At 32.7% G+C, this 72,089-nt stretch overlaps 5 protein-coding genes across 5 annotated transcripts; 3 read left to right on the top strand and 2 right to left on the bottom strand.

Moving 5' to 3' along the window:
• The first annotated feature begins 19,238 nt into the window (after nt 1-19,238).
• On the top strand, nt 19,239-22,112 carry LOC139894090 (uncharacterized). Its single transcript, XM_071877291.1, has 4 exons — nt 19,239-19,535; nt 19,819-20,077; nt 20,176-20,370; nt 21,156-22,112. Exons 1-4 carry the CDS (start codon nt 19,420-19,422, stop codon nt 21,549-21,551), a joined length of 966 nt encoding a protein of 321 aa, XP_071733392.1. The 5' UTR covers nt 19,239-19,419; the 3' UTR covers nt 21,552-22,112.
• Nucleotides 22,113-22,324: 212 nt separating this feature from the next.
• LOC139894091 (succinate dehydrogenase assembly factor 2, mitochondrial-like) lies at nt 22,325-24,711 on the top strand. The gene is made up of 5 exons (XM_071877292.1): nt 22,325-22,696; nt 23,461-23,565; nt 23,660-23,786; nt 24,207-24,275; nt 24,360-24,711. The coding sequence occupies exons 1-5, from the start codon at nt 22,572-22,574 to the stop codon at nt 24,504-24,506; spliced, it is 573 nt and encodes a 190-aa protein (XP_071733393.1). The 5' UTR covers nt 22,325-22,571; the 3' UTR covers nt 24,507-24,711.
• A 251-nt stretch (nt 24,712-24,962) lies between these two features.
• On the bottom strand, nt 24,963-26,712 carry LOC139894089 (probable beta-1,4-xylosyltransferase IRX10L). Its single transcript, XM_071877290.1, has 4 exons — nt 26,634-26,712; nt 26,164-26,552; nt 25,742-25,983; nt 24,963-25,640 (listed from the first exon to the last, which is right to left on the bottom strand). The coding sequence occupies exons 1-4, from the start codon at nt 26,689-26,691 to the stop codon at nt 25,127-25,129; spliced, it is 1,203 nt and encodes a 400-aa protein (XP_071733391.1). The 5' UTR covers nt 26,692-26,712; the 3' UTR covers nt 24,963-25,126.
• Nucleotides 26,713-29,166: 2,454 nt separating this feature from the next.
• On the top strand, nt 29,167-35,324 carry LOC139890403 (sec14 cytosolic factor-like). Its single transcript, XM_071873288.1, has 6 exons — nt 29,167-29,316; nt 29,725-29,986; nt 30,072-30,108; nt 34,302-34,407; nt 34,528-34,638; nt 35,071-35,324. Exons 1-6 carry the CDS (start codon nt 29,167-29,169, stop codon nt 35,185-35,187), a joined length of 783 nt encoding a protein of 260 aa, XP_071729389.1. The 3' UTR covers nt 35,188-35,324.
• Nucleotides 35,325-36,084: 760 nt separating this feature from the next.
• On the bottom strand, nt 36,085-38,764 carry LOC139894088 (pentatricopeptide repeat-containing protein At5g50990-like). The gene is made up of 2 exons (XM_071877289.1): nt 38,630-38,764; nt 36,085-37,780 (listed from the first exon to the last, which is right to left on the bottom strand). Exons 1-2 carry the CDS (start codon nt 38,736-38,738, stop codon nt 36,264-36,266), a joined length of 1,626 nt encoding a protein of 541 aa, XP_071733390.1. The 5' UTR covers nt 38,739-38,764; the 3' UTR covers nt 36,085-36,263.
• Between the last annotated feature and the right edge of the window lie 33,325 nt (nt 38,765-72,089).

The following is a 72,089-nucleotide window of genomic DNA, read 5'->3' as shown; positions in this document are numbered from 1 at the left end:
GGTGATTCTTATCACCGTTTTCCTCCCACTTTCTTTTGACTTGCTTCACATTGGCCTCTTCAGCAGTCTGTTCTTTAATTCTTTCTTCAATCTGGTTCACTAGTTTGTGAGCCATTCTACATGCCTGTTGTATAGAGGCGGGCTCGTGTGAACTTATATCTTCTTGGATTCTTTCCGGTAATCCTTTCACAAATGCGTCGATCTTCTCTTCCTCATCTTCGAATGCTCCCGGACACAATAGGCACAATTCTGTGAATCGTCTTTCGTACGTGGTAATATCAAATCCTTGGGTTCGTAACCCTCTAAGTTCTGTCTTGAGCTTATTGACCTCGGTTCTGGGACGGTACTTCTCGTTCATCAAGTGCTTGAATGCTGACCACAGTAGTGCGTACGCATCGTCTTGTCCCACTTGCTCTAGATAGATATTCCACCATGTTAACGCAGAACCTGTGAAGGTATGCGTAGCGTACTTCACTTTGTCCTCTTCAGTACACTTACTTATGGCAAACACCGATTCGACCTTCTCGGTCCACCGTTTCAATCCGATCGGTCCTTCGGTTCCATCAAATTCCAAAGGTTTGCAGGCAGTGAATTCTTTGTAGGTGCATCCTACACGATTTTCTGTACTGCTAGATCCAAGGTTATTGTTGGTATGTAGCGCAGCCTGTACTGCGGCTATGTTTGAAGCTAGAAAAGTACGGAATTCCTCTTCATTCATATTCACGGTGTGTCGAGTAGTCGGTGCCATTTCCTTCAAAATAGTCAAATGGAACAAGTTAATCATACAGAATATTAAGAGTAGTTAATAGTATTTCGTAGCATAATATGAACTCATTTATAAAAGCTTTTTCTTCATATTAGCTTTTTATAAGTTTAAATTCGGGTAGTACCTACCCGTTAAGTTCATACTTAGTAGCTAATATACAATTCAACTACTACAATTCTATATGAAAAACTGATTATAATAATATTTCGCGTTCAAACTTTTATACAATATTTTACAAACTTACAATACCGCTTATTTTACATAAAGCATGAAATATAGCACACAATAACTTTGATACAAGATAGTTGTGAAGATAATTCTAGCTAGTACACAAGTCGTTCAGCAAAGGCAATAAAGACACGTAATTCATACGTCCAGAAACAAGTCATGCATTCTGGTTTTACTAGGACTACTTCCCATCCTTGGTCTTGTGGAACATAACCGTTATGGCCGTTGATAAGACAGCGTGTTGTAACGTCATCAAAGGGACGAGGGTTACGTAATGTCCAACAGTCCCGTAATAATCTAAAAACCTCATTTCTTACCCCAATTACCGACTCCGTCACTTGTGGAAACGTTTTGTTTAATAGTTGTAGCCCGATGTTCTTGTTCTCACATTGGTGAGAAGCGAATATTACTAATCCGTAAGCATAACATGCTTCTTTATGTTGCATGTTAGCCGCTTTTTCTAAATCACGAAGTTCAATATTCGGATATATTGAGTCAAAATAATTTCTTAACCCGTTGCGTAAAATAGCATTTGGGTTCCCCGCAATATATGCGTCAAAGTAAACACATCGTAACTTATGGGTTTCCCAATGTGATATCCCCCATCTTTCAAACGAAAGTCTCTTATAAACCAAGACATTCTTGGAACGTTCTTCGAATGTCTTACAAACTGATCTCGCCTTAAATAGTTGTGCCGAGGAATTCTGGCCGACTCTAGACAAGATTTCATCAATCATGTCTCCGGGTAGGTCTCTTAAAATATTGGGTTGTCTATCCATTTTGTGTTTTTAAACTGTAAAATAGACAAGAGTTAGATTCATAAAAAAATACTTATTAATACAAGCAATTTTTACATATATCATAAAGCATAAGAACACTATATTACATATATTACACCACACGAATACAACTATCTTATTCCGACTCGCTCATTTCTTCTTCTTCGGTTTTGGTTCGTTTTGCCAAGTTTCTAGGGATATATGTTGTTCCCCTAATACGAGCCGTCGTTGCCCACATTGGTTTAGAAAAACCTGGTGGTTTAGAGGTTCCCGGGTCATTGTTACAACTTAAGGACTTCGGGGGTTGACGATACATATAAAGTTCATCGGGGTTGGAATTAGATTTCTCTATTTTTATGCCCTTTCCCTTATTATTTTCTTTTGCCTTTTTAAATTCAGTTGGGGTAATTTCTATAACATCATCGGAATTCTCGTCGGAATCCGATTCATCGGAGAATTGGTAATCCTCCCAATATTTTGCTTCCTTGGTGGAAACACCATTGACCATAATTAACCTTGGTCGGTTGGTTGAGGATTCTCTTTTACTTAACCGTTTTATTATTTCCCCCACCGATTCTATTTCTTCTTCCGGTTCCGATTCTTCTCCCGGTTCCGATTCTTCTTCCGGTTCCGACTCTTCTTCCGGTTCCTCTTCGGGAACTTGTGAATCAGTCCACGAATCATTCCAATTTACATTTGACTCTTCATTATTATTAGGTGAGTCAATGGGACTTGTTCTAGAGGTAGACATCTATCACATAATATCAAACACGTTAAGAGATTAATATATCACATAATATTCATATGTTAAAAATATATAGTTTCCAACAAAAATGTTAAGCAATCATTTTTAAAGAAAACACGGTCGAAGTCCAGACTCACTAATGCATCCTAACAAACTCGATAAGACACACTAATGCAAATTTTCTGGTTCTCTAAGAACCTGGCTCTGATACCAACTGAAATGTCCCGTTCTTATTGATTAAAAACGTTCCATATTAATTGATTTCGTTGCGAGGTTTTGACCTCTATATGAGACGTTTTTCAAAGACTGCATTCATTTTAAAACAAACCATAACCTTTATTTCATCAATAAAGGTTTAAAAAGCTTTACGTAGATTATCAAATAATGATAATCTAAAATATCCTGTTTACACACGACCATTACATAATGGTTTACAATACAAATATGTTACAACAAAATAAGTTTCTTGAATGCAGTTTTTACACAATATCATACAAGCATGGACTCCAAATCTCGTCCTTATTTAAGTATGCGACAGCGGAAGCTCTTAATAATCACCTGAGAATAAACATGCTTAAAATGTCAACAAAAATGTTGGTGAGTTATAGGTTTAACCTATATATATCAAATCATAATAATAGACCACAAGATTTCATATTTCAATACACATTCCATACATAGAGATAAAAATCATTCATATGGTGAACACCTGGTAACCGACATTAACAAGATGCATATATAAGAATATCCCCATCATTCCGGGACACCCTTCGAATATGATATAAATTTCGAAGTACTAAAGCATCCGGTACTTTGGATGGGGTTTGTTAGGCCCAATAGATCTATCTTTAGGATTCGCGTCAATTAGGGTGTCTGTTCCCTAATTCTTAGATTACCAGGCTTAATAAAAAAGGGCATATTCGATTTTGATAATTCAACCATAGAATGTAGTTTCACGTACTTGTGTCTATTTTGTAAATCATTTATAAAACCTGCATGTATTCTCATCCCAAAAATATTAGATTTTAAAAGTGGGACTATAACTCACTTTCACAGATTTTTACTTCGTCGGGAAGTAAGACTTGGCCACTGGTTGATTCACGAACCTATAACAATATATACATATATATCAAAGTATGTTCAAAATATATTTACAACACTTTTAATATATTTTGATGTTTTAAGTTTATTAAGTCAGCTGTCCTCGTTAGTAACCTACAACTAGTTGTCCACAGTTAGATGTACAGAAATAAATCGATAAATATTATCTTGAATCAATCCACGACCCAGTGTATACGTATCTCAGTATTGATCACAACTCAAACTATATATATTTTGGAATCAACCTCAACCCTGTATAGCTAACTCCAACATTCACATATAGAGTGTCTATGGTTGTTCCGAAATATATATAGATGTGTCGACATGATAGGTCGAAACATTGTATACGTGTCTATGGTATCTCAAGATTACATAATATACAATACAAGTTGATTAAGTTATGGTTGGAATAGATTTGTTACCAATTTTCACGTAGCTAAAATGAGAAAAATTATCCAATCTTGTTTTACCCATAACTTCTTCATTTTAAATCCGTTTTGAGTGAATCAAATTGCTATGGTTTCATATTAAACTCTATTTTATGAATCTAAACAGAAAAAGTATAGGTTTATAGTCGGAAAAATAAGTTACAAGTCGTTTTTGTAAAGGTAGTCATTTCAGTCGAAAGAACGACGTCTAGATGACCATTTCAGAAAACATACTTCCACTTTGAGTTTAACCATAATTTTTGGATATAGTTTCATGTTCATAATAAAAATCATTTTCTCAGAATAACAACTTTTAAATCAAAGTTTATCATAGTTTTTAATTAACTAACCCAAAACAGCCCGCGGTGTTACTACGACGGCGTAAATCCGGTTTTACGGTGTTTTTCGTGTTTCCAGGTTTTAAATCATTAAGTTAGCGATAGATATAGAACATGTGTTTAGTTGATTTTAAAATTCAAGTTAGAAGGATTAACTTTTGTTTGCGAACAAGTTTAGAATTAACTAAACTATGTTCTAGTGATTACAAGTTTAAACCTTCGAATAAGATAGCTTTATATGTATGAATCGAATGATGTTATGAACATCATTACGACCTTAAGTTCCTTGGATAAACCTACTGGAAAAGAGAAAAATAGATCTAGCTTCAACGGATCCTTGGATGGCTCGAAGTTCTTGAAGCAGATTCATGACACGAAAACAAGTTCAAGTAAGATCATCACTTGAAATAAGATTGTTATAGTTATAGAAATTGAACCAAAGTTTGAATATGATTATTACCTTGTATTAGATTGATAACCTACTGTAAGAAACAAAGATTTCTTGAGGTTGGATGATCACCTTACAAGATTAGAAGTGAGCTAGCAAACTTGAAAGTATTCTTGATTTTATGTAACTAGAACTTGTAGAATATATGAAGAACACTTAGAACTTGAAGATAGAACTTGAGAGAGATCAATTAGATGAAGAAAATTGAAGAATGAAAGTGTTTGTAGGTGTTTTTGGTCGTTGGTGTATGGATTAGATATAAAGGATATGTAATTTTGTTTTCATGTAAATAAGTCATGAATGATTACTCATATTTTTGTAATTTTATGAGATATTTCATGCTAGTTGCCAAATGATGGTTCCCACATGTGTTAGGTGACTCACATGGGCTGCTAAGAGCTGATCATTGGAGTGTATATACCAATAGTACATACATCTAAAAGCTGTGTATTGTACGAGTACGAATACGGGTGCATACGAGTAGAATTGTTGATGAAACTGAACGAGGATGTAATTGTAAGCATTTTTGTTAAGTAGAAGTATTTTGATAAGTGTATTGAAGTCTTTCAAAAGTGTATAAATACATATTAAAACACTACATGTATATACATTTTAACTGAGTCGTTAAGTCATCGTTAGTCGTTACATGTAAGTGTTGTTTTGAAACCTTTAGGTTAACGATCTTGTTAAATGTTGCTAACCCAATGTTTATAATATCAAATGAGATTTTAAATTATTATATTATCATGATATTATCATGTATGAATATCATTAAATGTCTTTACAATGATAATCGTTACATATATGTCTCGTTTAAAAATCATTAAGTTAGTAGTCTTGTTTTTACATATGTAGTTCATTGTTAATATACTTAATGATATGTTTACTTATCATAGTATCATGTTAACTATATATATATATATATATATATCCATATATATGTCATCATATAGTTTTTACAAGTTTTAACGTTCGTGAATCACCGGTCAACTTGGGTGGTCAATTGTCTATATGAAACATATTTCAATTAATCAAGTCTTAACAAGTTTGATTGCTTAACATGTTGGAAACACTTAATCATGTAAATATCAATCTCAATTAATATATATAAACATGGAAAAGTTTGGGTCACTACAAACAACTCGCGGCTGTACATAACACTTTCCACGTCTCAAATTTGAAGAAATGTTTTGCTAAAGAAGATCTCACTATTCCGTTCGACGAAATCTAAATCAACGAAAAACTTCAATTCATCGAAGAACCCGTCGAAATAATGGATCGTGAGGTTAAAAGACTTAAGCAAAATAAGATACCAATTGTTAAAGTTCGATGGAATGCTCGTAGAGGACCCGAGTTCACCTGGGAACGAGAAGATCAGATGAAGAAGAAATACCCGCACTTATTTCCAGAAGATACATCAACACCTCCAACTGCTTAAAATTTCGGGACAAATTTATTTAACGGGTAGGTACTGTAGTGACCCGAACTTTTCCATGTTTATATATATTAAATGAAATTGATATTTATATGATTAAGTGTTTCCAACATGTTAAGTAATCAAACTTGTTAAGACTTGATTAATTGAAATAGGTTTTATATAGACAATTGACCACCCAAGTTGACCGGTGATTCACGAACGTTAAAACTTGTAAAAACTATATGATGTCATATATATATATATATATATATATATATATATATATATATATATATATATATATATATATATAGTTAACATGGTATTATGATAAGTAAACATATCATTAAGTATATTAACAATGAACTACATATGTAAAAACAAGACTACTAACTTAAGGATTTCGAACGAGGCATATATGTAACGATTATCATTGTAACGACATTTAAATGTATATATATCATATTAAGATATATTAATATATCATAATATCTTGATAATATAATAATTTAACATCTCATTAGATATAATAAATAATGGGTTAACAACATTAAATGAGATCGTTAACTTGAAGGTTTCAAAACAACACTTACATGTAACGACTAACGATGACTTAACGACTCAGTTAAAATGTATATACATGTAGTGTATTTATATGTATTAATATACTTTTGGAAGACTTCAAGACATATATCAAAACACTCATACTTAACGAAAATGGTTACAGTTACATTCCCATTCTTTTTTCATCAAGAATTCTAGTCGTATTCATACCCGTATTATACACAGCTACTAGACGTACTTACTACGGGTATATACCAATAGGAACTAGCATGGGATTTCACTCTTGATTATGTCATGCATGACTAATCAATTTTAACTTCTACCATGAACTAGTCAACTAACTAGAACTCCTTTTAACCCCAATCACCACTCATCATTCACTCCATTTCACTTCCAATTCTCTTTCTAATTCTCTCTCAACACACACACACACACACACACACACACACACACTTATGAACAAATTTTTCCAGTAGCTAACCATCATATTCATTAAAAATTACTTCAAGAATCAAGCAATAATCATCTTAGGAAGAACACTTCAAGAACACTTCGAAAATCCTTTCAAGTTTACTAGTTTACTTCCAAGCTTTCTAATCCATTCCAAGTAATCATCTAAGATCAAGAAACCTTTGTTATTTACAGTAGGTTATCTTTCTTATTCAAGGTATATTCATATTCAAACTTTGATTCAATTTCTATAACTATAAACTATCTTAATTCGAGTAAAAATCTTACTTGAACTTGTTTTGTGTCATGATCCTACTTCAAGAACATTCAAGCCATCCAAGCTCCTTTGAAGCTAGATCATTTCTTGTCACTTCCAGTAGGTTTACCTACTAAACTTGAGGTAGTAATGATGTTCATAACATCATTCGATTCATATATATAAAACTATCTTATTCGAAGGTTTAAACTCGTAATCACTAGAACATAGTTTAGTTAATTCTAAACTTGATCACAAACAAAAGTTAATCTTCTAACTTGACTTTTAAAATCAACTAAACACATATTCTATATCTATATGATATGCTAACTTAATGATTTAAAACCGGAAAACACGAAAAACACCGTAAAACCGGATATACGCCGTCGTAGTAACAACGCGGGCTGTTTTGGGTTAGTTAATTAAAAACTATGATAAACTTTGATTTAAAAGTTGTTCTTCTGGGAAAATTATTTTTCTTATGAACATGAAACTATATCCAAAAATCATGGTTAAACTCAAAGTGGAAGTATGTTTTCCAAAATGGTCGTCTAGACGTCGTTCTTTCGACTGAAATGACTACCTTTACAAAAACGACTTGTAACATGTATTTTTGACTATACACTTATACTTTTTCTATTTATATTCATAAACTTAAGTTCAATATGAAACCATAGCAACTTGAAACACTCAAAACGGATTTAAAACGAAGAAGTTATGGGTAAAACAAGATTGGATATTTTTGCTTGTTGTAGCTACGTGAAAATTGGTAACAAATCTATGTTAATCATATCCTAGCTAACTTATATTGTATTATACATGTATTCTAATATATTATGTAATCTTGGGATACCATAGACACGTATGCAAATGTTTTGACACATCATATCGACCCATCTATATATATTATTTGGAACAACCATAGACACTCTATATGCAGTAATGTTGGAGTTAGCTATACAGGGTTGAGGTTGATTCCAAAAATATATATACTTTGAGTTGTAATCTAGCCTGAGACATGTATACACTAGGTCGTGGATTGATTCAAGATAATATATATCGATTTATTTCTGTACATCTAACTATGGACAACTAGATGTAGGTTAGTAACGAGGACAACTGACTTAATAAACTTAAAACAGTAAAACAGTAAAACGTATTAAAAATATTGTAAATATATTTTGAACATACTTTGATATATATGTACATATTTTTTATAGGTTCGTGAATCGACCAGTGGCCAAGTCTTACTTCCCGACGAAGAAAAAATCTGTGAAAGTGAGTTATAGTCCCACTTTTAAAAATCTAATATTTTGGGATGAGAATACATGTAATTTTATAAATGTTTTACGAAATAGACACAAGTAAATGAAACTACATTATATGGGTGAATGATCGAAGCCGAATATGCCCCTTTTTAGCTTGGTAGCCTAAGAATTTGGGAACAGACCCCCAAATTGACGCGAACCCTAAAGATAGATCTACCGGGCCCAACAAGCCCCATTCTGGAATTTGGAATGCTTTAGTACTTCGATTTTATCATGTTCGATGGGTGTCCCGAAATGATGGGGATATTCTATACATTTTGTTAATGTCGGTTACCAGGTGTTCACCATATGAATGATTTTTATCTCTATGTATGTGATGTATATTGAAATATTAAATCTTGTGTTCTATTACTATGATTTGATAATATATAGGTTAAACCTATAACTCACCAACATTTTTGTTGACATTTTAAGCATGTTTATTCTCAGGTGATTATTAAGAGCTTTCGCTGTTGCATACTAAAATAAGGACAAGATTTGGAGTCCATGCTTGTATGATATTATGTAAAAACTGCATTCAAGAAACTTATTTTTGATGTAATATATTCTTATTGTAAACCATTATGTAATGGTCGTGTGTAAACGGTATATTTTAGATTATCATTATTTGATAATCTACGTAATGCTTCTTAAACCTTTATCGATAAAATAAAGGTTATGGTTGTTTTAAAAATGAATGCATTCTTTGAAAAACGTCTCATATAGAGGTCAAAACCTGGCGACGAAATCAATTAATATGGAACGTTTATAATCAATATGAACGGGACATTTCAACACATACATACAAACACGGATCACATCCCCCTTTCTTTTTCAACTCTTTCAATCTCAATTATATCATCACCACTTTAATTCTGTTTTCTGTCTAATTCAAGATTCCCAAAATCTCCATTATGTTTATATATTATAAAATATAGATAAAGTAATGTTACAATCCATCGAATCTGTTTCCTTTCCATTTCAATCAAGATCGAATACTGTTACTATTATTAAATTATTATTATTAATTATTATTAATATTATAATTATATAAACTATATATATATAAATATATATAGGCAATTTGATGAATATATCTCACCATCATCATTTATATATATAAACATATATACACATGTGATTTTAGAAGAAAAACCACAAAACCCATCACTTGCCTTCTCCTTTTTCTTCTTGCCCGACATCTCCTTCACCATCCCTTTCATTCATCATCGCCACTCTCGACCACGGCTATCATCCACCACCGATAACCACCGTGGGTTCATGGATCACCATACTCCACCTCCATCATGGAACCTTCACCACCACCACACAACCACCATCACTTTTCATCACCATAAACACCATTCTTCTTCGTAAACTACTGCTGTGAAGTTTTTGTCATCGAACCCATCGAAACCCACTAGTTACCATCCACAACTTCAACCATCAACTACTATCACCTTTATATTTGGGTACGTTTCCTGTTTCTACTTAAACTTGTTCGACAACCACCCTTAAACCGTCAACTAGGCATCACCATCCACCATGAAAATCCATGATTTTGATACGATCTTTTTCTGTTTTTGTTTTAGTCAAGTAACACTAAATAACCATCACCTAAACTCCTACAACCACTTCGCCACCAGACCACAACCACTTTGAACAACCCAACACCTCAACCGACGACAACCATCATCAAACGACCCAAACCAAACATACAAGTGCTTGTCTTTTGTTTCTTTCTTATTCGAGTTCAATCAACCACCGCAGCCACCAACGACAACCTCCCTTCTCTCAACCTCTCCCTCTCCCCCTCTATTTTTTTCTGTTTAAAACCGCCACCATCATCGAACTTAACCGCTGTATTTATATATTTTCCTCTATTTTGATTCTTACTCCCCAAACAAACACACTTCACCTCCAATATTACTACTATATGATTCAGCTGTGAACCGAGAACCATATGCTTTTATATTTTTCTTTTGCCGACAACCTTTAATAGGAGAAATACCCCACTTAACTTTATGATATTGCAGTGGGTAGCATGATGATAATAAAGATGGTGTATGATTAAAGAAAGGACAAGGATGAAACGTATTTGATGAGCTGTAAAGGGGATTAGATATCGATGGATTCTGGCTCCTGTTATAATTTATTTACGTAATAAAAATTGAGCTGATAAACTTTGATTAGTTGATAATGAACCCTTGTTTAATGGACTTATTTTGGGCTTACGGAGTTGGGATATATTTATAAGATGGGCTGCTATTCGATGCTTATATTTCTGTGTTTATAACCCACGAAACCACCACCGATTACAACTAGTTAGTGCTGCTATAACCTTGTTTCTTTTTGTTACCACTGAACCATCAAACAATTCAATTAAACATATATTTGGGCTAGCTATTTGGGCCTCTAAGTAGTTATTGTTGGGCTAAGCCTAGATTGATTATCGGACTAGAAACATAAAAACTCAATCAATTGGTATTATTCAATTTCCGGTGAACTGTCTAGTATGGTTATGATATTGGGAAAATTTTGGTTATACTGTTGATAATAATAAGCGTGACTATGCGATGAAGATTCTTAATGAACGAGTATGACGATATGGTTATATAATATTATAGGATGATGATGTGTTGAAAAAGAAGTTGACAGTAATCGAGTTTAAAGGATTTAATATCCTATTTAATTCAGAAACAAAATAGTGGAGCAGTGGTTAGTGGTATGAGTGTTTAAGCAAGGGGTCTCGAGTTCGAGCCTGGATTGTGGCTTTTGTTTTTAGAAAAAGAAGAAAGTATAAACAGAAAATAAAATGGGTTATATAGTTTTGGTTGTAGAAGTATATCAGAAAAACAGAATTGGATGGATGGTTAGGCGGTGTTTTAAGGGAGCGAGAGGTCGTGGGTTCGAGCCCGGTCTGTGGCATTATTTTTTTTTAGAAAAAGAAGAAGGAAATAGAAACAAGTTAATACGGGTTAGTGGGACGTCGCGGGTCCCGGACTTGGGCATTTTTCTTAAGGACTACTTCTTTGAGGTAGTTTACTTATTACTTATTATTATTATTATTATTATTATTATTATTATTATTATTATTATTATTATTATTATTATTATTATTATTATTATTATTATCATTATTATATTATTATTATTATTAAGGTTACTAAAATCATTATTTTCAATATTAACATATAATTATTATTACTATTAAATGATAGTATTAGTATTATTATTAAAATTATTATCATTATAATTAGTATTATTATTATTATTATTATTATTATTATTATTATTATCATTTTTATTATTACAAGACTTATTATTATTATTATTATTAATAGTATTGTTTTTATAACAAATTATTTATTTTTGATATAATACCAATTACAAATATATATATATATATATATATATATATATATATATATATATATATATATATATATATATATATATATATATATATATATTTTAATATAACTATATGTATGAATATTGATTATTTTACAAAATAACCATATATAAAATATAACTGAAGACATAAAACATAAATAAAGTATATATATTTATATAACTACAACACTTAACATACATAAATATTATATAGAAGGAATTATGTGATTATATGTGTTAATATATATACTTGATATAGGTTTGTGAATCCGAGGCCAACCCTGCATTGTTCCGTATCGCCGTATGAATATTTTTACTACAAAATATTGTAGAGTGAGTTCATTTGATTCCCTTTACTCTTTACATTTTTGGGACTGAGAATACATGAGCTGTTTTTATAACTGTTTTATTAAATGATTTTTGAAATATATTCTGAACTGAGAATACATGAAATGCTTTTATAAATATTTGACGAGATAGACACAAGCAAAACACTTCTCGAATGAATTATTATGCAGACAGAAGTTCTGTGGATTATTATTGAATTAGTTGGACGTTATAATTACCACTAATTGTTGTGAATATTTTCCCCTGATTATTATTGCTTGGTAACCTAAGAATTAGAATCGGGTATGACCCTAATTCACGTGAATCCTAAAGGTAGCTACCGGGTTTAACACCCCCACCCAGAATGTTCACTAGACGGAAGAGCTAGTGGGCGTGGTGTTTAGTACTTCGAGGTTTATATATTATACAGACGCGATGTTCTGTTTTTGGGGATATTATTTATGCGCATTATATGTTAAGGTCGGTTACCATGTTGAGCAATGAAATCGAAATGAATGTTATGTATCGAGAGAATAATTTTTATACACAGGTTATGTGTATTAGTTTTATGCACGAGATATGTGCACGATTATTTAAAAATCGCGAGGCAACCTACAGGGGAGAAAAGGATACGAACCTACTCTGCTAAGCATTATGAAAAATGGTTTCATACACGAGATAGATGTGCTGTATTTGAATCTTGTGGTCTATCAAAATGATGAATTTTATTGTTTACGATAAACTTATGAACTCACCAACCTTTTGGTTGACACTTTAAAGCATGTTTATTCTAAGGTATGAAAGAAATCTTCCGCTGTGCATTTGCTCATTTTAGAGATATTACTTGGAGTCATTCATGGCATATTTCAAAACATGTTGCATTCAAGTCATTGAGTTCATCAGGAATATTATTAAGTCATTTATAGGTGGATATATTATGAAATGGTATGCATGCCGTCAACTTTCGATGTGATGAAAGTTTATCTTTTAAAAATGAATGCAATGTTTGTAAAATGTATCATATAGAGGTCAAGTACCTCACGATGTAACCAAATGTAATGTATTCGTCCAGATGTATTAGGACGGGTCATTTCATGAGGTCCTTCTTCCTTTCGAGGAGGGTGGTCTCAATCTCGGTTCTTTAAAAAGTAAAAACCTAGCTCTAATCGGCAAGTGGTGGTGGAGGTTTAAAATCGAGCCCAACGCCTTATGGGTTAGAGTTATCAAAAGTTTATATGGGGTCTCGGGTGGACTAGACGCGGGTGGGCAGGCCCATTTTAAAAATTAAACTCTTGTTGGGCTAACATTATAAAAACAGGATCATTGATTGCTCGTACATGTGTAGCTTTCAAAAATTCATTCAACAGAAAGATAGGTGACGGCGCTGATACAAGGTTCTAGATGGACTGCTGGATTTCGGACGTGCCACTGATGTCGAAGTTTAGCAGACTGTTTTGATTGGAGGTTGCTCACGAAGTCAGTGTACGCAAAAGAGTGGGATCGACTGGTACACGAGGCGAAGGCTGTTGGAATTGGAATAGATCTCCAATTGGTAGATCACATGATGAATATGTAACCTTATGCAATCTAATTTCTTCCGTGAGCATCGATTCTAGTAAAAAAGATTCATGGAGCTTGGGTTTAAATCATTCTAATGGTAATTTCGAAACTAAAATTCTGTCTTTAGCTTTGGATTCAAAATTACTCTCAAGTGGTACAAATCGATTGGAAATGTTGCGGAATAACCTATTACCTAAAAAAGTAGAAGTTTTTATATGGCGGGCAAGGAAAAGGCGATTACCCGTTTTGATGGAGCTTGACAATGTGACGACCCGGAAATTTTCGATCAAATTTAAACTTAATCTTCATATGATTTCGACAAGATAAGCAAAGTCTGTAATGTTGAAGTATCAAAAACTTTGAACTGTGTTCATGTAATCATTTGACCTTTGACTATTCCCGACGATTCACGAACAATTATGTGTAAATAAATAAGTATATATATATATATATATATATATATATATATATATATATATATATATATATATATAAGGGTATATAATAAGTTAACTTAATATAATAGCATTTAATAATTTGAATTAAATATGTAGAGTAAGGTACAAAATATTTAAGATGTTATTAAAATAAATATATATAAATATATATATATAAATTCTATATATAAGTAGTAGTATATATACTATAATATATAAATATTAAAGATTCAATAAATTATATAATTGCTAGATATGATATGATAAATGGTAATATATTATATGTAATTACAAGTTAAAGTATAATTGCTATATTAATATTATTATCATTACTTTCATTAATATTATTATTAACATTAATATTAATATTAATAGTAATACTTGTATCATAAATATTATTATATAAAGTATATATATACATATATTATATATATAAAATTTGATAATTATAAGTTGTTATATAATTACTGTTAATATTATTACTTTTGACAGATAAAATATAGATATGAAAGTTAGCATATATAAATTGATATATTATTATTAGTATTATTGTTATTATGATTATAATTAGTATTATTATAATTAGTATTATTATTATTAATAATATTATTGTTATAAATTTTATAGTAATTATTATGATTATCATTGGTAATAATATTATTATTACTATTATAATATTATTATAAATTTGCATTACTATTATTAAGAGTAATATTATTACATTTATATTTATTAATAAAGATAACTAAAATATATAAATATAAGTACAGATATAAAAACAGATATGAATATTGATAGGTATATAAATCCAGATAAATATATATACTAAGATAAATATGAAATCAGACACAGAATCGATTTTATTTTACACATATACATCGAATTTCATCACTTTTGTTTATATCTGCTTAACTTAATCCCTAAAATCGAATTTATTCCCAATTCTGTTAACCATCGACCTTAGACCCCAATGAAAACAAAAATTGATTTACATCACCTACAGCTTTTATTTTTTTTTATATTAATTTTGTTGTACTGATCGAATAATGATTGTTCCCAAATCTGTTAAAGGTTGATACGAGTCAATTCCAATTAGGATAACTGTTAGATTAAGTATTCCTTTATATTGTATATCTACACGTCTGTGATTGAGGGATCAAAAACACATAACTTAATTTTTTTTTCTTTTTTCGCTCTGTTCTTGGGTAATTTAGTCAAAATTCGAATTGAAGTTTTAATTCAAAATTTATTAATGCAATCTTGTTAGTTTTCCTTTACTCAAACTTTTTGCAAAGTCTCAAATTCCAATTCCAAATATCGACTTCCAATTTTTGAGTCAAAGGTATGTTCTAAAAAGTCAAACTGGTATGTTCATCGTAAAATTCGCATTAATGTTTATGTATCATGTTCAATTGATCATAGCAGAAGTTTTTAGTAAGGATTTTAAATCTTTTTCATTTGGGAATCGAAGCCTAAAACGAACTACAATTCAAAATCAAGGTTTGAGTTCATAACGTTTTTTTTTTAAACTGCAGCTATTTTATTTATTTTTTATTTTTTAATTATTGTGTCGGACAATTAAAGGCACTAGGATAAGTCGTTTATATTCTAATACTAGTTAAATCAATTATTAGTTGTTATGCTTTTATGTTATGATCGAAAGAAATGGGAAGAAGATGGAGTAAAACAGAAAATAGATTAAGTAATTTTAGCTTAGGAGTTTAATCAGAGAAACAGGCTAGCTCAGCTGGTTTGTAGGCGTTTCGGGTGTGCGAGAGGTCTCGGGTTCGAGCTCGGTCATGGGCAATTCTTTTTAGGATGGCTGTTAAAAGGGTATATAACTTTTATTTATTTATTTTATTTATTATTATTATTATTATTATTATTATTATTATTATTATTATCATTGTTATTATTAAGATTATTATTATTGTTATTGTTATTACTGGTATTATAATTATTATTAGTAATATTATCATAATTATAGGTATTATAACTATTATTATTATTATTAGTCTTATAAGTATTATTAAAGTAGATATTATTGTTAATATTATCATTGTTATTATTAATACTACTAGTATTATAATTGATAAAAGTATTATAATTAGTATTATAAGTATTATAATAATTATTATTAGTATCATATTAAGTGTTATAACAATTATCATTATTATTACTATAAGTATTATTAATATTATTATCATTAGTAAATTATCATTTTAGTACTACTATTATTATTATGATTATGATTAGGATTATTATTATTGTTATTTTAAAAACCATACAAATTATTATTATTTTTCACTAATATTAGTATTAATATCATTTTTGTAATTATTAGTTTTACTATTATTATTATTAACATAAGTATCGATTTTAACAAATATCGTTATTATTATTAGTATTATCGATAATAAGAAAGTTATTATTATTAGTAAATTATTATTATCAAAACTACCATTTTTGTTACAGATAAATATTTGTACCTAAAATATACTTAATACATATATCATAATTATATTAATAGTTATATACCTACATATCAAACATAATAACAATATTTAAATAAATACTTATATATAACAAACAAATGATACTTTTATATAATACTAACCATATATATATATATATATATATATATATATATATATATAACTAAATATATAGATATTAAACATTTTAAATATATACACAAACTAAATAAGTATAAGTATAATATATAATTTAATAAATAATATATAAACTTGTTCGATTATGATTACACATTTTAATTTATATACAAATGATATAGGTTCGTGAATCCGAGGCCAATCCTACACTTGTTCAATGACGTCATATGTATTTTTACTACGAAATACAGAATAGTGAGTTTCATTTGCTCCCTTTTTAAATGCTTTTGCAATATATATTTTTGAGACTGAGAATACATGCGCTACTTTTATAACTATTTTACGAAATAGACACAAGTAATCGAAACTACATTCTATGGTTGAATTATCGAAATCGAATATGCCATATTTATCATGTCCGAAGTTTTTCCGGAATGATGGCGAATTTATCATGTCCGAAGTTTTCCCGGAATGATGGCGAATTTACCATGTCCGAAGTTTTCTCGGAATGATGGCGAATTTATCATGTCCGAAGTTTTTCCGGAATGATGGCCATTTTATCATGTCCGAAGTTTTCCCGGAATGATGGCAAATTTATCATGTCCGAAGTTGTCCCGGAATGATGAGGATATTCTATATGCAACTTGTTAAGGTCGATTACTAGGTGTTCAATCCATATGAATGAATTTTATGCATAATGTTTATGGGAAATGGGAATATTAAATCTTGTGATCTATTAAAATGATGAAATTTTATTGTTTACGATAAACCTATGAACTCACCAACCTTTTGGTTGACACTTTAAAGCATGTTTATTCTCAGGTATGAAAGAAATCTTCCGCTGTGCATTTGCTCATTTTAGAGATATTACTTGGAGTCATTCATGACATATTTCAAGAGACGTTGCATTCGAGTCATTGAGTTCATCAAGAATATTATTTAAGTCATTGATAGTTGGATATATTATGAAATGGTATGCATGCCGTCAACTTTCGATGTGATGAAAGGTTGTCTTTTAATAACGAATGCAATGTTTGTAAAATGTATCATTTAGAGGTCAAGTACCTCGCGATGTAATCAACTATTGTGAATTGTTTATAATCGATGTGGACTTCGTCCAGATGGATTAGGACGGGTCATGAAAGACAAGCGGGGCATTGACTTACATTCGGTTAGATGTCCCGTTTGTGATGATGACATCGAGACGGTCGATCATTCTCTCATTTTTTGCAAGTGCTCGTTTGATATTTGGACAAAAGTTTTCGATTGGTGGGGAATTAATGGCTTGAGTAATCTAAGTATTGGCGAAAATTTTGAAGAATCCTCAAGTGGGTTGTCGAATTTGGGTCAAAAATTTTTGCAAGCGATTAGATGGACGTGCGGTTATCTCATTTGGAAGAATCGAAATCAAAAAATATTTAAAAACAAGTGTTGGACTCCCGCGGTTTCACTTTGTGATATTCAAATTACTAGCTTTGATTGAGTCGCGAAGAGGTGCAAGTCGAAGAATATAGATTGACATAAATGGTTGCATAATCCTCATGTATTTTTTAACATCTAAGTGGCTTCTTGTTAGGTTACTAGCTTAGCATCATTTCTTGTAGCCTTCGTGTGTTTTTAGTTTGCTGCGAACTCGTGTGCTGCTCTGCAGTTTATTGTAATATCCGTATATATTAGTAATAAAATTTTTATTGCCTTAAAAAAAAGGGCTTTTAGCTTTTATGCAAAAACTCTTATTTAATAAATATCTATATCTATGTTTAGCTAAAGTAGCTTAAAGCTTTTAGACAGAAAGAAAAAGCTATTAGAATTAGCATTTAACTTTTAACTTATAAATTTTGTTACCCATAATTAAGCTACTATACCAAATAACAAAATATATCTAGAAAACTAATAGCTACTAAGTACCAGCTACTAGTTAAAAATTACCAGCTACTAGTTAAAAGCTACCGATAAAAAATAAAAGTTACCGGCCAGTATCAGCTAATTTTGACAAATATATATACAGACTAGTGTAAAAAATGAAAATAAGAACGTTGTAGCAATTGAATTGAAAACAGTAAACTCGTTTAACCAGTTTTGACAGGTAAACCTGATGGATATACGGATCTAGCAAAGAGGTTCAGGGGCCTAACTGTAAACATATCAATGGCTGGTAAACCCTCGACTTCACCGGAAAACTAACACCGCCGTTAACACTCCTAACGCTTACGCTTCATTCATTTTTCTGCTATCCGACTCAATTTGATTCGATTTCGTGATGGACGACGGTACTGTAAAACGTATGAATAAAAAGGAAAGAGCAAAAGATCGTAGAGAAAAACGTCACGATGAAATCACTCGTCTACGTATGATTCCTTATTCCGATCACCAGAGGTAGATATTTTAATTCATAATACTTGATGTTACATGTCTAGTTTTATGTTAGAACCCTAATTCCCAAATTATTGATTTTAACATTTTGTAAAAATGTTAAATAGTAGTAAATAGTTTGACAAGCTTACTGATGCATTAGGTTTGTTACTCTGCTATTTAAAATGTAACGTTGTACAAAGTTATAGGTGATGCACAAATTTTGTACCTTTTGATATATGCTTAATTTTTATTTGATTAGGTAATTTAAATGCTTAATTTTAAGTTAAATGTTAAAAACATTTAGGTGGTGGTCTGCAGAAACAATAGCTGTGGTGACTGGTGCAAATCGAGGAATTGGATTTGAGATTACTCGTCAGCTTGCGTTAAATGGGTTGACCGTTGTTCTTACTTCAAGAGACGCTACTGTTGGAGAAGAAGTAACTAAGTCCCTGCAAGAAAGCGGCTTGAAAGTTGTCTTCCATCAACTGGATATCGTGGACCCCACATCTATCAATTCGTTTTGTACTTGGATAAAGGAAAAGTATGGTGGTATAGATATTCTGGTACGATGGAAACACTGTCCTTTTACATTCACATTTGGGCGGGTGAATTTTGTTTTACTTGTATCCACTAGATTTACTTATTGTTGCCTATGTGGCAGATAAACAATGCAGGAGTAAGTTATAATACCGGATCAGAGAATTCTGTTGACTTTGCTGAAAAGGTGATCAATACCAACTATTTTGGTACCAAAAATATGACTAAAGCTGCTATCCCATTAATGAGGCCTTCTGCTGAAGGTGCTCGAATTGTTATGGTGAGCTCGCGATTGGGAAGACTTAATGGCAGGAGAAATGTATGTATACCTACTTTTGTCCATGAATATCATATTCTGTTCGTCCCTCCATAGTTATTGACCAATTTGAAAAAAATACATTTTACTATAAAATCATTTGTTTTGAAAATTCAAAATTATTTTGATTTCATAATACTAGACGCTATACAAGGTTGAAAAAGACGCGAGACGGAGACTAGTCAGTCAGGACCTTGAAAGGTCGAGTCGGTCGTGACGGGGTAGAGACAGACATTGACCAATGTTGACTTTTAAATAAAAATATATTAAATTAAATATAAACATTTCAAACATAAAGATTTTAGACATATATATTTTAAAAATAAATGATTTACAAATAAGATGATGTGGTGTTAGTTTACTTATAGTGTATTTATTCATTATTTTTTAAGGGATAGTATGTAAGTTGGCGTTTTTCCTAGCTAATTTTAGGACAACGCCAGAGAAAAAGTCAACTTTTGACCGATGTTGACCAACTTTTCCCGACGTTGACCTGACTTTTATGGCTGACCTACTAATTAGACTTTTTTGGGCGAAATGGGACCTATTTGATCAAATAAATAGTAATCTGAATATTTGATAAGCGGATATATGGGGCTATTTGCATTAAAAACTAAACTTTTGACAATCTTGAACCAGTTTGACCGGTCCCATTTTAGCTACCTTTTTACTTTTATTTTGACCCGTTGGAGCAAAAATAAATTCAAAAATTGTCACATGTACTGTCAGCTTTTATTTGATATTTTATTATGCATCATGATATAGTATTTCTGAAAATTCTATAACAGAGGATTGCAGATGTCACATTGAGACAACAATTAGACGATGTGGAATCACTATCGGAGGATTTGATCGACACAACTATGAGCAAGTTTTTAGAGCAAGTCAAAGATGGGAGTTGGATATCAGGAGGATGGCCTCAAAATAATACCGACTATTCATTGTCAAAGCTTGCAGTCAACGCATATACAAGGCTAATGGCCAAAATACTCTCTGAACAACCCGATGGTAAGAAGATATATATTAACTGCTGCTGCCCGGGTTGGGTAAAAACTGCAATGACTGGCTGGGCGGGTCTAACTTCACCCGAGGAAGGAGCTGATACTGCAGTATGGCTTGCCTTGTTTCCCGACCAATGTGTTAGTGGTAAATTTTTCGCTGAGAGACGTGAGATAAATTTTTGAAAGAAATTTCATGTGTACAAGGGCCTCTTTTTGTTCCTCGAGTCAAAGAACTTGTGTGAGAAGATTGAACTGATGAGTGCTGATTCATTGATATCTGCTTATTCTTAGATGAGTGAAATGGCTAGGTGTAGGCTGTGCTGTAAAATTTGGTTTACTATGCATTGCAGTTGTTTTTATTAGTGAAGTAGAAAGGATGTATTACTGTGCAAGGATATAGTATTCTATAGTAGTAAATGCTGGCAGCAAAATGGATCTGAGTTAGGTAATGGGTCAAAATGGATCGGTTTATGGTTAGATATATGCTGCTGAATTGATATCTAAGTAACATTCAAGTTTTTCTCCATCGTACATGTAGTCTGTAATAGTTCTACTGCGATCTACTTGTCGAGCTACTAATTGTTTAGACATTGCATTAGATGATGAGCAGTTTCTGAGTGACAAACAGTCACATTTGTCTGGTAAAACTAGTCGCATGTTAAACTCTGTTGTCATATGAACTTTTTAAGTTTTTAAACTTTGTAGTGTTTTAAAGTCGTTAGAACTAAAATTTTAACATTTGAGTTTGAGCTTTCTTTTTTTCTGAATTATTAAATAGAATATAGAATAAATACAATTAGATAAGGGGCTGTTTACTAACCATAACAAAAGGGAAAATTATTATTCAGTTCGATTCAATTACTGATCAATATGAAACCAAGGACGAGATCAAATATGTAACATTTTCAAATCATTGTCGTTTGTATGTACCACGCCGTAAAAAAAAATAAAAATATATATGTAACTTTTAAAAATATAAAATAATCGCTTGTACGTTATAGTTGAAAGCTAGCTACAAAATTGCCACGGTGCTTCCAGTTGTTCACGTAAACAATCGCCATTCCCCTCCTCCGCCACGTCACATCCCGAATCTCTTTTCAAATACTCCGTATCAAATATCAAATACATAAATAAATTCCCACCGAAATTGATCACAATTGGCATAACAATAACGCAAAATTGGCACAACAATAACTCAAAATCATGGCGAATTTGAGAAAAACTATGTTATTTGGCATTTCTGGATTCCTTAATTCGACAGCAGCTCCGGCTAGGGTACACGCCAGTACATCGTCAAACGGCGTCGTTCAATTTCAATCTTTTTACAGGTATAGCAAATTCTTTAAGTTATCAATTCTATATGTATGTGTGTGTTTTCCCTAGGTTTTTTCTGTTCTATTGAATCTTTTTATTATCGAATTTTGTATATTGTTATACTTGTACTTGTATGATGCCTGTTTGCCTAATTTGGTTGCGTTATCTATGTTTTTTTATGCAATTTTCAAGGCTATATTTCAGTAGTTAAACTTAATGTGAATATAATTTCAAATGAAGTTAGATTAGATAGTAAAGATCATTTCATAATAGTACGGAGTATGAAGATTAGAACAAAACTTGACCACTAGTAATAAAATTCTTAAGAAAAGTAAAGAATTATTAGAATCCAGCCATAACATCGTTGGCGAATACCAATGTATATACACACACATACATATCACTCCGGTCATATGCTTGTGCTCTGCTTTTTTATATTAAAGCTATGTTTCAAGCTCCAGCTTGAACACAATAATAAAGGCTTGATTGCTTCAAACTCGAGCTTAAGCTGACATCATGCTGCTGATAAAAAGTTGATTTGTTTGTAGCCCTAAGTATGGTGTGCCTTTTTTTTATAATCTATTTTCTATTTATACTTTGAAGTTATTAGCAGGCCTTGTGTTTTGCTTAATGTTGTAGCTGTATTTTCCATCTTGCCTAATATAGCACTCCGTAATATCATTCTTGTATTGAACTCTTGTTTCTGTCACTAGTACCTTATGTTTTACGTATTTTTTGCCTAAGTTTGTTCTTAAATCAATTTTTATGTAATTTTCAGGCCTTGTGTTAGTCCATTCTCTCGTTTATATTCTTCGAACAGTGGTGTTGAATTGCCAGATTTTGATCTGTCAAATGAAGAAAGCAAGCGGCAGTTAGTGAATAGGTTTGTTTAATATGTGAATGGTTGAGTGATGAGTGTTGTAACTGTGAATTTTGATTTGTATTGCCCGAATACTAATTTTTGTGAATTAAAATAGATTGGTGTATAGGAGCAAACAAAGGGGGTTTCTTGAGCTGGACTTAGTTCTGGGAAGTTGGGTGGAGAACCACATTGAATCTTTGGATGTGAAGGGGATTAAAGCGCTCGTTGAAGTCCTTAACCTGGTAACTTTTGCAAACGTTGTTTATTTTGTCTTATGAAATCACAATTTCTTAGCATTTTGTGTATATTACATCTGCAAAATTAAGTAGTTATTAGGCATGCAAACTTTGATTGTCAGGTTTGTATAAGAATTTTGCTTAATAGGAAACTGGCTGAAACTTCTCAAATGTTATTTTTCAATGCTTAAAACCCTCTAAATCACTTTATTGAAAATGTTAAATTATAATCGTAGACACAAATATTTGATCAAGATAGTAGAATTTCATGACATAACGTGTTTTGGGTCAGCCTACCACTCTGTCCTTTGAATGAAAGGCTCTAAAAGTTACGGAGTATGTAAAATTAAAAACTTTAAATATCAGCACTATTTGTTAAGTCTATACTACTTATCTAACTGGTTTTATACTACACCCCGAGTGCAGGAAAATCCAGATTTATGGAAATGGTTAACTGGTCAGGAGCAACCTCCCGAAGCAATCAACACAAATCCAGTGAGTTAGTGAGAAACTATAATTATATTTTAATTTTCTTTCTGTTTCTTCACTCATTCGACGAGTAAAATGTGTGTATAATAGGTATTCGCTGAGGTGCACAGTAAGGTAATGAACAACCTCGAGAGCTATGCTTCTCCACAAACAAGGGCTACACCTGGGAAATCATGGGTACGAGGATGGGATGATTTCAAGAAAGGCCGTGATAGCCCTATTGTCGGTAATCAGTAACTCTTTTAACGACCCTATTGCAATTAACTTTACATCGATTTAATACTAGGAGGTTTACTTCAAAATAAAGTTGTGATAAGCTAAAAGAATGTAATGGGGCGTATGACCCTTAGATCTTTTGTGTTATAGCCATTAAGTTATATGAATATTGCTGTATACCTTAATGTATGATGGTTTTGAGGCTTAAAAACGTACTTTCAATCAATAAGATTTTACTATTCTATTATATTCAATTATGCGATAGCTTTCTTAGTATGTTCGACTATATTAAGTCAAATGTTTAGAGAACTTCATGGCACTAAGAGTAACGTAGTATCATGTCAGAACAGGTGATTTATATGTGTTTGATAAAAACATGCCAAAATGGTAATCAACTAATCACCCACACGTGGTAAAATGGGTGGGTTCAAATAAAGTATTACCTGAATGACGATGGTCTTTTGATATAAAGGGTTGAAATTGCCACTCTTACGATTACCATTTTGCCACAATCAATTCTCTTCACTCTATAAGTACATGAACTCCAGAATCTACAACTTCTTAGGGTAGTCTATTAAAAATACCCAGAACCAAAAATTTACAAAACTAAATGACAACTCCAATTGCTATCATGTTATAAACTACCATGGTTTCAAGTCACTGATAGGGCCCGCAGTCCAGTTCAAAACCTTCTCGTCGTTCCTCAAGTAAACATCCTTTTCGTGAGGCAATTTACGCGCAAGACCGTTCAAGATTTGATGAAAAGCATCACCCGGTTGAGCAGGATGTGGGAACAACATAGCTTGTTTCATCGACGGATTCGCAAGCAATCTCTGTTTTCTCAATATGACATCTGGCGGAATCGATGTAAGAATGGTGTCGAGATTAGGAACGTCTTTTTCGTCCACGTAAACACCAATATCTTCCCATGGGATAGCATCTGCAAAAGGTAAGACGATATCGTCTGCTATGATAACTGGGATGCAACCAAATACAACTGCCTCCACAAGTCTTGGACTCCATGGGGCCCACCCGAGTGGACATAGACAAAATACAGATCTCTGCATGTCTTCGTAGTATGTTGTTGGATGGTCAGTTGAGATGTCGAAAAGATGATTGTTTTTGAAGTTCTCCCATATTGCTGCTCTTGCCCCTCTGATAGTTCATATAAAAAAACACTTCTATGTTAAGAAAGAACTACTATTGAGTTTTTGATCATAGGTGTCAAAATGGGCAGGACTGCAGTAGACACGTACCTTGCATAATAACCACCTTCTGGGTCGTTTCCCACGTCATAAAACAAGCCTCTAAAGTAGACAAAGATCGATCGTGGGGTACTTGGTGGAATCAAGTGCGATTGAATCTTAAGGGCTGGAGCATATGGAGGAACGGTTATGGACCCGTCCTTCAAGCAAACATGGTTCTTTTGCCCAAATGTTTGAACCAACGTAGCACGTTGGAGTAACGAAAGGATTCCTCTTTCGATGGCTTTTTCTTCCTATATTTAATCAACAAAGAAGTTAATAAAAGTCATATAAACTATTACGAGTAGTAGACATTACAGGTACCACATTCATGGGTTAAATGGGTCAATCCAACTTGTCCCATTACCCAATCTGCTGTCCCGCCCAGTTTACCACCCATACCAAAATCTACATAATTGAGAGTAGATATGTACTTGATAATGAAAACAAGCACCGAAATCATGTGGTACGATGAAAAAGTGATCAGCTCCTTCTGTCCGATTCCAAAAAGGCCAATTGGAAGAAATAAGTTGAATTGCACTTCTCATCACTCGGGGTGCTTTGAACGGTAACGGGAGGCCGTCTGGTGTTAAGTCACACGTGGAGTAAACTGGTGTATAAAACCAATCGGCCTCTTCGGGATTCATGGTTCGAATGGGACTCGATAAGAGGAACTGATGCATATAAATCTCAGCAGCAAACATGTGGTTGAGACATCGCGGATCTTTTTGAAGAATCTTCTTGTTGTATTTACTCGGGAGCTCGTAAACATAGACTTTTAGCCTTCCAACCGGATTATCATCCAACACGTCACCAGCACTACCTGTATGGTACAAAACGGGTAAATGGGTCAGGTTAAATCATTGAAAAGGTGACCAGCAGTGGTCAAATGAGGAAGAATTACCTGAAATTCTTTCTGTTTTTTGACCTTTACGGAGCTCGAAAGCATCAACATTGAACATAAACACAATGTAAACAACCAAAAACAAACGGCAACTCGAATTCATCATCTTTTTGATTGTCAAAATCTTTTATAACCCGACGAATCTGAGAATAACAGGAAGGGGATGATTTGGTTAATGAGAGGAAAATTCACAAAATATATATAAACTAAAAATGTGTAAAGAGATTGTTGGTAAGTCATTAGAAAATATTGGTGGTTAGATTGGAAGAGCCTTTCTTGAAAATTGACATTTGATATTGCAAAATTGATTGATACGGAAGAAGCTTGTATAGTTTACACATGCACAGAATGAGATGGGTACATATGAACATTGCTTAAAGAAACATTGGAGTATGCTAGAGATTAAGATTATAAAAATGAATGAATATATAGATAGTAAATAAATAAATAAATATATAAGAAGCATCTGGTTGGTTTAATTTAGTTGTCATAGCAGTTGCAGTATTTAATTAGTTTGGTGAACAAACTATCTCTAACTCTGTTACATGAATACTTTAACATAAATTGTTTATATGTTTAAGCATTGGGCCATAGATAGTAATATGGTTGACTATTGTCGGCTATTAGATAGATTAGTGTTAATATTAGTAACAAGAAAATATTAAAACGGAGCATGGCCGGCATGCTACAAACACTACACGAAAACAGCCATTTGGTGACGGTATTTAACGACTTGTTTATGTTTATTTAGCGATATATTTTTATGCTGGCGACATCCATAGAGACACATAGCCGGTAGTCTCAGTTAAAATGTTGTTGATTTTGCATCATCAGTCGCCACATGGCGCCATAAAGAGCGACATCTTAAATTTCAAAGGGATTTAGAGACACGTGTACTCATGTCTCTGTTTCCGTCGTGTTAAAAAATGTTATAGTATGTCACTAACCGTCGCATTTTTTAATGTTATATAGTATGTCGCTAACCGTGTTGCTATACTCTAGAGAGGTCTAAGCTCATGTTATTCTGGTATTTTATCCCCTCCTCGGAAAGATATAGACGAGTCACGAGAGCCAGCTTCGAGAATTCATGGAGTCAAACTGAAATTGGTTTAATCCAAGTCAACAGTTGACTTATTTCAGATGAAATTTCTTGCATTGGGATGTAATCAGGATCCAAATCCAATACACAACATAAGATTATGATATGGAATCAACATAGAAATACGTGACATCTTCAATCATCTTATCTCATAATCAGTAGAATTAAGTTGTGTTTTAAGACTTAAATGGGTATAGCAAAAAATTTAAGTCCAACTGTAACATGTAGAATTGTTTAAAACTCACTTCAAATTAACACAACTGCGTCATTAATAATAATATATTAAAGAAAGTTGATACGTATTCTAATAACTTCTGTTATATTTAGTTTATTACTCGTCGATGGAATAAAACTAAAAATAAAAATATTAGACGATTAACCCAACGGGTCCATAATGAACACTTGAGGCATGGTATTGGAAGAATGATTATCATAAGTTCATAACGCTTAGCTAGCGCTCTAAGACACAAACTAACTAATAGGTCAAAATGGGCTGGATTGAGTTAACTTACAAACATTTTGAAGTTTATATTTAATCAATGGGATATATCTATTTTAATCGACTATTAGGATTTTGACTAATTTGACATGTTTCCATAAAAACTAAATATTAATTTTAGCCAGAGGCCTAAACTATTCAAATGGTTTAATTTGTAAGTTAGCCAATTCAAAAATTGAAGTGAATCTGGAAGTAGTTAATTTCCCATGTTCACATAGACACATTCTAAAGAAGCACGTGTGCATTTAATAGTTAAATTACCCTTAGCTACTCAACAAAAAAATAGTCATAAACGTGTTATGTAATAGCATCATTATGTTAATCTTCTTTTTAAGCATATATTACTTCAAGATTATGATTTCTATGTATCTTGTCTTTCATAAGATACTATAACTCAGCTTCACAAAAATACCAACTTTACCATATCATTGGTCTCAACTTTTTTGGGTCAATTTTAAGGTGTGTATTGTAAGTTGTATTTTTCAAAAAATTAGATGCATCAAGATCAATAACGATTACTTACATTCTGAAGTACTACGTATCAAGATACCAAAAAAGTAAGAAAATCCCTTTTAACATAAGATAAAGAGAAAAGAAAGCATAAATAACTTAAGATTTCAAATTGGAAAAAAAGAACCCTTTTGGGCCAGAAGAGTTAAGTGCCTGAAAATAATGAGAAGACAGATGATGTGAACTAGTGATAATACAAGGGTCCAAATTAAAACTCACCTAAAACATTCAATTATGTTGGCCTCACACAACTACATTTCCTTGAAGAGTATTTATGTTTGGCAACAATCTCAACAAACACGAGCTATACATATCACTAAACAACATCAATTTTTTACTCTCCAAAAAAGACTAAATTTTATATATAACATATATATACATATATATTGTATATAAGTTTCAGGCTAATATAGAAAGTCAAACAGATGGATGAGAAGGACCTGAAAATTAAAAATAACACAAAAATAGGAGGAGGTTGTAGTGATGTGCAGAATATTAATGGAAGCAATGAAGAAGAAGTTAAGAAGATTTTACAAATGAGAGATTTGGTTGAAAAGCAAGATCCTACCTCCAAGGTGAGTCTGTCTCCATGATTCTATCAAATGGTTTGACCGTTCGACCAAGTGCAATGTCTACATCTTAATGCATAATGTACAAGTCGCTATAGATTGATTATGCTAGATCTGGTCATCTTGATGTGTTATTTATAAGCGTCTAAATATTATTTGGCACCTAAATACTCGTATATGATTAAATACAAGAAAACAATATAACTTGAAATACACACTGTGTCCAAACTTGGTCGGGTCGACCCAGAACTTCTATTTTGTGAAGAATTAATTAGTGTGTAAATATAGTTAATACTATAACTTCTTAAATACAGCAACTGAGAAACTTAGGAGGTTCTATATTATGAGGTCCATGACACAATGATGGCCCAAATCTGAACAACTTCATATAATAAATTGGAATTGTCCTTACAGGAATACGACGATTTGACATTTAGAAGGTTTCTTCGTGCTCGTGATCTGGACATAGATAAGGCATGTATTATGTTTCTAAAGTACCTTAAATGGAGAAAAACATTTCTTCCAAACGGTTCAATTTCAGAGTCCGAAATCACAACTGACATAGCTCAAAACAAGTTGTTCATGCAAGGAACAGATAGAAGCGGACGTCTGATAACTATCGTGTTTGGTGGCAAACATTACCCCAACAAAGTAGGAGGTGTCGAAGAGTTCAAGCGTATGTTGATAGACTTACTTCACATTCATTAACATAAATCATTTTTTCAAAAGATTTATTTGATAATATTGTGACTACGTCACAGGTTATGTGGTCTTCACGCTAGAAAGAATATTGTTAAGGTATGACCATCATGGTTCGCAACTTCTCTCCCTAAGTCCCTTTCCAAGTGAAAAATGTTTACTAATACTAGATGTGGCCAAACAGAATCAAGTCACCATTGGCAACATTTGTGCAGGTCAAAACGGGTTTGGGTTGGGCCAACCTGAAACACTTAGCCTAGAAGTTCGATTTTTGTTTATAAAAAAAATACTAGTTGATGTGACATAAACGAACAAATAATATAATTTTCACCATCACAAGGTAGTTTAGTGGTTGGGGCCCTCACATCCTTGCAAGAGGCTTCACGTTCGAATCTTGTGGTCGCCACGAAAGGGTTGGGAAGGGAGTAATATTGGCTGCATATGGTAGAGTATGAGGTTGGATTACTCGCCCTATCGGGTAGCCCGAACAGAAAAAAACCTTAGAATATTTTAAAATAATATTATATTCATAATTAACTACTTTTATGTGGAAAAAATATTAGTGATATATATATATATATATATATATATATATATATATATATATAAAGTGGTAGGATCAAGAGGGAAGTAACCAATCGGGGGGAAGCGGGGGGAAGCAAAACTTTTTTTTTCCGTTTTTTGAGAAAACTTTGTTCACGAACATTATAGATGGGATGAAAATATGAACATTTAGTAGACATTTTGTGATAAATGTTTTTATTTTGGCGGGAAAACGCTCGAAGAAGTAATATATAACAATTATCGTGTTTTTCGAGCGTATGTTGAGGTTTTAGCTATTGGGGTTTAGATATTAGGGTTTAGATATTAGGGTTTAGATATTAGGGTTTATAGGGTTTAGATATTAGGGTTTAGAAATTTAGGGTTTAGAGTTTAGATTTAGGGTTTAGATTTAGGATTTAGATTGAGTTTTTAACACGAACGGTTTAGAGTTTAGGGTTTAGGGTTTAGGGTTTGGTGTTTTGGGTTTATGGAATAAACCCAAAACACCAAACCCTAAACCCAAAACTCTAAATCGGGCTAAATTTTACTTCACAAAACATGAAAAAAAAAAAACATTCATATTCTTCACGAACAATATTATCTTGAATGTTATTTTTGTCGATCGTTTTTCCGCCTAAATAATAACATTCATCACGAAGTGTCTCTTCTAAATGTTCATATTTTCGTGTGATCTTGATGCCGGGAAAAAAAAATTCCAAAAAAAAACGAAAAAAAACGAAATTTTTTTTTTTTTGCTTCCCCCTGCTTCCCCCCGATTGGTTACTTCCCCATTGATCCTGCCCCTATATATATATATATATATATATATATATATATATGGTGAGGATCCCATTAGAACTCTAATTCGGAGAGAACTCCGAGAACTCAATTTTTGTTCGACTTCAGTCATTTTTGTTCAACTTCAGTCATTTTTGTTAGACTTCAGGAATTGTAGAACAAGGATTTTTTGTTCGAGTTTGGCCCTTTTTTGTTCTCATGAATCGTAGAACAAGGATTTTTTTTGTTCGACTTCAGATATTTTTGTTCGACTTCAATTTTCTTTGTTCGACTTCAGCTATTTTTGTTCGACTTCAGTTTGTTTTGTTCGAATTCAGAGTTGTAGTACAAAAACAATCATTTTGTTAGACTTCAGCTTTTTTTTGTTCGACTTTAGCTTTTTTTGTTCGACTTCAGGACAAAAACGATTTTGTAGAACAAAAACGTGATTTCATATGCATCTCAAAAAATGTTCGACATCAGCCATTTTTGTTAGACCTCAGATGTTCTCATGGTTCTCTCCATTAAAAAGTTCTCATTAGATCCCTGCATGCGTGCGTGCGTGCTGCGTACCTGCAAATAATGATTTTTTTGGAGGAAAGGGGAAGTAGACATTCTTTATAAATAATGTTATTATTTAACCATTCATTTATATAATTAAAGTTGTATTTATATACAGTTTCATGGTATAGGTGAAAAAAATAATTTTTACGAACAAAAATATTTTTTTGTCAAAATCTATAATAAGAATAACATTACTCATTAGGAATGTTTTCGAAAAATAAATTCTAATATATCCGAAAACATTACATGTAATAGTGTTTCCGGTTTCTAATATTAATATTAATATATCTATTATAATGGGTTGAAATTTCTGGTTTCTAATCTGTAATAAAATGGTTGCTCATGTCTAAGAATACGGTTTAGTTTTTATCTTATTTGAAATTCACGTTACTTCAAGGTGGTAAACTGGTTGGAACCGGGTTTTGCCCAATGGTTTTTCAAGTCTACTAGATTACTAAAGTTGAACAACCTTGAGCTATAAGTTTATTTACCAGGCTCGTGAATGTTGTATTTTTCATGGTCCAGTCTCGTGAATGTGGTATTTTTCATGGTCCTGCCTCTAATCTTAGTTTGAGAATGTGTATCGTGAATTGGAAGTGGACCTTTTGTTATACGACAAACGGAATGCCAACGACCATCTCCATATCGAATACAGTCACGAGGATCATTGGTACATAAGCATAGAACCGGGATATTATTTATATCCACACCTCTATCGTCATTTTCTGAAAATGGGACAAGACTAGTAGAGACACCACCAACAACTTTATATATGGCCAACAATCCCACACTCCTTTTATTTGTTTAAGAAACTATGACAAGACTAGCAGAGTCACCACCAACAGATTCGTCTATAGCTACCAATCCCACACTCTTTTTATCTGTTTCAGAAACTGTGACAAAACTAGCAGAGGCATCACCATCACCGTATAACGCCACAAATCTCACATTACTTGCATTAGTCAGCTAATTGGTATCCTCATCAGGATCTAGCCCCCAAACTACATCAGGATTTACAACAGATGGACTTGGAAAGAATTGTAATGACTTTACCAAATTCATGTCTTTAGTCACTACCTTCATTTCCAAGTTCATATACTGTCAATTCTGATATAGTTCAGGGACTAGATCTTGATAAGAATACCAATAAGCTGACTATTGTAAGTAATGTGGGATTGGTGGTGATACATGGGGTTGGCGATGCCTATACTAGTCTAGTCACAATTTTTGAAACATATCAAAGGAGTATGGGATTGTTGGCCATGTACGAAGCTGTTGGTGGTGCATCTACTAGTATTGTCACAACTTCTGAAACAAATAAAAGGAGTGCTGGATTGGTGCCCATAGATGAAGTTGTTGGTGGTGTCTCTACTATTCTTGTCCCATTTTCAGAAAATGACGATAAGGGTGTGAATGTAAATAATATCCCGATTGTATGCTCGTGTACCGGTATTCCTTGTGACTGTATTCGATTTAGGGATGGCGGTTGGCAGTCCGTCTATTGTACAACAAAGTTCCACTTCCAACTCACGATAGGCATTCTCAAACTAAGATTAGAGGCAGAACTATGAAAGATACCACATCCACGAGACTTGTGAAATAACTTACAGCTCAAAGTTTCAACTTTAGTACTCCAGTAAACTTGAAAAACCATTGGGCAAAACCCGGTAACAACTAGTTTACCACCTTGAATTAGAGCTAATCTCAAATCAGATAAAACTAAACTGTATTCTTAGACATATGCAGCCATTTTATTACTTATTAGAATCCGGGAATTCCAGCCCATTAAAATAGATACATCATTTAATGGGTTACAATTTCTCCTTTTAGAATTATCTTCATCATATTGATCCTTTATAGAATTGTATAGTGAGGCAAAAAAAAAAATGTGTATGACTCCCGTAATATGAAAAAAAAAAAACAACTTATATAAAATATATCAGCTACATAATTACAGTTCTTACGATCTATGAAAGCTAGAGTTCATTGGATAAGTTAAAAATAAATTTCGAGTGAAGAATTCGAACTTTTTGATTCCATTTGTATTTTTTTTTCTGAAGTTGATTTGCTTTTCAAATTTTTTTCCCCTATTAATGGACTAGATATAGGAAAAATGTAATTTGTTTGAATTTCTTGAAACGTTAAGTCTTTGTAAGTGGTTACGGCATCTCTAGAGTTTTTATAGAGGGTCGGGGTTTAGTATAATTTTGCAGTTAAAAAAAGTCATATGAATTTATGTAATTGCTTTATACTTATTTAATTGAAAATTGAAACATTAAATGGTGCGTTAATTATATTTTGGAAAAGTATACTCACCTTGTGTAACGATACGTACGTGCGTGCGTGCGTGCGTGAATACAAAAAGGGGAAAAGAATCTTGATAACCAATATTTACAATTTGATATCAGGATGCCTGCAGGCCAAGAAAAGTTTGTGTCTATTGCAGATGTTCAAGGATGGGGATATTCAAATAGTGATATACGTGGATATCTTGCTGCACTCTCTATTTTACAGGTTTACAAGCATTTCATTTTTTGTGTGTGTGTGTGTGTGTGTGTGTGTGTTTTGTGTAAAAAGTAGCCTTTAATCTCACATTAGTTAGTTTCTGATGTAAAATATTGATGTTTATGACAGGATTATTATCCAGAACGACTAGGAAAAATGTTTGTCGTGAATGTTCCTTACCTATTTATGGCAGCATGGAAGATGATTTACCCATTTATTGATGAAAAAACAAAGAAAAAGGTAAGCTTGTATGTATAGGCTGCAATTTCATTAGATTCACATATAAATCTGTCGATTCAGGTTTATCATCTTATCAGATCATATGACTAACGGCTCATACGGGTTTGACCAAATCAAAAGTATAACAAAGTGTTACTCAATGCATAAAACCAGTGAAAAATGCAATTATGTCATCGTTAGATGGCTTGTAGTTTCCTCCAACGATTTAATTATCATGAAAACAATATAACATATTTATAAGCATGTTTGACACTGTAAAATTGGGACAAAAGATTTTTTTGGGTCAACCCAAACTCTATCAAAAAGTTACCCAATAAACAGATTGGCCAACTCACCCATTTTACTACCCCTACTTGTCTGCAGCATTAATATCAGATTGTTATGCGGTCAAATAAGTACTAAAGTAAGATGAAATATATGCTTACCTTGCAGATTATATTTGTCGAAAAGAAGCACATGACATCTACACTTCAGAACGACATAGACGAGAGCCAGCTTCCAGAAATTTATGGGGGCAAGCTTAAATTGGTTCCCATCCAAGATAGCTAGTTTAGTCAACTGTTGACCTATTTCGACTCAATTCTTTATTCTTGTTCAAGTTCTCCTAAGATTATTATGCACCAGAATTGGTTGATTATTATGCACCAGAATTGGTTGCGAGTGTTGTCATGGATAATTTTATGAAAATTGACCCATCGCTGAAACCTGTTGCTCATGAAAGTAATATCTTATAGCCACACATCCAAGGCATGCATGTAATTATCTGAGGATAAAAGTTGGGTCAGGGGCTGTTTGGGTAACGGGTCGTTCTGTTAAGAGAACCGCTCAAATCAGGTTGACCCAAAAAACTTTGTCTAGATCTTTTTTAATTTAAATAAGTAGTGTTTTATATGAGACTACAACAATATATTATCTTTTTAGGTAAAATGATCAGGAGATTTCATAGATTGAAGATTCACTCTCAAACCAATTAGAATGTATGTAAATGGTTCAAAAAATGACAAGTTTAGATATGTAATCAGTCAACCAACAACATAAACTTCATATTGAATTTAAGATATGTAAGTTTGAACTGGATATATTTAATACTAAACAAGAAATTGCAAGTTGTAACTGTTGTATTTCATTGTTGTTTGTAATGGTGAGGATTACATAAATATTTATAGAGTGATACAAGGGGCATATAACAAAATATGTCAGAGGTTGTTATAACAACTTGTACTATTAATATCTAGAATAACATTATGTCAGAGGTTGTTATAACAAATTGTACTATCTAATATCTAGACTAATATGTAAGAAACTTTTTAGTTGATTCTATCATTACACTAGTGCCTTACTGATGGATAAATTCTGACATTTTAGAATACACTTTGGTGAACTTAACATCTAACTTTATAATATTTACAGAATGACGAGTTGATTGACTCGACAAGCTCACTCCACATTAGCCTTTTGTCTCGGTCTTAACATAGAATTACAACCTTCGAATCTATCTCAATAAAAACTACCATGAAGACAAGCATGGAAGAACTTATATAAAAATTCACCATTAGAGAATTTGGGTAAAAGACAACATATCATTCACATAATTACAAAAACTCACCCGCTACAAACTTGAGAAGCTACCAGTAATCTCCACAAGTACAAAAACCATTTTCAATTCGATGAAAACGGATTCGGTCCCTCATAATAATCACCCGTTTCAATACTTTAGATACCATCTTCATCCACGAGTGACAATCAATACAGGTCCTCAAATTCTTTGTAATCCTAATTTCAGATCCCGGGCTTGATTTTAATATACCATAAGCCAAAGCCAATTTTTCACTATGATAATTCAAATTTCCCTCTTTTTCCTCCTCAGATATATCCATTAACACTAATTCAGTAACAGAATGAAATCCTTCCTCTTTAATACCACAAATTAACGCTTCAAGAATCTTGTAAATCGATTCAGTTTCAAAATGTGATCGATCCCCTGATTTAAATTGATGAACTGATCCACCAAATTCAATCCAACTTTTTCCCCTGTTTTTAGAAACTCTATTTTCCCTCATCGTATACCTTAATTTTTCAGCACTATCCCATTTATTAACAGAACAATAAGTATTCGATAGTAACACATAATCACCACTATCAAGATTTAATATTTTTGAAACCGCAAGTTCACCTAAATCAGTATTTCTTTGTGTTCTACAACCACTAAGAAATGCTCGCCATATAACAAGATCAGGTTCCATTGGCATCCCTTTAATTATTTCATAAGCTTCTTCTAGTAACCCGGCCCTACTAAAAAGGTCAACCATTGACCCATAATGCTCGAGTTGTGGCGTAATCAAGTACTTTGTCCTCATCAAATCAAAATACTCACGACCCTTTTGGGTCAACCCACAATGACTACACGCGGTTAAAACCCCAACAAAAGTAACCGCATCGGGTAATATATTTTTACCTTCCATACGTGAAAAAATTTCAACGGCGTCCGTAGCAAGACCGTGCATTGCTAGCCCGTTAATCATTGCATTCCAAACGGAAACGTCGTTATCTTTAACGCTTTCAAAGATCGATTTTGCGGTTTCGATCCTTCCGCATCTTGAGTACATGTCTATGAGTGCAGAACTCAAAATAAAATTAAGTTCAATATTATTTTTTATTAACAAATTGTGTATCCATTTAGCTTGATCTAGAGCTCCAACGCGACCACATGCAATGATAATAGATGAAAATGTGAACTTATCTGGATCCATATTTGATTTTAACATCTTTCTGAAAAACCCTAATGCCTCCTGAAAACGTGTGTTTCTAACAAAACCTCCTATCATTGAGTTCCAGGAAATCAGATCTCGTTTAGGCATCTTTTTGAATATCTGCTTGGCAATTTCAACATCTCCCATTTTCATAAAACTGGTAATGATTGAGTTTAAAGAAACCAGATTGAACTTCCAATAAAGAACTTCATCAAGTACTTGACGAGCAGAACTGAGATGATTGAAAGATATGTATGTTGCAACCAGCAGTGAAGTAAGAGATGGGCATGCATAGTACCCGAGTTTAATGATTCTTGTATGTATTCCATTAACAGTTTTTGAATTTGTTGAGAATTTGCAGTCTTCTAAAGAACGAACCAGCAAATGGTGGTCTGAAAATGTTGTACCGTTAAAGAAGAATCACCTTAAACCAACAATCAGATGATACCAGGAATCAATGATCTTACAACATTTAATATCAAATGAACATGGAAATGTGACTTTTTGACAAGGCATTAGGTAAATAGTGTTGCATGGAAAACAAATATTGCTAATAAGGATTTCAATTCTCAAAAAGCAAAAGCTAATAGATAACAATAAGTGATTCCGAAATTAACTGGAAACTTTTTTAATCTAGCACTAACATTAAATATATAAGCATACACACAGTGAATGTATTATGAGAATAAATCTGATGAACAGTCCTTGCAAATTAGCACAGAAACAGACGTGTAGAAATCCAAGGACCGCACGCGCGTCGAAATAATGTGTGTATCAGTAGATTCAATGATCACTACTTGCAAACTGTGAAGCCTATTAAGACACGAACACATCTAGCAAAGAATCAATTAAGCATACACACAGCATTTGGTAATTCAGATTATGTGTACAATAGTAACTTACAGGAGCAATATATATATCTAATCCAGCATATAAAACGGCTAAACAAACAATTTAACTCAATCAACACTGAATAATGTGTAACTATAATAAGCAAAACTTGCCACATACATTTACAAATAAATTAAGCAAACTTAATGCGATTGTGCCAGTGAAAGAGTGTATAATAATGCTATAATAAAGTTAGCACACAGACAGGTAAGATTACATATAAGCTTAGAGAAATACAAAGTCATTATGCGTTGTATAAATGTGATGCTAATAATACTAAAAAGTAGTTGCAATACAGCAAAACAGAAGATATGATTACATCAAAATAAAAATTAGGTTAATTACAAAACCTGAAAGTTCGTTAGATCGAAATTGAATAACGGAAGCTGTGTGATTGAAGCAGCTACGAATACGATTGATCTGGAAATGCATACGATTTAAGCGAACTTGTATCTTCATTTCTACAGTCAATTTAAGCACAAAAGTTTGAGAAGATCGCTGTCAGATTATGTTGAAGTTTTGCATAATGCTGAAGAAGAAGTCTTTGGGCTTTCAATTTGGACTTTTATATTGGACCAGAGGTTTTTCAATTTGGACTTTTATATTGGCCCAACTTTGGTCCCAGAACAACGTGTTCTCGGAAATATAGAAGAAAAATTGATATTTCCAAAATTGAAAGATCCATTATTATTATAAGAAATAATCGTTTGAAAATACATTTAAATTTGACAAACCAGGGCCGGGCTTGGGGTTGTGCAGGCCGTGTGACGGCACCGGGCATCACACAAAAGGGGGCATCAAATGGTTAAATGGTCGAATTTTATTATGTACGAGTTTGGTGCTTTTTGATAGATAATAGATGATTTTAAGCAACTATTTGTAAATATATTAATATGTTTATGTATCAAGTAGGTTTATATAGTTGCTAAAAAACTAACCCTTCCATAATAAGAAACGCAATAAGTAATCACTGTATTTGTACTAACTAAAGAATATTCAGGCTTGAAATTTCTCGTAATACTAAACATGACAAGGGCAACTTTTAATCACGTCGCACTGGGCATCAAAAACTTCAGGCCCGGCCCTGCGTTAAACTATTTAAATTGTATATATTTAACCTGTTATAACAGGTAAACTTCTAGTCACCAACTAGATAAAATTACATTATTGACCCTTCATGTTTGTCAAATATCACATGCTAGTCGTTTATGTTTATTTTTGACGCCATTAATCCCTCATCATCTTAAACTCTTCAACAAACCTCAATTCTAAATTAAACCTTAACAAATAAAATTGATTTCTATTCTACTTTTCAATATTCGTTTTTTTCCTCGACACCTTATTATTTACCAACATTTGTAATCTTATTTGGGGTCAACGGAATATATCGTTTGCATCTAAATCTGGAATATGTCGATTGCACCGATCTAAAAGACTATATATCATGTGAAATCAGGTCTGCAACTACCTGACCTGATGTATACAGAGGGACTTGCGATGGCCACAAAACATCATGTCATTGAATGCTAGAGATTGGCTCGAAATAACGTCATTGAATGTGGCGGTGTTAGTGTTATAACTCTGGTAGCGGTGGTTGGTGTTTAGAAACTCGTCAAATACAAACATGTTGGTGTCGGAGACGACGATAGCCCAACCATTGACGGCGGTGGCGGTGACTGAACCGTTGACACCTAAACTTAACCCACTTGAACCGTCACTTTATCTTTTCGAAAATTGAAAGGAAGTGTGTTTGGATAGTTAATTATAAAATTATGGAAAGGAAATTTAACTAGAACACTGGGTTTTAATCAAAGATCCCCCACCTTTAGTTTGATTTAGTTTGATGGGAAAATGAGTTTTTAAGGATGATGTAACAGACTGAAATCAAGGCTAGACGTAAGATGACTATTCTGGCTAGACGTAAGATGACTATTCTGCTCTTAGGACTTTATCATGTGTCTTTATGTGCTTTTATTTTAATTAAGTGTTTAGAGTTATCTGATTGTTTGATTAGGACAAGTTTGTGACGAGTGTCACAAAACATGTTTGTTTATTTAATTTTTCATTTGAATCATACTATAGTTTTGGACTTTAGTAGCTTTTTTGAACATACCATAACTAATTTTAATATTGTCTCTATACATTCATAGTATATAAATGTAATTGTATATATCATACCTTTCTGATGCTCTAATATCAACGGATTTAAACGGTGTTGATGCAAATATAAATTATTTTTAAAATTTTTCATTTGAATCATTGTACTTTTTTTTGTCATTTGAATAATATTATGAGCTTTTTTGCCTTTTACATATCTAGATTTAAATTTTATCACAAAATCAAATATATAAATTTGGTTGAGACTTTATTTGCTTAGCTTAACAGAGAGGTGATTTAAATGATGATGGAAGAAAGAACGATAAAAGCATACCTAGTTAGACTTTTCTTAAAAACCTAATAATTAATTAATAGGCCAATGTTCATCTGTTGAAAATGAAAAATATTATAAATTCAAACTTCCATGTTATGTGTTTGCACATAATTAACCATTCATTATTCAATGATGTTAATATGTATGAAATCATCATATAATAGATAACTAGAGCAACACATTTAGTTTATTATTACTGTATATCTTATGTATAGATAATGCAAATATTTTAATGGAAGCATAACACGTATCACATGTCAAACAAGATGACATCTTGATACTCCGTATATAATTTACTTTAACAAGTCTGGGTGTTAGTACAGTATTAAAACATATACGGAATAGTAACATATACTCCGATATAAAAGTACAATGGATATCATACCGAGTACTAACGGATATTGAATGGATATCCGTTAACCTGCTTAATCCATTGAAATAAATATAAACGGATGAATTGAACGTAAATGATTATGATTATGGATATGGATATGAACGCACAAAAATTAAGTGGATATGAATATGTATATGGACTCACCGTATCCATATCCGATTCATTGCTATCCCTGCAGAAAACACTATCTGATGTTTTTTTTTCAAAATTAGTGACCAAATTTTGGTTACTATCTAACTTTGAAAGAACCATTTTTGATATATCCACTACTAGAAAAATGAGAACAGGGGACGCATACTTATTGTGGCGCTCCCAAAGCGCCGCTAAAGGGCCGCTAAAAGACAAAATTTTCAACGAGTACTCAGTTTTGGTCAAACGTTACCATCTGTGGCGCTTTTTGTGGCGCAACACGCGCCACATTTGATTTAGTGAATTTATTTTTGATTTAAAAAAATAAAGTGGTGAACAAAGACCCGTTAACTATTTTGTGGCGCACAAAAATCGTCACTGAATGTATATTCTTTTTGTTTTTCCCTTTTATTTTTTCCCTCCAGATGAAAATTTTTCCCGCCAACTCTATTGTGGCGCCATTTTGTGGCGCACGAGCGCCGCTAAAGGGTAAAAACAAAAAAATTAGTATTTAACTAGTAATATTATATATTAGTAGTTGTATTGTAGCACACACTATCACACTATATGCTTATCACTTTTTATTTATATTTTTATTAATGATCCGTCGAAAATTAATTTACATTAATATTACTAGTTGATTTTTTTTACATATTATATATTAGATATTTAGTTAATTGAAAATAATAATCTACTACAACGATCGTTCTTTCTAATTGCACTTCCAAATCCATTTAACATAAGTTACTTAACGATTACATTAACTTGTCGTACGAATTACAGAAAACGGACGTAGGACTAACTTCATCAAACATATGCCAATCTAAATAAAGAAGAAATATAACACAAATGTTACCAACTACGGAGTACAAATTAAAAACAAATTCATTTTTCTTGTTTTGCCTTGTGCGTGTTTTAGTTTGGCTTAAAGATCATCCTTTGACCTTAACAAGTATGGGCATCGATTCGTCCAACAGCTCTTCAAGTGTCTTGGGTTTCAATTGTTTGGCATTCACATTGTATCCCTCGTCATTCGTTTGTTCTATGGCTTCTTCTTGAGGAAAAGTTAAAAACGCAGGACAGATTGCAACTGTGGGAAATTCATCAAGGAGATGCTATTGTATGTCCGCTTTGTAACTCTGTGCCTGATTCTCATAATCACTTGTTTTTCTCATGCAATTATTCGTCTCGAGTATGGAGTATGGTATGGCAACACTGTGATTTCCGGTCATTAGTTATTACTGGAAGGACTTCGCGTATATGCTAAGCCCATTTGCATCACGAAATGTTCAATAAAGTAAGATTGTTCAATAAAGGAAGACGTTCTCCGGAACAACTCTATCAAGTGATCTATTCGATTGTTCGATTAAAACTTATGAGCTTTAAATGGAAATCATCTCCAAGTGCGCTTCAGCTAAAGTCGGATTGGAAAATCTCTTGAGTGTGTTTTTGTTTTTGTTCGAGCTTTTATGCTCTAGTTTGCTTTTGTGTCATAGTGAAAGCTTGGTTGTTTGTGTGGTTATAGGGCGTGTCCTATATAACTCAGTGCTTAACTCTTGTATCTTTTTTGTTGATATTAATATATTTACCGAGTAACCCCTTACCCAAAAAAATAGTGATGATAAATTCAACAAGTGTTTTGACAAATCCACTCAATTTGTGCATTGAGAGTTTGTATTGTACAAACAAGTAATGCATAATTTGAGTGGATTAATGAAATTTTTTGTTGGATTTCTCGTTACCTAAAAATAAAAGATAATCATAAGAATAATAAAAAATAATCTTAATATGAGAAAAATAACAAATAAATATTAATATAATCAAAATAATACTCCGTAATACTTAAATATTAAAAATGATATTAAATGGTGCTACTGCCACTTCGTAATTTTCACGAAAAAATGGATTTCCCTCCACCAAATTTATTAATACCGCCAAATTAGCCTAAAAGAGTAAAAAGTTAGAAAAATGTAAAAAGGGGCTTTTCATTGTTTCAATTATCCAAAAGTTAGAAAAGTGAAAAACCCTAACTTTTTCATCTTCATTTTCATCTCTGATTTATCTGCTTCTTGCGATACACTAGTGTTTCAAGGTAACTCACATCTCAGTATCTAACTTCTTTCTCTAGATCTAAAATTAAATATGTAGTATTTTTTGTATATTTTTGTCACAATAAAATGAGTTAACGAAGTGAAATTGATTATATTGATGTTAAATTGCAAAGTTTTAGAGATACATTAGTTTTGGTGCAAATTCCTTTAACCACTTTATGTAAAGTATTTTTTGATTTTGATGTATTATATTCATGTGAAGTAGCAAACTGATTTGCAATGTTGTTGACTGTAGACGTTGGTGGGAAGGTTAAATATTAGAACTTGTCTAAAATCATTTGAGTATTAAGCTTTTTGTGTTACCAGGTGGCTATCTTATGTTGGTTAGGTAGAAACTAATTTGATGCAAATTGTATGTGACTTATCTGTTATGTAATATGGAGCATGTGTTTTGTGCTTGTCATTTGTATTTTGCAATTTGTATATACCGTTGTGATCTTATGTGCATATCTTAGTATGATGTTAGCTTAGATATATGCTAAATCTCCCCTGTCTTGTATCAAAATGTGGGTTAGGACATCCACCTTGCTGCATAAAATTACTTACATTCCTTAGTATAGAATTCGTTGTTTTAATTTTATTTGTACTTGTGCATTCAATATGATTTTTTTTATTTACGACAACTATATATGTACATTGAAATGATTGTTAGTTGTAAATTTCTTAAACACATTAAAATGTCGATCGATAAGAGCTGGACCACTTTAACAAACTGTTTTTCAAAAGAATTTTGGTCCGGTCTAAAAGAATTCATCAAGAGTTGTAAGGAATACTTAAATAAAGATGGAAAATGTCGTTGTCCATATGAGAATTGTGATAACTTTGTCTTTCATTCACTCGAAATGGTTGAAACACACATACATAGCTATGGCTTTAGTCGACGTTATAAGACATGGCACGGTGAACAAGTCGTTATATTGCGATTGTAAAAGCAAATATATATATATATATATATATATATATATATATATATATATATATATATATATATATATAATCATTATATTTAAATTTGTTTGAGTTAGCTATATTTGTAACAAATATGTTCACTGATTGTATTTCTCTATTTCGGGGAAATAATCGTATATACCTTTACACTTTTTACAGATGGCAGTTGTTGGTTATCGCAACCATGACGGGGATGGAGATAATGGCCCACCCGGTGGTGGTTCTCTTTCGGAGTTACCTCATGATTGTCAAACGAGTGGTAGACGTAAATAAAATTATCTTGGTTTACCTTTGATGATATCTACTGTATGTATATATGTACATATATATATATATATACACACTCACTATATTAATGATTTGTTATTTAAATTTGTAGCCCCGGTTCGCGGGAAGTCCCGCAATGTGGGATTAAAGGCTAGTAACGCGAGACATAAGAGTTTGGCCCCAATAGAGTTTCTGATTGATAAGAGGGGTGCGTTCAGCCCGTCAGGTGACAATGGAAATCAATTTCGTTCCGCTGTAGGGAACGCAGTGACAAAAATACCGTATTGTTATAAAGAGTGGAAAACAATCTCAGAGGTGGATTATGAGCATCTTATCCCTGAGCTGGAGGTTATACTTTTGTTAACTTTATTATAAAATTGTTCAAGTATATATAATGGCCTAACTAGTTGTTTCTTTAAAACTTGTAGACTTATTTTGACCTACGACCCCACTTAGATGGGCCACATGGTCAGCTGATCACAAAGGGGATAAACAAACTAGCTCAAAAATATTACCGACATCAAAAGAGCAGTTTAAAAGGAATTTTTGGGTTAAAAAGGGAGGACTTGAAAACCAAGTCCTTAGAAATCAACCACCTGAGGGTTGTCAAATGATCGCCACTGATTGGCCAAAGTTCGTGGAAATGATGATGGATGAACGTTATCAGAATTTATCAAAAACTAACAAAAGATGTCGCGAAAATCAGGCTCCAACTCGACAGGGAAGAAAGTCATTTGCCCAAAACCGCTATGATAATGTAAGTGTCTATATCTCTAAATGAGTAAATGTATATCTATTTTTTTAAATATCATATAGGTACATATATATAATGTTATGTATATATATGTAGATAATATATACAGATTGTTATATGTATACATACAGTTATATATATAGCTGTACAGGATCAGTTAATGCTGCTGTATACAAGATCAGTTGCTGTTATATATATATATATATATATATATATATATGAATATGAATAATTTGATCGACTCTTTTATAGAAAATTGTGTTCGACAAGTGTGTGTATATATATTCTTGTATGGTAAGTATAACTTCATTTCACTTATATACAGCGGGACAAGACAACCGGGGAGTTAGAGAGCCCCATTGATCAATATAAACGGCTCAACTCCTAAGAAATTACTAAAGAATTTCGTGAGCAGCTGCATGCCGATAATCATGTAAGTAATTGTGCTACTTAAACTATACATAACAGTTTAGTATGTATATGTACATATATATACATAACATTATGTATATCAGTATATGTATGTACATATATATACATAACAGTAAGCATATATATATGCACATATATATGCATAACAGTATGTGTTGCTTCCTTCTTTCGTAAATTGATATAAACAATAAACATCGGCTAATTTTTTGTAACCATGCAGGCCCGTATGGTAGAGATGAGGAACCAACAGCGGAACGTGGAAAACCCCTTTACTGAAACTGAAATTTTAGAAGTGGTATTGCGTCCACGTAGGGATGGCAATGGATCAGATATGGATCGGGTGAGGCCGTATCCATATCCATATCCATTTATTTTTTTTACTTTTCATCCATCCATATCCATATTCGTCGGGTGAAGCGGGTTAATGGATAATTATCCATATCCGTTTAAATTTATTTTAATTTTTAACAATTATAAGCGGTAGTTCACTATATACGATCAAAAGTAATATTTTTAATAGTTTATGCAACCGAAAGTCACATTTTACTAATCTATATAACAAATATTCAATAGATAACCTATTAAACGTGTAAAGAAAGATGAATATAAAGTACGATAAATACATTTGATTATTTAAACAAAACAAAATATAAGAAGAAAGTTATATTTTTAGAGAAAATATAAAGAAAGATGAATATGAATATAATTAATGAAATATCACTACATAAATGATACTAATTTGAGTGATAAATTTATATATTTAGTTATTTCGGGTGAAAACGGGTTCATCCATGGATGAAATTTTTTCATCCACATCCATATCCATATCCATTTAGATCGTCCATATCCACGAATAATCGGGTGGATAGGATGGATATCCACTGGATCGGGTATCCATTGCCATCCCTACGTCCACGACATGGTTGGCTACGTGGCATTGGCCCAAAAATTTCCACTTCGAATACGTCCATGGCATCCTCCTCTACTCAGACTAACCAATCGAATGGACGGATGTACACTCAATTGCAAGTTGATGAAATGTTAGCTCGTTCAGAAGCTAAAATGCAAAAGAGGATATTTAAATCAACTGCACCACTATACAAACTATTGGGGAAAAAACCAATTGTGATAGAAGATAGTGAGGAGGAAGATGACGACGAGGAGGAAGACATTGGCAACGAGGAGGAAGATGTTGGCTACGAGGAGGAAGATGAAAACTGAAAATTGGAAATGTTTGTGGCGATTGGAATCTTTTGAACAATTAGTGTTAACTCTTTAAGTCATCTTTTGAACAATTAGTGTTAACTCTTGAACTTATATTGAATGTTAGCGTTTGACATCTATTTAACGCTTTAAACTTTTTGTTGATGTTATATTATGTTGATATTGTGATTATTTAAAATGTTAAACAGGTTTTGATTTTGAGGGATGTAAGCCCGGAATTCTGGGCTGGCAGTAGCAAATACAGCTAAATGCTGCCAAATTTTTTTTTAACTCTTTAGCGGCGCTATGTGCGACACAAACTTGTGCCACAAAAGGGTCAGGTAAATTAGTATTTATATAAATATTTAAATAAAATTAAAATCAAAAGCGGCGTTTTTTTGCGCCACTAAAAGGTTGTCACATAATAATTTCTTTATAATTAAAATTTAAAATCAATTGTGGCGCTTGTTACGCCACAAAATTGCGCCGCTAAATGCTAATTTAATTTCTTTTATCTTTTAATAAAAAAGTTGTGGGTCTCACTGAAAGCGCCACTTAAAAGCGCCACAAAATATCTAAAGGGGCGAGGTTTAAGTAGCGTTCGCAAAAGCGCCACAAAAGCGTCACAATAGATCTACAGCGGCGCTATTTTAGCGCCGCTAAAGGTGATATTTCCTGTAGTGATCGTTTTTTAAATTAGTGACCATTTTTTTTTTTATCTATATTAATATATTTTAGTAACCACTATTTTTAAGTCACTGATATTATAAATTTGCTTACTATCTAACTTTGAAAGAACCATTTTTGTTATATCGTCTTTTAAATTAGCGACCATTTTTTTGGTGTATATTAATATATTTTAGTAACCACTAGTATTTTTAAGTCACTAATATTGTATGGTGATTAAAATTTAGTGACTATTTTTTAACGCTAACTAAATAGCTTTATTAGTGATCATTTTAGAAGTCCTCACTAAAAATGGTCACAAATAACCGTTTTTCTTGTAGTGGATGTTTCTCTCGTTTTTTTGTGTGTTTTATGTTGGGTTTCACGAAAGCGTTAGCGTTTTTGTGTGTAGCGAAAGATATAAGCAAGAAAAAAAAAGTAAATGGTCTGAAAAGATAACATAAACTACACAACTTGACAATAAAGGTAATATGTGTTTTGATTATGTCCGATAAATTATATACCGCAATTTGTCACAAAAAAGGACTATAGTTTCAAAAAAGTGTGAAATTGGGGTAATATTGTTCAACTTATTAACGATCGTCAGTCAAATATCGTTAAGTGCTCAAATTTCATTACACGGTTGGTCCCTAAAATTAAAAAATATACATAGAGAAAATAAAGAAATATAAAATATTTAAAAAATAATAAAAATAAATAGAATAAATAAAAATTATGAAAAATAAAATTAAAAAATTTAAAACTTAAAATTGAAAAAGTTAAAATTTAAAACTTGTTATTATCATATTGTTATTATTATTATTATGATTATGATTATTATTAATTTTGTTGTTGTTGTTGTTGTTGTTGTTGTTGTTGTTGTTGTTGTTGTTGTTGTTATTGTTGTTATTATTGTTATTATTATTATTATTTTTTTTTTTTATAATTAGTACTATTATTATTATTGTTATTGTTATTATTTATTATTATTTATCAAGCATATTTTCACGAACTAGGCTGAACGTATACTTGAGTGCAATAATTAGGGTTTAGGAAAAACAGAATTCAAACCTCTGACCACCGGAATCGTAAAGATTCCAGAAAGGTGGCCGAACGTTAGTCCACCAATGACATGGCATACTAGGTCGACTGGCCAAAGACATGAAGGGTTTATAGTTTATGGAACATGCCTGAAAGTCTTGAGAATGTGTTTATCGTAAGAATGCTTATTCGTACGATAGGTATGCTTATTACGTTAAGAACGTCATCCCAATGGGTATGCTTCGTACGATAGGTTTTACATAAGAGGATTCTTATTCTCATATACACAAAAAAAGATCGGAACAAGTACAGTAGAGATCACTAGATCGCGATATAAAATTAAAGATTATAAAATTTACTATAAAAATTAAATCTAAAACAAATGAGAAAGTAAGCGCAATTTAAAAGCGTAATATTTTCTGTGGCTACAACACATTTTTATGTGCCTCTTTACAACTAAGCTAACGATATTTGATACGGAAATATAAATAAATAAATCACTTCAGTAAATTCTTGTATTAGTATATCATAAATACTTTCAAAATTACCACCTTTTGTTAAATATATTTTGAAAACACCACTCTTACTTAAAAACTATTGGAATTTTGATTAATGTATGTACTTATTAAATAGTTTTTCACCATGTATTTTGTGCGGTGTAATTATTATATATATACTCCGTAATAGAATAAACAAAGGATGTCAAATTAGGTGAAACATGATTACATGAACAAGTAATGAAATGTCCATATTGCTTCTTCAATAACCCATATCACCACATATCAATGGACAATTGGACACACGTAAATCACACAAATGGAATGACATGATCATTTATATTTATTTAAATATTAGGTTTTTCGATATATAAGTGTCATGCGTTGTTTATAAATAATTAATTAAGTAATTAATTTCAGTGTTCTTGTTTTTTCTTAAAGGCAATCAAAATTTTATTAAGCATTTCGAGAAGTTACAAACAATACCACTCTACATATACACTCGATATCTAGATTAATACAAAAAAGCTACCGGAGCTATGCTATACAGACTAGCACACCACAATAGAGGCTACAAAGCATGAGAAACTAACTTGACAAAATACAAGTTTGGGAAAGGATCAAGCCACAATGCTGAAGCGTTCAGCGACAAAATAGCCCAACCTACTTAGCCCCCCAAGCTGGTAACCAAATTAATGCAGCGCAGCCAAAAATAAAGTATTGCTAGTTCGATACTCGAAACAGTGACAACATTTTTATAACGAACAAGGATCAAACTTTAATCAACCGATAACCGTTCTATTGGTTGGAACGAAATCATAAGTGAGAAGATTAGTGATCCATATATTCCAATTGAGGTTAATCTTCTTATTTCTATTGATATCCACTCAAAACTCCCTTTTTAACAGTCAGTTTGAGATCATCCAGAGAGACTAAACCACTCACGCGATCATGTCCCGCAGTTGCATAACCCGCCCCCGACTGCCACCCTGAAGGAAATTCGGACCAATCTGAGGGCATGGCCGGTAAAATGCCATCTCCTTGGCTATCGCAACGCAATGTGCAAAAGGCGATCTTGGGTGAAATTTAAGATCAAGGGATATCAATGTGCAAAAGGCGATCTTGGGTGAAATTTAAGATCAAGGGATATCAATGTGTGCAATGTTGACACCCTAGGAAATCGAACTCCCAACCTTTAATATAGAGGTATGGACCATTACCACCAGACTAACAACACAATGACAATATCCACTCAAAACTCCTTAATTGAATTTCATTGTGAAAACCATATTACTTGCTTGCCTCGAGATGGAGAGAATAGTCACATTTCTGTTTTTTAAATCATGTAACTTGCTATCCATTTAAGTGCCCCGTCACAGGAGTTTACCTGTTGAGTTAGACATTTTTTGCGTTTATAATCTACGCCCTATCACGATTGAACATAAAAATATTATGAATAAGTTGTTAGTGTGTTACTTGCAACACAATATTATTAATAAAAAATAAGATCAAATGAAATTTATTTTAATGTTCGCATATATATGTTTATTGTTCTTTTTCTTTGTTTTGTAAATCTTATTATTTATATGACCATATCGTGGTGATTCATATGGCAAAATTAAATTTTTTTCTCCTCACATATCTAAACTGTTTATTTTCATAATCTCTAAATCATATGTTGTATTAAATACCTTACAGCAATAATAATAATAATAATGATAATAATACATTAATCTTATGTTGGTTAAACTATATCTTAGATTACCGTTCAAGTAAAAAAATATTCCAAGTCATGTGTTATATTACAGTATGTTTTATTGTTTTAAGACATTTTAGTATACATAAGGGTGATGATATGTACACAACCCTTTTTGTTATGTACACAATTATCATGTTTTATAGTGTTGTACTGTACAACACTGTAAAGCATAATGATTGTTTACATAATAAAAATGGGTCGTATACATATCACTCCCATACATAAAAAAATACAGTAATATACTTATCCTTAATTACTAATATACACGTGTCACCGTCTCGGTATTTTTTAATTTTTTATATAAATTGACTGATGATTGATGATTGATGATCGATTGATTTTGTGAGAAAGTAAAAGGTTGGTGAAGGAGCTAAGATTATGTCAATGGTTAATTAGCATCTCAGCGAACAAGTAACACCTACTGGGAAAAAGTAGGCAAACACGTGGAAAATATGATACTTTTCCTTAACATCAGGAATCATTCTTTTTTTTTTTTTCTTTTTCTTTTTCTATAATTCTTTATATATTGTGTTTTTTATTCAACATCTATATAGTCGTGGGAAAATAAGTACCGAGTTTTTTAATGATTTCGGACAAACCACTACTTCTGCTTAATTTTGTCATGCAGATATAAAGGGTTGTTTATTTAGCAATACTTTTTATTGATCGTACATATATTTTCCATAGAGTCAATATGCATGTTCAATACGTAAAAAGGGGGTTTAAGGATCTTAGAACAAGGCTCTCCGGTCCGGCTATCGTGAATAACCCTGGCCGACATGATGATGTCGGCGGAGTGGCCAAGTGATTAAGTCCACCTGCGATAACGGTCGTTGATAAGAAGGCCCCTAGCAAGGTTGTAGGTGCTAGCTAATAAGAAACTAACCTGTTAACCTTGAGAAGATGAACGATGATAGCTTGCTATGTAGGATGTGTAGTAGGTGGTGGTTACGTAATGTTGGTTACCCCTAGAATGATAATTAGGGTTTATATATATAGGCAAACCCTAAGTCTAGAACCATCTAAGATAATGATAATCCCGTCCATAACTAACTCCCCCGAATCACGGATATAATTATGAAAAAGATATTGACTTGATGACCAAGTAACCGCCGTACCGGGAACCAAGGCATTGGATACATCACCGCATGCCGCATACCGCATACAAGGTACACGCATACGCATGCTAGCGAGTGCCCGCATACAGATGGTCTGCGCATGCGGGTTGCGGTATCATTATGTCCCCCTAGTTTGAGGTTATATGACGCAAGACATATGATATCAAACTATTAAGCGAAAAAGAAAAAAACAAGAAAACGGCTAGCATTAAATTTTCCGCGTGCGTCTCAATTTCATTAAATGCCTGTCATGTCGCAGAAGCCCATTCGGCTGACAAGACGTAAAGTGGCAGTTGGCAGGCGCGTGTTAGCCACGCGCTCAACATTGGGCACATCAAACTGACATCCACGCGCGTGCAAAAAATGTCGATCTTTGATTGCGTTACACGTGTACAGCCACGATGAAACCGTTTCACCCCATGACTCCCAATCTCCACTATAAATAGACCCAATTCAGCCTCATTTCTACTTTTCTGCCTCAAGCTTCTCCGATACGCTGCGAAATCAATTTCGATAAAATCCCAAATATTCCGGCCAACTTCAAAAGGTTAGTCACTCTTCGATCACTCAAAGAAAATGACTAAAGCCAATGAGACTTATGTAGATAGTGTAGAGTCGATAATTGAGCAAAAACACATAGATTCTTTAGTGAAACAGTACCCACCGTTAGCACAGTACAACTCGGTGCCTCCCCAATCTAATCAACGTGCCCACAAACCACCAGAGAATAAGGTAGCCATATATGAGCATGCGTTTAAGCATGGCAATTTTAGGGTGCCACCTTCCGACTTCTTTTTAGGCGTTCTAGATCATTTCGGCGTAGGTCTAGGGTAATTACACCCTTACGCCATAGGGAAAATAGTGTTGTTTGAGATGTGGTGCGTTGCACTAAACAAGGTGCCATTAGTTAAGGTATTCTGCCATCTATACCGCCTAGCCAATCATCATTAATCGTGGTTTACTTTCTTCGCCCGTCAGAACTTTACCAAAACCCCCAAATCGAACGCGGGTCACTGGAAAGAAACGTTCTTTTTTATTGACCAATCTGTTATGGGAGCCAACTTCCCGCAAACACTTGTCTGGTGCGAAAGTATGGCTAAGGATATGAACAAAACCCCCGTCCTTGATGACGAGGAAATGAAGTTGTTAGCGGAGTGCGCTAACGCACAGCTTGTGCACCGGTCATATGGGAATGTTATGTTGCGGTTAGGAAAGATATCCGCGCACTGGCCATGGGAGAACATGCGTCCAGCCATAATCGCGCCGAATGGCAAGGGTAGGAATAGTACAAATGCATATGAATTTATAACCACAAGCGTATACATACATGCTCTAACACTGCGCATATGTTTGCAGAGATGAAGATGAAGAAAGTGCTCACCGCGGAGGAGATTGCGGCTATCTCTTTCCGCAAGCAAAATATTATAACGAACTTCTTGAGCAGGAGAAGACCGGTGAGAACGAGGTGTCCGCACCCGTTACCTCGGCCAATAAGCGCAAGGCAACCGAAGCCCTCCAAACTAAGCAAAAGAAGAAGAAGCTTACTCATAAACAAAAGGAGGACATGCGGAATGACAACTTTGTCCCCGTCGATCCAGCGTCCGCAAATCTACCTCCTCCTACCACCGGTAAGCATCTCTTTTCTTGCGTAAACACCGCACAATTAACTTCATGTGCTAACGAGTTACTGATTTGCAGAGCATATTGAGGAGACGCATCAGACACCGCCGCAGGCAAATCCGGACCTTGAGGCTACCGCCACGTCCAGGGACATGGCGACACACCTTGACTACGATTCTACACCAATCCCACCACACGGCAGCTTCCGATTGGCGAATCTGGCGCAGCTCACCCAGTCCTCTGCTGAAAATGCCGCAGAGCAGTCCGCCTTTCTGGAACAAATTTTTCCAGCTGAGTTCCGCAATCAATTAGCCGCACTGCCCTTCCACCAAGCGCACAACGCCTTCATTCAAAACGGCCTTATGTTTTTTGGTATGTTCGCAGATCAAGCACGCCGCGCCACCAATCTGTATCAAGTGGCCGTGCGGAAAGAAACGGAGCTTGGATTGCTGCAGGCAGGGGTAGATCATGTTAAGAAAGACAAGCATGACGCGGAAGAGGCACGTAAGGCTGCGGAGGCGACTGCGGCGGAGACAAAAACTGCGCTGATTGAGGAAAGGAAGAAGAACCGCGAGCTGGTTGGTGCGGTTGACCAAGCGAAAGGGGAGGCAGAGATTCTGCGGTTGGAACTGGAAAGGGTGCGCAGGGAGATTGATGACGCGGTGACTGGCCGCGAGCTGGCAGAGGCAGACTTTTTAAAGCTTCGCACCTCCCTTCCTGTCATTACGCAAAAGGTAATGGACTCGGGACCCGTCACCGAAAAGTTCAACGCCTACGTCGATGCAGTGAAAGAGCATGACCGCAACAAGGTGATGCTTGAGGTGATCAAAGGCTGCGACCTCACGCTACCGTACCCTGAAGTTGTGCGGAAAAATTTGAAAGAGGGTACAGCTGAGGCGCTCCTAGAACCTGAGCATGCCATCCAGTCCATCCCGATCCCCTTAATAGACGCTTTCGCTGCGGATCCCAATATGCCAATTGATGGGTTTCTCAAGGAAGATTTTTAATTTGAACACTGTAACGTTATGCGCCGTAAGTCCTATGCTTAGGCAGGCATTTGGTAATTATAATTGTTGAGCCCGAAGTCCCGTGTTGGGCAGGCATTTGAAACATTTGTTACCTGTAATAACTTAGTTGTATTATATATTTTTGTGTTATGCATGCGTTATGTATTAATTGTTTATATATCGCAAATCAAAACAAAGGACGAACCGCATGACCATGCGCATAATTAATCAAAACTCATGCGCATACGCAGGTACTGCGTAAAACAAACTAATACTTTAGCAATTTTACCTTTAACAGTTTAGACTCAAAAGCTACTGCGTTATCGCTTTGTCATGTGCTAGAGGTGCACTTTAGCTGTATGGTAAGCAACGCAACTAAAAACAAACCAATGCTTTTATACTTAAGAGTTCCTCATGTAAACCAATGCGAGAGTAATTACGCACAAGCAAACCAATGCTTGTATATTTTAAGTCGACTTGGCAGCCATCTAGTCTGCGTGGCGCTTGGTTAGGGGAAAGCCAATTCCCTTCACCTGCCATTAATGTCTAGCCTTGTAACCAAACAGGCTTCTGCCGCATGGGGACTAGAGGACACCCCTTAAGTAGGCAGAAACCGCATACAAAAAAGAAAGATATATACAACAAAAGTATGCGCGAGTAAATATTTTAATTGGCATTAATCATGATTACAACCGCGACACATCCAAACGGACGTAAATTACACAAGGAAAAAATAATGTGCTAAAATATTTGGAGTGATCAGGTCCAACCAGCTACATGTAACATTTTTTCAACAACGTCGCGTGCCAAGTGCATTTCACAGGTTTTCCATCTAATGTCGCGAGATGGTATGCCCCGGTGTTGCTTGCCCCCACTACCTTGTATGGACCTTCCCAACGGGGCCCAATTTTCCAGTATCTTCCGCATGACTTGCGTCATTCTGATGCCAAACTAGGTCCCCGCACTTATAAGAGCGCGAACGCACACGCTGATTGTAGTACTTTGTAATTTTCTACTTATTGTTGGCTTCGTTTATCACCGCAGAAATTCTGCGTTCTTCCAACAAATTAAGATTTTCCCGCAAAGCTTCTGAGTTATTCTGCTCGTCGAAATTCTGTATGCGGAAAGTTGGTACCCCAATCTCTGTTGGTACAACAGCTTCTGACCCATAGACCAAACTGAACGGAGTCGCACCAGTGCTTGTTTTGGGTGTTGTTCTATGTGCCCATAAAACCTTTGGTAATTCGTCCACCCAACCAATGCGACCATGACCCAATCTAGCTTTGATTCCAGCTACTATATCTCGGTTGGTGACTTCGTACTGGCCGTTCGCCTGCGGTTGCACAACGGAAGTAAAAGTTTGCTTAATATTAAGCTCCGAGCACCAACTGAGAAAAGGATCCCCCGCAAACTGTGTACCGATATCACTAACGATTTCGTTTGGTATGCCAAATCGACCAACAATGTCTTCCCATACAAAATTTCGCACCCTCTTTTTTGAAATTGTTGCCAGCGGTCGTGCTTCAACCCACTTCGTGAAATAGTCGATTGCAACAATCAAGAATTTGACGTTTCCTGCGTGTGCAGAGTACCCGTAAGATATTGACGTAAGTAGCATATGGTATAAAATAAATGATAATATTACCTCGACCTTTTGTAACAACCCAACCCGTATTAAAACCGGCCCATAAAATTTTTTCCTTTTAATACGCGTTAAATAATACTTTAGGTCCCATTACACAATTTCCAAAACATATTTGTTACCAAAGTAAGTTCAACGAACTTAAAACATACATTAATAATTTAAACTCCCTAATACAATGGTTCATTAATTAAATCGTAAACCAGTTATAATCATTATGACCCGACTAGTTACGTTTACACAAAACCGAGCATGGTGATTTGGGACTACGCTACCCAAATCCTAATCGAGTCCAAAAGCAAGATCTTCTAAAGCAACCTAGCCAAGATCTCTAATCCCCATGCTTACCCGAGCCGCCATCACGCGAACCTATAAAAATATCAACAACGAGAGGGTAAGCTAATGCTTAGTGAGTGAGAATATACTACATACATATATATGCATAAAATGGACACGCCACACAAATAATCAAATACCGCATACCGGAGCATCCAAGTGTAAAGGCAAGCTAAGCTAGGTATACTATACGATCACTAAGCAACAAGTTAATAATATCAACAAATATAAGTTCACCCACGACAATGTGAACAATGCCAAGAAGCTACACCCGGAGGGTTAGCTACAACACAACAATACATTAATATATATAACAATATAAACGAATAAGGTTACCAAACTACAAGGTTAACCCCTTAACCTCAATCATACGAACATTGGCCGAACAACCCGAGCCTTAGTAAATTCGCACAACCCATAATTCCCTTTTCCACCAATTCAACAACCGAGGTTGGCCGAACTACCCGAGCCTCAATGAATTCGAACAACCCGAAATTCTTCACCTCATCAATAAGATGACCGAACAACCCGAGTCATCATGAATCCGCACTACCCGAGATTCACTTCCCAAATCAAAACCCACATCATCGGGTTATCCAAAACGCAACACAATACTAACCCTTCGCTATTGGGGTTATAACATCCACATCACAACCACGTGTGATAACGTACACACAAAACGTGTACCTCGCCAAAGGTGGTCAACCAAAACGCACAACCGTGCCAATTGGACTCTTACAAAAGTCCATCAAATCCACCTATATGTGAAGTGAGCTCTATAGCCGAGAATCACTTCACCCGACCCGCACCCATCCTACACATACATATGCATATAGGATATTAACACTCACCTTGTCGCCTTGAAGAAATGCTTCCAAGTAATCCGCAACTCGTCAATGGAAAGTACCTAATCCATTATCACAAATTCAACAACACACTTAGATTGGATCTACAAACCACCCAATTCGACACTTAGTGCAATTTCGACCCAAATGCACTTCCAAGGACAAACCGCACCCAAACTACCCAATAATCACTAACACAAGTGATAATGGTCCTAATATGCCAATTAAACCCGAACACAAGTGTTAAACACTTATCGTTCTCAAAATCGCCCATAAACCCTAATTTTGACCCATAAGGTCAAAATTTCACCATTTACAAGTTTTGACACCAAAACATGTTTAACTCGGTTTTATACTTGAACTTAATCCATTTTAAGTTTACAAACCTCATCGAATCGACATTCGGGTCATAATCATCAACAAACCCTACTTTTGACTCTAGTCAAAATTAGTCAACCACGAAAACCCTAAAAGTCTCCAAAACACCAATAATCACTAATGCTAGTGATTATACACCATTTACAAGTCTTAAACATGGTTATATCATTAACCAACCCAAAACCCGCCTTTAACACTTATAAACCCGAATCTTGGTGTTAATCTCCAATTAACAACTAAATGGGTTCCATCTATGAATCATACAATCAAAAGCCCCAAATTTGAATGATGAACACGAAAATGAAATCCGGAGTTAGAGCTTACCACTAGTATCACCGTGTAGCTAAGAACGAGGAGAACAACCTAGTCAACTACGACAAAGATCAAATCCCGCTTCTTCCTTTCCAAAAATCCCCTTGAAATCAAATGGGTGTTTGAGAGGAAAAATGAAATGAAAAGGAAAATGAAATTAGGAAATGAAATGAATGGATGAGGTTAAAGCCTAAAATATGGCTCAAATGTGAAATGACCAAATTGCCCTTGAACCTTATTTAAAATTACAAGAATCTGGTACCAGTTTACCCGTATCGCCGCGCCGCGGCCTTAAGTGTCGCGCCGCGACATTTGCCTAGGTCTGGGATCATTTTTAATTGGACTTCTGACCTGGATTCCAGTTAATTGCCGCACCGCGACCTCCTTCGTTGCACCGCGATGTTCAACGTGGTCTGACACCTTTCCTTGCATACAAGACCTCAACACCCAAACATGTCCCGGACCCTTCATACGCCTATCGTACATACACAATACACCTATAAATCATATACGGGGAAAACGGGGTGTTACAACTCTCCCCCACTTAGACTCGATCACGTCCTCGTGATCTTCTTTACTTAACCAATCCGGACCTACTCAACGGTCCTCAATCATAAGTCCCAATCCGAACTTTCCTAGACAACTCTTCCCAGTGAATCGCCTTAACGACTGAAGTCGTCACTCGCAAATCATCAAATCCACCAATCCGAGCACTAAAACCATGCTCAATCCCTCACATCGGGAAAAACTCAACCAATCTCGAACCGAGATATCAACCCTCTAGCGTACTATTACCAAGTACAATGCTAAAAGCAACCGAGTCTCAACCTAAGGTCAACAACCCGAAACGATGAAGACCAAACCAAACGAATCCTTACGGATAACACCAAATCACTAACCATCCATTGTAGTGCGCAACACAACCAATACGCAACTACCGTAACATCATAATCCAACGGTTAAAACCGATAGCGCCCAAACGACTATGGCAACGCAAATCCTAAGGTGTACCAAATCGACTATTGTCACACCCGTAACAACACGTGAGCGAAACACGGCTATCGCACCACTAATCATACAACATGGTCCTCAAGACCCCACCATCGGCGTATAAAACAACCGATAGATCACACCACACGGTCCTTACGACCCTACCATTGGTGTATAAAACAACCAATAGATCACAACACAACGTGGCCGAAACAACCCGAGCTTAAACACATATGGAGGATGGTCGAAACAACCTGAACCTTAGTGAATTCGCACAACCCAAAATTCACCAACCCAACCCATATATCTCACAATGAAATGACCGCACAACCCGAGTCATCGTGAATACGCGCAACCCGATATTCACTACCACCGCCACATAGTATAACCGAGGATGGCCGTATAACCCGAGCCTTAGTGAATTCGAACTACCCGACATTCACTACCTCAAACCATGTACCCAACCAACAGGGACAATCGTACTACCCGAAATATTGTGAATACGAACAGCCCGTTATTCACGTCCCACAATACAACTCAAGAATGGTACTCTCATTTCCCACCGGTACTCGCATTTCTCGATAATGTTTTGCCATGCCGACGTAAAACTACTCCCTTGATGAAGTCAGCGGACCCCGAAGGTCATGCTCCACCAATCTCAACACCGGATGAAGTTAGCGGACCCCGAAAGTCATGCTTCACCGATATAACACCAAGCTCATGATGAAGTCAGCGGACCCTGAAGGTCATGCTGTGATTACCCGGAAATTTCCAACCAAATTTAAATTTAATCTTTATATGATTCGACACGATAAGCAAAGTCTGTAAGGTAGAGTATCAAAAAGTTTGAACTGTTTTAAGTATTCAATCGACCTTCGACTGCCCTCGACGATTCACGAACCATTAACTGTAAATAGATATGTGTGTATATATATATATATATATATATATATATATATATATATATATATATATATAAAAATATAAATAGAGGTATATATAATTATTTGAAATGATGAAATATAATTTACTCAATTTAAATTTAAAATATAAACTAATGAACAGAATAATTAAGTTGCTATGAATGTATATATATTTATGGAACCTATATATAAGTAATGGTGTATATTTAGAGATATATATAAAAATATTCAATACTTGATAAAAGATATTATGTAATTTATATATATATATATATATATATATATATATATACATATTTCATACATATTACATACCTATTAAATATTACATCAAATGTATTACAAGTTTAAAATATAATTGTTATACTAATATTATTATTATTTCCATTAATATTACTAACATTAATATTAATATCACTACTTGTTAAATTATTATTTTCAAAATATACTATATAGATATGAAGATTAATACATGTAAGATAATACAATTACTAATATTATTATTATCTTAATAGTGTATTGATATCAGTATTACTAATTAAAATATATTATGAAATTTAATATATTTAATCTTTTATAGTTATCACTGTTAGCATTGTTAACAACATTATGATAATATTAGTAAAGTTATAATTTTAACTATTATGAATAATATTAGTATTATTATTAATATTAATAATATCAATATCATTAAGAATTATTATTATTATAAATTATAATTATTATTATTATTATAGTTATTAGAAAATAATATAATTCATTATTATCAGTAATAATATTATTATTACCATAGATATTAGGATTATTATCATGGTTATAAATAGTATTAATAATATTTTAAGTATTAATATTATTAATTTATTATTAATAGTAAATAAATTTTATATAATGTATGTAGAGACAAAAAAAATCGATTAAATATCCAGATCAAATGTTTCTTTTTTCTTCCACTTACTATTCTCCTGTGAGTATATGTCGACATTGCTCCACCATCATATAATAATCCAATTAATTGGTTGATGAATTTTTTTTTCTTTACAAGATATCTATCTGTTTTACCTGTTCTTTCTGATCTTGCTGTTTTAATTTTTTTATATTATTTAAACTCCTTGTACGATTGATCCAAAAATAAGGAATCAAAGTGTAAAACTTTTCATAACGAATTGATTTCTGTAAATCATTCATTTTATGATTCCTAAACCGCGTAGGTCATCACCACACCTTTACAACAACATACTCGCTGAGAATTGAATCAAATTCGTCTAGCGTGTTCATCTTCGACCCATTCAACCTTTGAACTGATTCGAAACGAATTGAAGAAAAGTAGAAATGCAGAATTTTCCTAAAACATGTCGTGAATGTGTGTGTAAAATCCCAGATTCCAATTTTTCAAATCGAAGATGAATTTCGAAGTCAAAATTTTGTTATCAAAAAGTCAAACTGATTTCTTTGAATGAATTCGATTCCTCTGTAATAAATCATATTCAATTGAGGATCCTAGTGTATTCTAATGAGGGATTAGAAGATATTTCATGAAGAATCCAAAGTCTCAAAACCCCTAAATTTCAAAATCATAATCTAAGTTTATAAATTTTTTTTCTCTCTCGGTTACAGCAAGCTGCTATGATTTTTTTTTTCTCTTTTATTCATTTATGTTAATTAAATGTCATATTTACGAGTTGTTTTTGCTTCAAATCGAATGATAAATTGAATGCAATACGAGGATAAGTTGGTCCCTGGTCGATCGATTTAGCAGAGGAAGAAGAAGAAGTTGAATTAGGAAGAACAGAATAAATATAAATTAAATACGGTTTTATTCAGAAATGTAGCAGCGGCTTGATGGTTTGTGTACGTGTTGGGTTAACGGGAGGTCGCGAGTTCGAGCCCCGTCGTGGTCTAATCTTTTTAGGAGGAGCTTTAAAGGGTATATTTTTCTAATTCATTTTCTAATTACTATTACTATTATTATTATTATTATTATTATTATTATTATTATTATTATTAATGTTGTTGTTATTATTATTATTGTTATTGTTATTAAGTATTAGTGTTATTGTTATTATTATCAACATTGTTATTATTACGTAGTAGGAATATTATTGTTAATATTATTGTTATCATTAATATTAGTATAGGTATTATTTATATATTTATTATTATTGATTTTACCATTTTAGTATTATTATCATTCTTAAGATTATGATTATCATTATTAAATAATGTTATAACTACAAGTATTATAATTACTAATATTATTATTACTACTAATATATGTATTATGATAAAAATTATATTTATTATGATTATAAATACAAGCATGAATATTATTATTAATATCACTAACAGTTGTATATTTATTATTATTATTATTATTATGATTAGAAACATTATTATTATCATGAAAATAACACAAGTTATCATCATTATCATTAATATTAGTATTAATATCACTTTTGTAACTATTAGTATTATTAATCTTATGATAAAAAAAATAAAAATATTATTTTTGACAATATCATTATTATTATTATTATTATTATTATTATTATTATTATTATTATTATTATTATTATTATTATTATTATTATTATTATTATTATTATTATTATCATTATCATTATCATTACTAATAAAATTATTATTATTATTATTAATAACTTATTATTAACAAAACTATCATTTTTAACCAATAAATATTAGTTTCGTAAAAGATACTTATTACATTCACTATAATAATATCCCATATAACCTATAAGTTAAGATATGATTTACATAAATAAAGAATATGTCTAGATTGAAGTTTAGAATCAATCCTAAATAACCACATATGAATAAAAAGAAAAAGATATAACTAATAAATTTATATATATGTGTTCGATTACAAATATGAATATTAATAAATATACAAATGTTTTAGGTTCGTGAATCCGAGGCCAACTCTACATTGTTCAGTTGTTTAATGTTGTTATATGTATTTTTACTACAAAATACATTATGGTGAGTTTTATTTGCCCTTTTTACTCTTTACGTTTTTGGGCTGAGAATACATGCAAATGCTTTATTAACTGTTTACAATATTTATATGCGTGAGTTTCATTATTCCCTTTTTAAATGCTTTCGCAATATATATTTCTGGGACTGAGAATGCATGCGCTGCTTTTATAAATGTTTTACGAAATGGACACAAGTGATCGAAACTACATTCTATGGTTGGATTATCTAATCGAATATGCCCTTTTTATATAGTCTGGTAATTTAAGAATTAGGGAACAGAAACCCTAATTGACGCGAAATCTAAAGATAGATCTATCGGGTCCAACAAGCCCCATCCAAAGTACCGGATGTTTTAGTACTTCGAAATTTATATCATGTCCGAAGGAGGATCCCGGAATGATGGGGATATTCTTATATGCATATTGTGAATGTCGGTTACTAGGTGTTCAATCCATATGAATGATATTTTTGTCTCTATGCATGAGACGTATGTTTACGAGAAATGGAAGTATGAAATCTTGTGGTCTGTTAAAATTATGAAATGATTATTTATGTTAAACTAATGAACTCACCAACCTTTTGGTTGACACTTTAAAGCATGTTTATTCTCAGGTATGAAAGAAATCTTCCGCTGTGCATTTGCTCACCTTAGAGATATTACTTGGAGTCATTCATGACATATTTCAAAAGATGTTGCATTCGAGTCGTTGAGTTCATCAAGATTATATTTAAGTCAATTATAGTTGAATATATTATGAAATGATATGCATGTCGTCAACTTTCGATGTAAAGCAAGTTTGTCTTTTAAAAACGAATGCAATGTTTGTAAAAATGTATCATATAGAGGTCAAGTACCTCGCGATGTAATCAATTGTTATGAATCGTTTATAATCGATATGTACTTCGTCCAGATGGATTAGGACGGGTCCTTTCAGTTGGTATCAGAGCGGTGGTCTTAGTGAACCGGGTCTGCATTAGTGTGTCTAACTGATAAGTCGTTAGGATGCATTAGTGAGTCTGGACTTTGACCGTGTCTGCATGTCAAAAGTTTTGCTTATCATTTTGTGTCGAAAATTCCCTGCTTATCATTCTTAGAGAATCACTTGCTTATCATCCTTAGTCTAGACACAACTTATTGCATTAATTGCATGATTAGTGTATAGACAAAAATTTATATCTTAGCATATTTGCTAATTCATACCTTAGCGTACCTGTTATTGTTACCGATGCCTGACAGCTTCCGTAGATTCCTCCGTAACTTATGGAATTTCAGTATTATATATGCATATGTAAATTATGTACTGCAGGGTACTAATCTATATCCTATAATCTATTTCTTATCGAAAATCCTTCATCTGATCGTACGGGATGAATCCCTAAACCAGTTCGAGTCCCTCAGATTCCGATAGCTATTCCGATAGTTATTCCGACAGCTATTCCGACAGCTATTCCGACATAGATGTTCACCTAAGCTCCGAAAACAGCGTCATCGGCATGAATCAACCAATCAGCCATTATCAATTCATCTGATGGGTTCGTAGTCGACTTAATTAATGGAAACGCGCAAAAAGGCAATCCCTTCCACCAACCGAATTCACCTCTTGACAATGAACCTGAAGCGTTTACCGGCGAACCTGTTCGAGACACCATTATCAGTCTCATTTCCGGGGTAATTTGACAAGATTATATCCTATCCACAATTCTGAACCTTATTCATCCGCTCGTTCCGACCGACAATCATCCTGGAGTAATAAGTCAACAAACTTCGCGCTCGAATAATCAATTCGGAGAATATGGTGCAAAACGTAACAGCTTCAGCAACATCACCGACACAACAGTACCAACAATAACAACACCAACACCATCAACAATCCATGCCTCAACATCTCATTCTGTACCTCGAGTATAATCATCGTTCTACATGACGTTCTACATCATTTATCTTCGTTCGACATGATGGTTATGTAACCTCTAATGTTTTAGAGATTATGCACTCTAGTTCTAAATGTAACCCAAATGAGTTTAATATCATATTGACTCATTAAATCTATGATTACATCTGAAGAAAATATATATGTATATATGTTTTCAAAAAGATTGTAATTAAAAATTCTTTTGTACAGACTGTTAATGGTGAAAATATTTTAACGGGTAGGTAATACCCGAGGAATATTTAAATTTCACATTATTAAGTTACACTGTATATTCTTCGAATCTGATTCAGCAGTTATTCACTATTCTATTTACAACCATCGAGAAACGTATCCGTTCACCAAAGAATAACTATTTTCATTCAAATTCAATTTCATATTTGGATTTTGACCTATCGAATCCAACAAGTGGCATAATGAAGAAATAATGGACATAGTAAAAAGTGATTAGAAACAGACTAATTAACAATATTAAATTTTATTAAGAAACCACGCTAACAATATCCTAGCTAACTGTTCCTAGCTAACTTTTAATTCCGTATTACATTTTATTTTATCGCAATTTAATTATCGTAATTTATTTATAGCATTTTATTTATCGCAATTTATTTTATCGCAATTTAATTCTTGCAATTTTACTTATTGTTATTTAATTTCTGTTATTTACTTTACGCACTTTATTTATCGTCATTTAATTTCTGTATTTATTTTACGCACTTTAAATATCGGGACACGTATACAAGGTTTTGACGTATCATATCGACGCATCTATATATATTATTTAGAATCACCATAGACACTCTATATGTAGTAATGATCGAGTTCTCTATACAGGGTTGAGGTTGATTCTATAATAATATATATACTTTGAGTTGTGATCGAGTCTGAGATGTATACGGGTCACGACACGTATTAATTAATTCTAATATTATATATGAAAATGAATTATTGGACTGTCAACTGTGGACTATCGACTAAGGACTAATAACATTGGACAATTAAAATGAATTAAAATATTGATTATAACATATGAAACTAAACAATTCTTCAAGTTTGCCACTTGATTTCGTCTTAAACCTCATTTGTATCTTCACGATTACATTCTGCGTTCAAACCTTTCATGATTCTCGAAAACACCTCAATCGATAGGATGAATCAACCGCACTTCATCTACGGAAGGAAAGATTTATGCATATAGTTATGCACCTAAGAAACTCTCGGTAACTGAGTAAAAGTTTAACACGTAGCCGCGTCAGATCCTTTGGCATTTATTAGCAAAAATAATCTTGCGATCCCTTTTCAAGATAGCCAATTTTGTCAAAGCTTTAGCAAGTCAACTTCGACTTTTCATTCGAAGTAGCCATACTATAATCCTAATATAAGCGATTACCCTTGTGATACCGGAGAATTCTTTTATATTCCACCATATTATCAGCAGACATACCAGCAACCTCGTTACTTCTTGGCTTAAATCTCTCTGACAAATCATTATATTTATTCATTGAAACCCTATCATATACTCATCCGTATCTTGTAACGATAACTGCCATACCAATTACCGGGAATCAGCAATCAGTACTTTGAAAACTCACAGCATATCTACATCAACAGTTATATGTATGCCATTTATCTCTTAGAATTATGATCTCTCCATCTAGAATTCTGAAAAGTACTCAGTCACAAATCAATACTCTGAATGTTGAAAAAGCTGAATGAAGCAGCAGAAACCATAGACAACCGTAAACGACCGTAGTCATCGAAAGTTTGATGATAAAGAATAATATGTTGGAAAAGCTCAGAAAAGTTGGAACTGGAAAAAGGATTGAGCTAACCACGAAGGAGACCAAGGACAAATACAAGGACCATATCGTATATTCAAATAATCCAGGTAATTCTGGATCCGATGAAACCTTCAACGAATATCTTGCTCTGTACTCATGTTAAAATCTTGCGGAAAAATCTTCCTCATCAACCAGTGAACTTAGAAATTCCAAAATATCATCATCAATATCTTCGATATTTCTGAGGATATTTTCACAAATATTCTCGTCCAAAATTATATACATCTTCGTGCTTTCTGTGTATCATTATATTGGAAACATTCAATAGAAAATTTAGTACCGAAAAGCAGATTATGCGAAAACTATGAAGAAAGCCTGGACAAATCACAAAGAATAAGTTTGACTTCAAAGAATCCAAATGATTCAATGTCTGCTAAAAAGTCTTTAGTGAATATCTTGCTCCTTACTCTAAGCCCTTGCAGAAAATAGTTTATATCATCCTCTGATCTTAGATATTCCGAGATATTATCGTATCTTTCATTATAAATATCCTCCATATTTCTGAAGATATTTTCATAACTATTCTTATCTGAAATCATTAATCTCTTCCTGATATCAGTGTTACATCATATAGAAATGGTTAGTTTCTATATTCTGTAAACTTTCGAGCTTAAAATATGAATGTTATTGAAGTAATGTTGGGAACTGATGCATGAGTTAGTATAATATAATGACACTTGATCAACGTGATTATATTATAGTAAGTCATGCTGAGTTTCTAAATGGAACATGATGATTCACAGATTATAACGTCATCATGTGTCAGGTTACATAACTCTTTCATTCTGTTTAACTTCTGAACATATCAAGAAAGTATATTCTTGATAGTTCTATTCTCAGTGAATCTGGTAATTTGACAAATCAAATCGTGCGATTTCGTTCTTTCTTGTTTAGAACATTAAGTTCATCCGAAACTCCATACTTACGAATTCTGGACCATTACTCGATTTACTAGAGGTCGAGAAGAGAATAAAAAGGCAAAGAGCTCCAAAATATAAGAGAAAATATAAAGTCCAATAACAACACGAAGGTCACAAACCGTGGATATTAATACGAATGACAATATAAAGACACGATATAATTAAGAATAGTATCACCCCAAAGTAATAGTAAAAGTAAACATTTTTTTCTCTCTTTTCTTTTCTGGTGGAAGATTGAAAAGAAGGATGACAGAAATAATAATTAGAAAAATATCAAGGATTAGAACGGGATTAAGTATTTTCAAAATCTTTCGGATATACGAACTAAGAAAGAATGTATAGGAATGGTGTTAATAATGGAACAGACGAGTTTAATTTATAATGGAAATATCAGACAGAGAAATCGAGACAGACCACCGTATTTAATTATAGAGATCTTAATTTCTTTACTCGCCGAAGAATCAAATCTTTTAGATTTCGAAAATTTTCTTTAAATCCCTAGAATTCCGAAATTCAACCAAGTCAACGTCAAAAGGTAAGATGCACCTTATTTTCTAAATTCAACCATGACTAGTCAAAAGTTATGATGAAACGTGTCTTTCTCATTTCACTATTTGGTGATAGCTTCACTCGTACTCTTCGAGTAATCGAATTATCTTATCCATATTACTCAACAGTAATAAAAATTCTATTTATCAGCTCAAATTCATCATGACAATATTTTTAATGTTAGCTATGACGACCTCACTCAAATTTCGGGACGAAATTTCTTTAACGGGTAGGTACTGTGATGACCCGGAAATTTCCAACCAAATTTAAATTTAATCTTTATATGATTCGACACGATAAGCAAAGTCTGTAAGGTCGAGTCTCAAAAAGTTTGAACTGTTTTAAGTATTCAATCGACCTTCACTGCCCTCGACGATTCACGAATCATTAACTGTAAATAGATATGTGTGTGTATATATATATATATATATATATATATATATATATATATATATATATATATATATATATATAAATAGAGGTATATATAATTATTTGAAATGATGAAATATAATTTACTCAATTTAAATTTAAAATATAAACTAATGAACAGAATAATTAAGTTGCTATGAATGTATATATATTTATGGAACCTATATATAAGTAATGGTGTATATTTAGAAATATATATAAAAATATTCAATACTTGATAAAAGATATTATGTAATATATATATATATATATATATATATATATATATATATATATATATATATACATATTACATACCTATTAAATATTACATCAAATGTATTACAAGTTTAAAATATAATTGTTATACTAATATTATTATTATTTCCATTAATATTACTAACATTAATATTAATATCACTACTTGTTAAATTATTATTTTCAAAATATACTATATAGATATGAAGATTAATACATGTAAGATAATACAATTACTAATATTATTATTATCTTAATAGTGTATTGATATCAGTATTACTAATTAAAATATATTATGAAATTTAATATATTTAATCTTTTATAGTTATCACTGTTAGCATTGTTAACAACATTATGATAATATTAGTAAAGTTATAATTTTAACTATTATGAATAATATTAGTATTATTATTAATATTAATAATATCAATATCATTAAGAATTATTATTATAAATTATAATTATTATTATTATTATAGTTATTAGAAAATAATATAATTCATTATTATCAGTAATAATATTATTATTACAATAGATATTAGGATTATTATCATGGTTATAAATAGTATTAATAATATTTTAAGTATTAATATTATTAATTTATTATTAATAGTAAATAAATTTTATATAATGTATGTAGAGACAAAAAAAATCGATTAAATATCCAGATCAAATGTTTTTTTTTCTTCCACTTACTATTCTCCTGTGAGTATATGTCGACATTGCTCCAGCATCATATAATAATCCGATTAATTGGTTGATGAATTTTTTTTTCTTTACAAGATATCTATCTGTTTTACCTGTTCTTTCTGATCTTGCTGTTTTAATTTTTTTTTATATTATTTAAACTCCTTGTACGATTGATCCAAAAATAAGGAATCAAAGTCTAAAACTTCTCATAACGAATTGATTTCTATAAATCATTCATTTTATGATTCCTAAACCGCGTAGGTCATCACCACACCTTTACAACAACATGCTCGCTGAGAATTGAATCAAATTCGTGTAGCGTGTTCATCTTCGACCCATTCAACCTTTGAACTGATTTGAAACGAATTGAAGAAAAGTAGAAATGCAGAATTTTCCTAAAACATGTCGTGAATGTGTGTGTAAAATCCCAGATTCCAATTTTTCAAATCGAAGATGAATTTCGAAGTCAAAATTTTGTTATCAAAAAGTCAAACTGATTTCTTTGAATGAATTCGATTCCTCTGTAATAAATCATATTCAATTGAGGATCCTAGTGTATTCTAATGAGGGATTAGAAGATATTTCATGAAGAATCCAAAGTCTCAAAACCCCTAAATTTCAAAATCATAATCTAAGTTTATAAATTTTTTTCTCTCTCGGTTACAGCAAGCTGCTATGATTTTTTTTTTCTCTTTTATTCATTTCTGTTAATTAAAGGTCATATTTACGAGTTGTTTTTGCTTCAAATCGAATGATAAATTGAATGCAATACGAGGATAAGTTGGTCCCTGGTCGATCGATTTAGCATAGGAAGAAGAAGAAGTTGAATTAGGAAGAACAGAATAAATATAAATTAAATACGGTTTTATTCAGAAATGTAGCAGTGGCTTGATGGTTTGTGTATGTGTTGGGTTAACGGGAGGTCGCGGGTTCGAGCCCCGTCGTGGTCTAATCTTTTTAGGAGGAGCTTTAAAGGGTATATTTTTCTAATTCATTTTCTAATTACTATTATTATTATTATTATTAATGTTGTTGTTATTATTATTATTGTTATTGTTATTAAGTATTAGTGTTATTGTTATTATTATCAACATTGTTATTATTACGTAGTAGGAATATTATTGTTAATATTATTGTTATCATTAATATTAGTATAGGTATTATTTATATATTTATTATTATTGATTTTACCATTTTAGTATTATTATCATTCTTAAGATTATGATTATCATTATTAAATAATGTTATAACTACAAGTATTATAATTACTAATATTATTATTACTACTAATATATGTATTATGATAAAAATTATATTTATTATGATTATAAATACAAGCATGAATATTATTATTAATATCACTAATAGTTATATATTTATTATTATTATTATTATTTTTATTATGATTAGAAACATTATTATTATCATGAAAATAACACAAGTTATCATCATTCTCATTAATATTAGTATTAATATCACTTTTGTAACTATTAGTATTATTAATCTTATGATAAAAAAATATATTATTTTTGACAATATCATTATTATTATTATTATTATTATTATTATTATTATTATTATTATTATTATTATTATTATTATTATTATTATTATTATTATTATTATTATTATTATTATTATTATTATTATTATCATTATCATTATCATTACTAATAAAATTATTATTATTATTATTAATAACTTATTATTAACAAAACTATCATTTTTAACCAATAAATATTAGTTTCGTAAAAGATACTTATTACATTCACTATAATAATATCCCATATAACATATAAGTTAAGATATGATTTACATAAATAAAGAATATATCTATAGTGAAGTTTAGAATCAATCCTAAATAACCACATATGAATAAAAAGAAAAAGATATAACTAATAAATTTATATATATGTGTTCGATTACAAATATGAATATTAATAAATATACAAATGTTTTAGGTTCGTGAATCCGAGGCCAACTCTACATTGTTCAGTTGTTTAATGTTGTTATATGTATTTTTACTACAAAATACATTATGGTGAGTTTTATTTGCCCTTTTTACTCTTTACGTTTTTGGGCTGAGAATACATGCAAATGCTTTATTAACTGTTTACAATATTTATATGCGTGAGTTTCATTATTCCCTTTTAAATGCTTTCGCAATATATATTTCTGGGACTGAGAATGCATGCGCTGCTTTTATAAATGTTTTACGAAATGGACACAAGTGATCGAAACTACATTCTATGGTTGGATTATCTAATCGAATATGCCCTTTTTATATAGTCTGGTAATCTAAGAATTAGGGAACAGAAACCCTAATTGACGCGAAATCTAAAGATAGATCTATCGGGCCCAACAAGCCCCATCCAAAGTACCGGATGTTTTAGTACTTCGAAATTTATATCAT

This window comes from Rutidosis leptorrhynchoides, chromosome 2 (assembly GCF_046630445.1).
Source record: "Rutidosis leptorrhynchoides isolate AG116_Rl617_1_P2 chromosome 2, CSIRO_AGI_Rlap_v1, whole genome shotgun sequence".
In the NCBI taxonomy this organism is placed as follows: domain Eukaryota; kingdom Viridiplantae; phylum Streptophyta; class Magnoliopsida; order Asterales; family Asteraceae; genus Rutidosis; species Rutidosis leptorrhynchoides.
The sequence above is the reverse complement of the archived record's forward strand: the minus strand, read 5'-3'. Positions and strand labels throughout refer to the sequence as shown.

What these genes read in the sequence shown, in the direction of transcription:
- LOC139894090 (XM_071877291.1), top strand. Translation starts at nt 19,420, where the DNA reads ATGGACGACGGTACTGTAAAACGTATGAATAAAAAGGAAAGAGCAAAA. An exon ending in CCTTATTCCGATCACCAGAG is followed by an intron (nt 19,536 to 19,818) that starts GTAGATATTTTA and finishes AAAAACATTTAG; the next exon opens with GTGGTGGTCTGCAGAAACAA. An exon ending in ATGGTGGTATAGATATTCTG is followed by an intron (nt 20,078 to 20,175) that starts GTACGATGGAAA and finishes CCTATGTGGCAG; the next exon opens with ATAAACAATGCAGGAGTAAG.
- LOC139894091 (XM_071877292.1), top strand. Translation starts at nt 22,572, where the DNA reads ATGGCGAATTTGAGAAAAACTATGTTATTTGGCATTTCTGGATTCCTT. An exon ending in CAATTTCAATCTTTTTACAG is followed by an intron (nt 22,697 to 23,460) that starts GTATAGCAAATT and finishes TGTAATTTTCAG; the next exon opens with GCCTTGTGTTAGTCCATTCT. An exon ending in AAGCAATCAACACAAATCCA is followed by an intron (nt 24,276 to 24,359) that starts GTGAGTTAGTGA and finishes TGTGTATAATAG; the next exon opens with GTATTCGCTGAGGTGCACAG.
- LOC139894089 (XM_071877290.1), bottom strand. Translation starts at nt 26,691, where the DNA reads ATGTTCAATGTTGATGCTTTCGAGCTCCGTAAAGGTCAAAAAACAGAA. An exon ending in AAAAACAGAAAGAATTTCAG is followed by an intron (nt 26,553 to 26,633) that starts GTAATTCTTCCT and finishes TGTACCATACAG; the next exon opens with GTAGTGCTGGTGACGTGTTG. An exon ending in GTGCTTGTTTTCATTATCAA is followed by an intron (nt 25,984 to 26,163) that starts GTACATATCTAC and finishes GATTAAATATAG; the next exon opens with GAAGAAAAAGCCATCGAAAG.
- LOC139890403 (XM_071873288.1), top strand. Translation starts at nt 29,167, where the DNA reads ATGGATGAGAAGGACCTGAAAATTAAAAATAACACAAAAATAGGAGGA. An exon ending in AGGTGTCGAAGAGTTCAAGC is followed by an intron (nt 29,987 to 30,071) that starts GTATGTTGATAG and finishes ACTACGTCACAG; the next exon opens with GTTATGTGGTCTTCACGCTA. An exon ending in ATGAAAAAACAAAGAAAAAG is followed by an intron (nt 34,639 to 35,070) that starts GTAAGCTTGTAT and finishes CTTACCTTGCAG; the next exon opens with ATTATATTTGTCGAAAAGAA.
- LOC139894088 (XM_071877289.1), bottom strand. Translation starts at nt 38,738, where the DNA reads ATGAAGATACAAGTTCGCTTAAATCGTATGCATTTCCAGATCAATCGT. An exon ending in TCGATCTAACGAACTTTCAG is followed by an intron (nt 37,781 to 38,629) that starts GTTTTGTAATTA and finishes CAACATTTTCAG; the next exon opens with ACCACCATTTGCTGGTTCGT.